The following is a 52,370-nucleotide window of genomic DNA, read 5'->3' as shown; positions in this document are numbered from 1 at the left end:
TTTCTCCGGAAAAACGATACTCCACAGATGCAAAACGTACTCTCACAGAACAATTTCAAAGAAGAATAATTAATTACCTTTCAAATCCACAATCGGAAAATCAAAATAACTACCTCTTCTAACATCACCAATTTTAAATCCTCTGCGATCTCCAAAAAATATTTAAAAACCCTCGAAACTCTTCTCTCCAGAAAAACGATATTTCACAGATGTAAAACATATTCTGTAAAATAATTCCGAAGAAGAACAATTAATTATCTTCCAAACCCACAATCGGAAAATCAAAACGACTAACTCTTCTAACATCACCAACAATTTCAAATCCTCCGCGATTCCCAAAAAATATTCAAAAACCCTTTAAACTCTTTTCTCCAGAAAAACATGTATTCCACAGGTGCAAAAGGTATTCTATAAAATAATTCCAAAGAAGAACAATTAATTATCTTCCAAACCCACAATCGGAAAATCAAAATGACAGCCTTTTTTATCATCACTAATAATTTCAAATCCTCCGCGATCCTCGAAAAATATTCAAAAACCCTCTAAACTCTTTTCTCCAGAGAAACATGTATTCCACAGGTGCAAAACGATTCTGTAAAATAATTCCAAAGAAGAACAATTAATTATCTTCCAAACTCACAACCGGAAAACCAAAATGACAGCCTTTTTTATCATCACTAATAATTTCAAATCCTCCGCGATCCTCGAAAAATATTCAAAAACCCTCTAACCCCTTTTCTCCAGAAAAACATGTATTCCACAGGTGCAAAAGGTATTCTGAGAGAACAATTGCAAAGAAGAAAGACGAAAGGTTAGGTGGCTACGCCACTGTATAAGACGTGGCTTATGGAGATGGCGAGGCGCGTTCTGCCGTGGTTTATACCGGGGCAGAAGGGGGCTCGGGGGTGAACTGTTAGGCCGAAGCACGTGTTAAAAACATAACCACTTACTTGAATGGGCTCGGGGTTTATTTATCGCGCCTAGCCTCCCCCGCACATGGTCCGCCATGTTAATACGGTCGAAACGGTATACGCGCGCGGATATCGGCATGGCCTCCCTGATGGAAAACGTGCCGAGGAAAAAGCGTTTTCTTACGTGGCGACGAGTGATCCCGATGCCACGGAGGTGGGTTCGATGATCGTGAGGACGATGACGACGGAATTACACGACCGATGAGAACACGCTTCGCTTGAACGGGCCCGGAGCGATTAAACCGTTTCCGCCTGGTAAGCGTTTAATGGTCAGGCATTAGCCTGCCGATATCTTAATGCCGCCGCGGGAAAAGCTTTTCGGCCGAAGTAGTCGCGTTAACATCCTGTTCCAGAGAAGCGTCGCGGCGTCTCGTTCCGCGTAATCGCGGTGGCGATTGATACGCTTACGGCCGGTTTTCATGCCGCGCTGGCCGCACTCGGTCTAACGATTGTTTCTAATAATAGTAACGCGCTCGCTTTCGGACGCAGGAATTTCGTTGTAAACCGACGACGTCGCGACGACGCCGTTTCGCTTTATTTTTCCACGTAGCTTTTATAGTCGCTTCTCGCGGAATCTTTCTTTTGTCCTCGTTTTGTTCGGTGATAGGTTGGAAATGAGATGTTGGTTTAATTTATATTTCTAATCGTGGGTTTTTTGTTCTGTGAAGTTTGGAAGGATGCTTGGTATATGCTCTTGGTGATTTGGATCTTTGAGACACGATTTTTATTAGAAATTTTTGGATTTGAAATTAGTAAACTCTTTTCTTTCGCGAAGTTTGAGGATGCTGTATGGCTCTAGTATTCGCTCGATCTTTGAGACGATTTTAGATCTTTGAGTCTGAAATTTAGTAAACTCTGGAGGTTTGAATTAGTAAACTCGATTTCATTCGTACCTGCTAGCTTAAAATTTTTGTGACATTTTGGAAAAGTGAAATTTAGACACGTCACATATCACTCGATTTTCACTGAAGTTCTGTAGTATTTATACTAACTTTGAAATTTTACAAAATTTCTCCAAATCTCCAGAAAACCTTTCAATAAAAAATTTCCTTAATGAAAATCCGCTATTGGGTTGCTTTCGATATAGATATTCCTTGAACCAGAAGATCCAATTATTACCAAAATTGGAGATAAATCTCCAAAATTGCTGTAAATTTTAAGAAGTTTCTGGTTCTTCTTTATGCACGTTTTAGTAATTTCAACGCGAAATATCAGCGTTTCAGAGTCATAGTACGTATAAAATAAATCATTGTATATTTTAAATCTTTACATACTTATCCAAAATTTTTTAAAATTTAATATAAAATTCTAGGAACACAAATTTAAAAATTTTGAAGCCAAACGTTGTCATCCTTCTACCGTCAATCTTATTCAATTCTATATAAAAAAATATCCAAAAATCCACTAGAAACTTCCCCAAAATCTTTGCAAAGCTTTCAGGAAATTCCTACAAATCTTCAGAAAATCTCTAGAAAACTTATAGAAAATTGTCTGAACTCCGTAGAAGACGACTTAGAAAATTCCCCATCGTCAATTTTATTCAATTCCATATAAAAAAATCCCCAGAAATCCTCTAGAAAATTCCCCCAAATCTTTATAAACCTTCCAGAAAATTCCAGCAAATCTGCAAAAAATTTCTAGAAAATCTACAGAAAATTTTTTAAGCTTCATAGAAGCCCACCCAGAAAATTCCCGCGAATCGACGCAAAATCTCCATAAAATGCCTCCTAAATCTCCAGAAAGTTCCTAGAAAATCTGGTAAAAGCTAGGCGAACTTCCGAAAGGAGGAAAAACGACGGTGCAAAGGAAGAATTCGCATAATCGAGTCGGATACCGGGAGAGGCGTGACGGGAATCGGAGTTAACATCGGCCGGACAGATTTATCAGTGGGTTTCCCGAGGGACGCGTCTGCCGGCTGGTTGACAGAGCGTTCCCTAGGGACCGCGGCCGTTCATACATGCGAATCGGGAAAATTTCGCGCGGGCCATGCACACGGTGTCGTAACAACAGCCATCAGCGTCGGAATGGCGGGGACGTCGGACACGGGGAACGAGGACGACGCCCTCGTTACGCTTTTAATCGTTTCATCAAGTTGTTGTTAGCGGCCGGAATGTGCGGCCATTTTGTCCACGATTGGACCGCGGACGATCGGCCACCGTTGTTTTCTCCCTGGCGAATTTTCGCGCCGATTTGCACGGAATTGTCGCGGCAAACGAGCTGAAATTTCACGCCTGCGTCCACCCATCTTTTCCCTTTATTTTTATTTCCACCCTTCTCCGCTCTATTCTCCCGTTCCCCTCATTTTTTCCTGAAAATGTCGTTCACGAATGATTGAGAAGACTGGGTTTTGGTTCGTTGACAATCGTTGCTTTTAGAAATATTTTTAAGTTTAAGTATTTTTAATTATTTTATTTTTAAAGTGGTGCAAAACTTTGAATTTGTTTTTTTTTTTTTTGAGAATTTGAATCCTCGAAATTTTGTCATGATCATGATCTGTGAGTTAGAAAAAATATTTATTCATTTATTTATTTATGATTTGGAGTAGATATTTGTATCGAAGTTTCGTAAGATTTATGAAGATATAATAAACGATTTCCCATGATTACGGACATTTATAATTATACAGAATTGTCTAAGTGGCGAAGCTATCAGGAATTATTATAATAATCAACAGGGTAAAAGAGGTATCGAATTAATTTATAGTTTCAGAAAATTTCTATTATAATAGGCTTAAATCGTGGTATTATCTCGAGATTACGAAGAATTGTTGCAACGGATAAAGGGTAAAAACTGAAATGCAAGAAGGATAGTTTGCATCGCCCATATTTCTAAACAGGTTTAACTCACGTTATAATCTTGCCGGTGGAAAAAAATATTTTTCATAAATTTCGTATCGTTCGACAATGTATAATTTTCTAAAGACCACCTTGGCTAGTCGAACCAGCACAAAAAATCACTTTATTCGCCCCATATCTTTCCTTGAATGGAAGCCTAACCTTACACCGTACACTTTTCCACCGAAAAAAAGGACTCGGACTGGAAATTTATCCCCCCAGTCGTAAAGAAATATGGTTATCTATCAGCTCTCATAATACGCCATTAAATCACGATTACATTATCCAAAGAGAAAAGAAATAGCTCTTGCCTATACGATCTATCAAACCCGCCTAAGAGATGACCAAGACGAACAACGCGTATCTCCGACACTTCCTCTGCTATACCTTCTAACCCCATTACATAACCCAGCCCATTTCAACATCATTCTCACGCATCGAAATTCCTTCATATTCCTCCACTTAGCCAATGAAGCAATCTCCGACACCGATCCTTCAACGGAGAGCACAAACCTAACCCGAATTCTCGTCTAAACTCGCCTACCATCGAAAAAATAATACCGCTTTGAAACTGATTCTCGATTCTTGTACCATTCTCACGCATTAAAATTCCATCAAATTCTTCTGCTTGGTTAACGAAGTAATGTTTAATTCTGAGGTTCAAATATGGAATTCAAATATTCCTCGAATCTTTGTGTAATTTCATTTGTGAGAAAAATTTTAGTGATTTAAAAGCTAACGTGGATTTGGGGTATACAAATTTTTTTATATTCCTTCTCTTGGTCAATGAAGCAATTTTGTATATCGATTTTTGGAGATAGGACCCAAAAATGACCCAAATCTAACCCAAATACTAGGCTAATCTCACTGAGCATCCAAAAAGGATTTTAAATCTCGTTTATTATATGATACTAAACATACAAATTTTTTGAAATTCTTTTACTTTACCAATTAAGTAATCTTTGACAATGATTTTTGAAAACAGAGCTCAAATTTGACCCAAATTCTTGTCTAACCTTATCTACCATCCGAAAAATAATGCTTTAAAAGTAATTCTCGATTACTATAATATTCTAAGCATAAAAATTTTTGAAATTCTTCTGCTTTGCCAATTAAATAATGTCCGCTAATGATCTTTAAAAACAGGACCCAAATTTGACCCAAATTCACTTCTAAGCTGATCTAACGTGATCTAAAACCGAATTTCGATTGTCATAACATTTTAAGCGTTAAAATTTCTTGAAATTCTTCTACTTTGCAAATAAAGCAATCCTCTACACCGATCCTCGAAAACAGGACAAAATCCAAACCTAAATCCTCGCCTAACCTCACCTAACCTGTAAAAACCAGTGCTTTGAACCTCATTCTTTATTATTATATCATTTTAAGCATAAAAATTCCTTGAAATTCTTCTACTTTGCAAATAAAGCAATCCTCTACACCGATCCTCGAAAACAGGACTGAAACCAAATCCAAATCTGGATCTAACCTCACCTATCCTTTAAAAACCAGTGCTTTGAACCTCATTCTCGATTACTATATCATTCTAAGCATAAAAATTCCTTGAAATTCTTCTACTTCGTCAATGAAGCAATCCTCAACACCGATGCTCGAAGACAAGACAAGACCCAAACCAAACCCAAATCGGTCTCTAACGTCTCGCGCGAACCAAAAGCGGCATGGAAAGGAAACCATAAGCTAGGAAACAATCGGAGAAACGCTAGTGTATTCCCGTGGATATAGGATTACAGGGTATAGAAGCGGAGGAAAGAGCGATCGGGAATGGAGGATGGCTCACCTACGCGGCCGCGGTTTAATAATCAATTTCGTGTAGCCACGCGGGTACAGCGTCGCGGGGACGCGTTAACGAGGTCATAAATCCCGCGAGGAAAGCGTTGCTTTTTCCGGCAAGGAAAAAAGAGGATGAAAAGAAAGGGGGGAAGAAAAAAAGGTGGAAAAGAAAGGGAGAGATCCGTGGAACAAGCGAACCCCGCCGACATTCGATCTGTTCTCGAATCGGACGGCCGCTGCTCGTAAAGATGGCCGCCGCGGGCTCGCGCGAACCCGCTGTAGATTCTATCTGCTAGAATTATGTCTTTATTAGGCGGAATCTCTGTCCGATGAGCATAACGGTCCCGGTGGGTCCGCAGGTGTCCGACCAGGTCACGTTGGACCTGGCAACGATGTGGAAAAAAAAAAGAAAAGAAAGAAAGAAGGGAGAAAACGGAAACGAACGACGCGTTTCTGTGATCGCCTCCATCGGCTGGTGGTCGTTAGTCAACGTTGACTTTGAGATCTAGCTAGGATCTGATCCCGGTTTCGGGGTCCACGCGATCGGTAGCCAAGCTGTAAATCTGTCCAAGCTTTTCGCGGGCACCGTTAGCTTTTCGTGCCTCTGCCAACGGGATCCTCGGAGATCCTCCGCGGGATAACTTCGGAGAAATTAGGCAGGTTCTGTTAGACGCGACCTCTGCTTTCCTTCGGGGTCTATCGATACCATCGGATCAAGAAAACGCGTTTTCCTTTCCTTTCGTGCAAGAAACCTTGTTTTCGAGGTTACGTTCCTCGGTGGCGCTAGTTGTAATCGCGTATCTTCTGAAACGCGGATTCAGAGAAGCGCGTATTTATTTCGTTTGATCTTGCATGGATAGCGAGAAGATTTGTTTGATCGGTCGAGAGAGTTGAGGAATAAACTCGTCAAATGAATTTGTGGCACTGGGTATGATGATTTACAGGGTTTTATGTGTTTCTGTATACCGTTTCAGGGTTTGAAGAATTAATCGAGTTATCAAATGTTCTGTTTGTTTTTTTTTTGGTAATTTTAGTCGGAGATTAAAGATAGATTTTTACTGTTATTTTCTTGCAGTTGATTTTCGATCAGTGGATTGTGCAATTGATTTATCTTTATACCAGTTATAACTCGGTTATATGCACGAAGATATCTCTAATTAATTACAAATTCCTCCTAAACACAGACCTTCGGGACAATTGTTAAAAATTAATCTTCTTAAACCTACAAGATAATTCGTAACTGACCTAAAATACTTTTCATTACTATCAAGAGTCCTAAGACACCAAGAAAACCTTCTTCGAAGACCTTCGTCGCTCCCATTACCACAATCTCGAGCAAACCTTGAAATTTCTGCAACAAGCAAACTCGAGTTCTCAGCGACCGCAACAGGTCGCCATTTTGATCTTCCATCAACTGTGACAGACTGTACCTAATCACCCAGCGACGATGCATAAAAGTGGATAGACAAAAAGCGCGATCGATAATCTCGAACGGGAAGCAATCGCGGCGGTTAAACGCGCGCACCATACTCCGCCATTTTTCGCGTTAATCGGGCAGGATTCTCGAAAGTCCCGCGGGCAGCACGCGTAATGACAACGGGTACGCACGTAGAACGAGCTGGGAATGACCGGCAATTACGGTGGGAAACGATCGGATCGAGAAACGTCGAACGACCGACGGAATAGAATAACGACAGCCTGCTTTGATCACAGATATTAGGCGGCCATTAAAATTGCCCGGGTCTGGATATTCTAATAACGGTAGGATAATGTAATTGCCGGAGCCGCGTAGCTAAACGATCGTTTAGCGTGTGCGTTTCGAGAGGTAAAACGGTTCTGATGGCTCGCAACGTCGTACGAATACGAGAGTGGATAATGATTCGTACGGTTCCGTTAACGTGGAAACACGCGAAATCACGCGATATTCCAAGCCGGCGATAAAATGGCCCTACGGTGAACGGTCCGACAATGATAGAATTGTACAAGACCGGCGGTAGTTAGAAGATTGTTAACATTCCTCGCGCGATGGCCGCCGCGGCCGCGAGTTCTCGACATTAAACGACGCCTAGACGCGTTTCCACGGTTGTTAAAATTCCTGCCTCCTTGCGTTTCGCCACGCCGCTGCCTGGTGGAATTTGGTGGAATTCACCGGGGGCCTAGGGAGATTGCCTTTCGGTCGTTAGGATAGGCAGGGATATCGAAACGTTTAACTTCTCGCTATTCTCTTCTTGGCTCTCGTGATTCATGCTTTTCTGCATTTCGCTCTTTGGGAGGAGGAGAGTTGATTTTTAGAAAATTAAAAGGAAGAGAGGAATAATGGAAATTCGTTGGATAGTAGGTTAACAAAATTGATTACTACAATCTTTGAATTACTGATAGGTTGCATCGTATTTATCGTATAAAGATACGAACGTATCTTTTACGAACATATGACTCTTGTAATTTCTGGATTTCTGAATATCCTTCTTTGATGTTGGTAGGGGAGAAAGAGGGAGAGAGGGAAAGAGAGGGGCTAAAATTCGTTGGACAATGGATTAACAAAATTGGCTACTAGAATCCTTGAATTACTGATAGGTTTGCATCGTATTTACCGTATAAAGGTCTCTCCTTTCCGAACGTATGGCTCTTGTAATTTCTGGATATCTGGATTTCCCTCTTTGGTGTTCGAAGGAAAGAGAGAGAGAGAGAAAGGGAGAGAGTACAGTTCGTTGGACAGTGGATTAATAAAATTGGCTACTAAAATCCTCGAATACGCGACGAATTACTGGTAGATTCGCAACATATTTATCATATAAAGGTCTCTCTTCTACGAACGTAATTTCTGGATTTTTGGATTTCCTTCTTTCGTGTTCGAGGAAGAGAGAGAGAGAGGGTAAAATTCATTGGACAGCGAATAAATAAAAACTCCAGCCTTTTGTGCTGTGACGATACTTGAATTTCGAATATCTCTTTTCCCTACGTATTTCGCACTATATTTATTGTGTAAATATCTCTTCTTTGCAAACTTTGGTTTGGAAAGAAGGTTGTAGGAGAGAATAGCCGATTTTTAAAAAATGAGAGAGAGAGAGAGGATTAACAAAATATCCGTCCTCTTCTAAGTATTATAAAGACACTCGACTAAACATTGGATTACCGATAGGTTTGCGATTGTATAGGGGAAAAACAGATCTTTGGTAACTTTATGGTGTCGAGGTACTTAGTTTTCGATACTATTTTCAAGATTCTCTATCGAAGTTATTTTTCATTTCTATATTTTATAACCTAAAAGTTAAAATTTTCCAATCATTTCCACATCTGACCTAACCAAATGGAGAATAAGTACAATGCGCTTTCCAAAACAAACAGTAACCTAACCCAAACCAAAATCCCAATAAACGCTTCTAAACATGTCAATAAATACTCCGCAAAGCCCTAAAAATTTTCCAACCAGTTTGCACGTGAAAAATAACGCGAAACAGGCGAATAACACGTGACACATTTCTCTTTCTCTAATTTCCAAAGCGAACACCGATCTCTGGGCCGAACTGGAGGCAATAACCGAACGAAGTGGATTCCTTAAAAGCAGTTCGGCTAGGAAAACCGACCAGAGAGATCCAGGACATTTCCACGGAACGATGAGGAACATACGGACGTGCCGGTTTCCCGCGGCGATACTTGACAAACGATGCCCCATAATGTGCCGAATAACAGGGCACCACTGACTCGCGGCATTGTCGTATGGGAGAGCGAGCAGCACCGGACACCAGGAGGTCCCTCACTTACTTATTTTCCCCCATTGTTCCCGATCTTCCGACATCCCTTGTCCCTCTTCCACGTCCAACAGTTTTCACGCTCGATGTTTATGGCGCTTCGTGAAACCGTGTCACGTTCCTTTCCCTTTTCCCAGCCTCGACTCTATTAACCGGCCAGGGTAGCCGGTCCTTTCTCTGTAATGAGATTATCTGCTGGTTACGACCTCGTCCACGCGAAATCCCAGGAAAATCAGCGAGGTTAAACGTGGAGGTTTTAGGGGACTCTGAACGCGAGGTCTTATCTTGCAAGTTAGATCGGATCTTCGAGTATGGTGGATGGTGTGTCCGTTATGGGGGTGAGTTACAGTTGTTCGATAGGCTTCCGAGTTCGATTCGAGATGGTGCACGATTGTTGGAGTTTAGTTTGGAAATTTAGAGACGCCGTGGTAGGAATAATGAGTTATTAGGTTGATTTCGAGGTAGATATGTTTTTTGCAGGACTCAAAAAATTTTATGCCGGTCGTATGGCTTGGAGAATATGGAAGAATATTTATGGGGCATGAACTAAGTGAGGAAAGTCATTCTTTTTTTTTTTTTATGTGCCTGTGAAAAATACAATTAGGTACTCTGTTGGGAAAAAAAGAAATGACTTTCCGATCGACCTAATAAATTATTGCTGTAGTTAATTATTAACCCAGTATTCCTATAGCATCTTTTTATGTTAACCATAAGAACTACCTAAGTAGATATTTGTAGGTGTTTATAGGTAATAGATAGTTAAGGTATATACCTTCCCAAAATATATAGTTACTTCGTAACTAATAAATATTGACAAATATTACCTAAAAACCTAAAACAAAAATTAACCTAATATAATTTATTGCTGGGGAAAAAGAAATTTATTTCAAATTATAAAAACAATGGATTTCTTTTTCCCCGGCCGAATATAATCTAATACAATTCTAAATTATAACCGGGTTTCAATTATCCAATCTTAAGAAATTCGTACACCGTGAAAATTACATCACAAGACAATAATTGAACTTAATCCAAACCTGTAATACATTCTCCTCATGACAGAACAGGAAAATGTAAAAGTCTCATATTTTGGGAACGAAAATTTAAAGTAAAAGATGCAAAGAGAGAGAGGAGATTAAATGAAAAGAAAGAACAAGAATGGAAGACAGAACTGAACACTTTAAAAGACTATCATATTTTGGAAATGAATGTCTAAAAGAAAGGAGGCAAAGAGAGAGGAGATAAAATTAAAAGAAAGAAAAGGAATGGAAGACAGAACAGAAAACTTTAAAAGACTACCATATTTTGGAAACGAAAGTCCAAAGGAAAGGAGACAAAGGAAAAGAGATGAAATAAAATGAAAGAAGAAAATGTAAATGGAGGAAGTATGGCGATAAAGAAGAGAGCAGAGTGGCTACGCCAATGCGCGGAGGCCAATCGAAACGCCATTAGTACCCGGTGGCATTAAACGAGCGTGTTCTCGAAGCAGGTAGCCATCTTCCGCGGCGGCTTCCACGAAAATTAACTACTCGCGGTGGTTCGATTCGAAATTCATTAATTTCCCCGGGACGCGGGTACGCGCGCACACACGCCGCCGCGGGACGATCACCCGCGGTGTCCGCTCGCTTATTAATGCGCCGCTCGCCCCGTCTCGAAATCGAATTACACGTCGATGGAATTAGCTTCCGTCAACGAGCCGCCTGGTTGCTCTTTATTAAACCGCTGGATCGCGCGGCCGCCTGACCTTCCGATTTTTCCCTTCCCGAATACGCTTCTCGAAACGCGCGATCGCTGACATTTTAAGAAGAGAAGATATTACTTACAGAGATCCATTTCGATCGATTTTAATCCGAAAGATGGAATTTGGAATAATGATGCGTTGAATTTAGGTTATATGAGATTATAGTATATTATATTTTGAGAAAATAGGTGTTTGGGAATTTAATCTGTTGTAGAAAGATTCTAACCTCGAAAATTTTGGGTGAGAGGTTAGTTTTGAATACTTTTAATCCAAAAGTTGGAATTTGGAACAATGATGTGTCGAATTTAGATTATGGGGGATTATAGTAGACTGTATTTTGAGAAAATAGATGTTCGGGAATTTAATCTGTTGTATAAAGATTCTAACCTCTAAAATATTTGGGTGTGAGGTTAGTTTGGACCACTTTTAATTCAAAAGTTAGAATTTGGAACAATCATGCGTCGAATTTATGTTATATGAGATCATAGTATATTATATTTTGAGAAAATAGAAGTTCGGGAATTTAATCTATTATATAGAGAAATTCTAACCTCGAAAATTTGGGGTGAGAAGTTAATTTGGATCACTTTTAATCTGAAAGTTGAAATTTGGAATAAGGATACGTATATCGAATTTAGATTACATCAGATTATATTACATTATGTTACAATGAAATAGATACTTAGGAATTCTATAGTAATATAAATTTGAAAATTTAATCTGGGGAATTATTTGTCAAAGAAAAATTCTAACCTCGAAATTATGAATTCAAAACTTCGCTGTATGAAGATATCGATTCGCAAATTCTATCTTCCAACCTTAAGAGATTCGATTCGGAAAATCTCAGACACCAAAAAAAAATTAATTTCGGAACCAATCCACTGAGAAGATTCTCGACAACAAAATTTTCCAACAAAGAACTTCATTCTTTATCTACTATAAAATATTCGTAATTTCCATACTCCTCTCCCTGGACCCTCGGACCCCTATTTCAGAAACGATAGCGCAGCGAGAAGAATCCGTGGAGTCCTATCGATGATAGTACTCGGAAACCGGTCTATTCGTTGGGCTAATCGAAATCACGGGTGCCATTAAATCGTGCTGGGGCCGCGCCTTTAATCGTCGCCTGACAACGTTACGGGCCCGATTTGTCATCCACGAAATTGAGTCGCATCTGCCCCCGGTCCCGTACACGTCCGGCCCGTTCTGCTTCCGAGCTGACAAAGCGGAACCGGAGGAGTGTGCGTGCCGCACGCTCTCACGCGCACACTTGCGAGCAGAAACGCGCGCGCGCGCACGCTCGCGCTCCTCGAGGACAATATAATGGCAGCCGGCGAATATATACGGGCACGGACCATTAATATATGGCCGCGGGGGCCATTGTTGCGAATTAGGTAGCATTGAGCGACCTATTGTCGACGACAACCGGGGGCGCCGAGCTGTGCGCTCCGCTGACTGCGTTTTGATGAAGTCCCATGCACGAGACTCGTCCTCTCTTTGTGGGGTTCGTCTTTGGGTTCGTCGCTGGGTTCTTGGATCACCTCATGGGCAGACCTTCTAGTCATTCGTTGCTCGTTTTTGAACGAGTGGTTCGCGTAGAAAGGGTGATTGGTATGATCTTGTCGTGAATGATGTTTGGAGTTTATGCTTCGGTTAGGTTTGGTCTCACGTGGGTGTCAGATTCGAAGGATCGAGGTGAATTAGTTCTCTCGGTTCACAGTGGTAGCTTCTTTTCTCGGTGATTACGAACTTCGAGAGTTTAATACTGGAAGAGGTAATATAAGAGAGTTGTTACCTGGTTTTGATGTAAAGGAGTTCGAAGACGTGTTAAGGGTTGATGAGGATGGATTGGTTAAGTTTGAGCTTCGAATGGAACTACTAGTGTCATCTGGAGGGAAATAGGAGAATTGAGATTAGCAAGGTTTAGGATGAAATCTGTTATACCCACTGATGTTAAGTTTCGTATGAAACATACCGATAGAGGAATCCGTGGATTATCCATCGAAGTAGATAATGCAGATCGCTGTAGGTTATTGTCCAGTGATAATATCGCGAGCGACAATTGCAGAGAAAAAGTCCAAGATAACGACTCAGGTGGATTCGTCAAAAAATATTTTAATACAAGGCCACAGAGACCAGTAAAAAACAGTCGGTTGATAAAAAAACACTTAGCCAGGCGGGTTGGTATTTTTAGAAACAGTGTCGCTTTAATCGTACAAATACGTAAAATCTGTGTGTGATGTATGGTGATAAGTGTAGCGTTGTCGAGACGCATGAATATGCATATGTTAGGCTCTAGTTCGTTTAATAAATGTTCGATACCTTCGGCTCGAACTGTTCTTTCGTTGCAATTATTCTTATCGATTTTTAAATTGACATACTGCGTGTTTTGTGTCTCGAATCGTATCGTTCTCTTCGTGTTATCGTGCGTTCAGCCAATTTAGAACAGATCATAACTTAACGATAATGTTGCCGTGTTGCTTCCGCTCCTGTAACGTATGTTTAGCTTTCCTCCGTACGAATTGTTTCCACACGTTTTCTACGAGCATGGTCTTACTCGCCACATCAGAGAACCTTGTTTCTCAAGCGACCCAGACCTTCTATTTCCGTCTCCAACACGTCTCCGCGCTAAAAAAAAGAACAACGATAAACATAAACTGCAAACATATTAATACAAACTGTTAATATCGCGAAGAAATTTTTGAATATAATACCTGTAAGTATTCCGGTGGTTTACGAGTAAATCCTACGCCAGCTGGCGTGCCTGTTAGGATTACGTCTCCCGGTAATAGTGTCATAAACCTGAAAGCCACAGTTACGTAATCAAATTGAAAAGAAAAAGAACGCAGACATGTAATGGAACAACGAAGTTAAATACAGCCTTGAATAGTTGAAATTTATATAACGATTCAATAACGTAGGATCATAAATTTTCATCGAGACGTACTGTGAAATGTAGGCGACAATTTCGTGAGGCTTAAAAATCAACTCGCTGGTGTTACCATCCTGCTTCATGTTACCATTCACCCACGACTTCACGGGAAGATTGTTGATATCACAAATGGCTTCCTTGATGACAACTGCTGGTCCTAACGGACAGAACGTGTCCATGCTTTTCCCAAGTAAAAACTGACCACCATTTCTCTTCGATTTTTGCCAATCCCGCGCCGTGATATCCTGCGCCACTGTATAACCGAAAATACAATCCTCTCCCTCGTCCTTGTTCAACGCCTTGCACCTTTTGCCGATTACTATCGCGAGCTCGGCCTCCCAGTCGACTTTCTATCGAAATAATCGCAAGAGAAGCAACCAATGAATATTCGATAACAACGTGTCTGGTACCTTAACTACTAACGCTACAGAATTCTCAACTAATTAGCTATGGCGATTAGATAAGAACCGGTATCTCTAGTATAATGGGACTCTGTTGATTATTTCCTGATCGTTTACCGATTATGCAACCACGTGCCAGCGAGCGACTAAACTATATCGAAACTTTCACAAATCCAATTTAAACATTGTCAATTTAAAATCGCTGTTTACAGTAGTCACGCTTTCGCTGTTTTCTATCCTCGAATCTTCCTAATTCGATCGGCAGAGCAAACGGAAAGCTCGCGTCTGTCCGATCGATTGACAAACATGTTCTTTCTCTGCTCGCGTTTCTATAATTAGCACGAAAGTCCGCTTATCTCGTTACATAATAGTCTCGAATAAATATAGAAATGGTCACGGCTACGGGACGAGAAATAGAATTCGGTAATGCCAGGAGCCCTTCCTCGCGGACGCCGTTCTTGAACTCACTTCCGAGATCGGCGGAAGTATGATGTTGTCACGCGGTCCGATGATATTGCTGGGGAATTTGCTGAAGATGACTGGCGATTCCGGCGGCGACACTCCTTGCTCCTTACAGTGGCCAATATAGTTCAGACCGACGCAAGCCAACTTGTCCATTCGGGTAACCGGCGCCAAAAAGTTCACATCCGCTTCTGGTATCACGCTCCGTCCTTGTGCGACTATTCTGCAATTTTTTCACTCATATCAACGATGGGAATATTTATAAACATATTTTTTTTTTTTTTTTTTCGTAACAGAACTGGAACAGAATTTTGTAACAGAACACTTTTCAATGATTTTGTTATTCAATTATCATCATTTAGGATAGATGTATTTAACCGTTTGCACTCGATGATTTTTTCGTTAGAGAAAAACAGTAATTCGAAGGCTTTCTGCTATAAAGTCGAGGATATTTTTTAAACGGTGAACAAGAAATTGAAGATTATACAAATTAAGACGCGGAATTATTTTACTTCGACATTCCACGCATCGTTAGGTAATTTTAAATTCGATATATTATATATTAACTCTTTGAGGACGAATGTCATAATATAAAAGTTAGTATAAAAATAGTTTTTTAGTATAAAAAGAAGTTTTTAAATTTTTTTAAATGAAAGTTGCATGGAATATGACGAAAAATAATTTTTGCATTGTCATCAATGTCGCAGATATTTTTCAATTCGGAGAATTTTCCTTCAATTTATTATTTTTAATCATTTAGTATACACCAAATGTATCGTTAGCTTTGTTTCTCGTCCGCAAAGGGTTAACACTAGATTTAGGGGCGTTTTTGTATATTTCTATGGATACCCGTAAAATTAAAGGGTAAAAGAAACCACGTATTTTCTTTGAAAAATAAACGATGAGTTCAATTTGAAAACAATCATAATATTACCAGAATATAAGTTAATTAAATCTATCAATATTACATAATTGAAGCAACCTATCCATCAAATTGACGGATCCCATAAACCTAGAGTTAATTAACACTGACATAATTAGAATCTGATTAAATAACGACTGACTCTCGTCTCTTGAGTGCAAATGGTTACATTTCCAAATTATCATCAAACAGTTCAACTAACGGTCAAATTTATTATCAATTTCACCTATTCTTAGAATTCTGCTGTTTATACAAACATTTCGTCCAGTTCTTCCTCTGTCTAATAAACTATAAATGTTACATTGTTTTGATACTGTATATCTTTCTGCACCTGCGATCACAACGATAAGAAAAATATCAAACAACTCGGCAGATGACGATAACAAAGACTTAGTTTAAAGAACTCTGCGACCCACCTGCACGAGTACAGAGAATTATTGAATTACATTTCCATTTGGCGGACTAGTTTCACGAATCGGTGATCGCAGGAGTAAAAACACAAATGCCAGCTGGCGACTTGAACTCGAGGTATCGATGACCGATAACGCGTGTTTCGGTTTTCACAACGTTTTCTTAGCGGGACTATCAACATCGCTAAAATCACGTTACAATGACTAGTTACAGGCAATTGTGTTACGTGCGCGACTGTGCAATTACATAACTAAACGGTAATAACGCTCGCAATCAATCGTTACCTGACCGCTGGTCATTTTATACATCTTCCGCGATGTCGAAACATCGTGGAAAAGAATAAGAGATGTTAACACTAGGTTTACGGAACCCGTCAATTTGACGGGTGAGTTGCTGCATTTATACGATATTAACAGATTTAATTAAAGATACAGATTGAATATTTAAAGTTATCAATCATTTAACAAATTTATAATTTAATGCTACGAATTGGAGACCGATACAATTAAATATATAGATTGAACATTTAAAGTTACTAATTATTTAACAAATTTATAACTTAATGCTACGAATTGGAGACCGATACAATTAAAGACCCAAATTGAATATTTAAAGTTAGCAATCATTTAACAAATTTATAATTTAATATTACGACCGATATAATTAAAGATATAGATTGAATATTTAAAGTTACCAATCATTTAACAAATTTATAATTTAATGCTACGAATTGGAGATCGATACAATTAAATATATAGATATATACAATTAAAGACCCAAATTGAATATTTAAAGTTAGCAATCATTTAACAAATTTATAATTTAATGTTACGACCGATATAATTAAAGATATAGATTGAATATTTAAAGTTACCAATCATTTAACAAATTTATAATTTAATGCTACGAATTTAATGTTACGACCTATACAATTAAAGACACAGATTAAACATTTAAAGTTACAGATTGAATATTTAAAGTTACCAATCATTTAACAAATTTATAATTTAATGCTACGAATTGGACACCGATAGAATTAACTTATATCAAGTCTGTTAATATTGCGATTGCTTTCAAATTAAATTCATCGTTTGCTTTTTAAAGAAAATACGTGCTTTCCTTTATTCGTAAATCTGACGAGTGTCTGTAAAAATACTTATACAAAAACGCCCGTAAACCTAGTGTTAAAAAACATGTCACGATTCGAGTTACGATTTATTAGAACTCATTGAGACGGTTTCATTCAAGAACATTCGGCTCCCATGAAAAAAGTTAAGCTCAAGTTCGCCAACTGGCACACAAACAAACGGGAGTTTAAATTAATAGCGCCAATCGTGTTTGGCAGCGATATCGAATGGCGAAAAATCAAGGTCGCTATAAATTTAACGGAGAAAATAACTGGCCGAGGCGCCATGGGAAGTTTCTGATCATTCGGGGTTTACATTAGCAAACACCATGCAGTGAGTTATGAGGTGTGACGTGTCATTGGTAATCTGGCATATTTTTACCTCGTTCATCGTTACGCTAATTAGTCTACAGTTCGTTCAATCGATATTATCTAATAACTCCTTTCTTTAGAAAAAATATCGATTGCTCTAATACAGCTGATTTTTATCTCGACAGCAAAGAAGCTGAACAAAGACGTAGTTTACAGGTGTAAAACACGGAGTGTTAACATGACAAATCGAGACAAATGATACTTAAATGTCACGCCTTATCGTGAATATTTTGTTTTGCAGCTTTCCAAGCAATTAGTCATAGATTATCGCTTTAGAACGCGTCTGTGCTTAATATAGCATTGTAATTGAAGTGCTTGTTCCTTAACAATTTCTATACTACTTCCCATTAAAGGATCTAACGAAAAATGAAACTAAATTCAAAATCTTGTCCCATAAACGGAAATTCTTCCAAGACAAAAAATCACCGACCAAAAATTCCTCGACAGCGAGTATTATGAAAAATAAAAAAGATCTCTGTACAAACGTTCGTTTACTCTATCTCAGAAAATGATTTCCAACTACCGGAAATGATATAAAAATCCATTTTCACGTTTCATCTTAGTATCACCATCATTGCAGCAATTTTATGGCGTTACTCGTGTTTCTAACAGGTTTTCTCAAACGGTCATTGTTTGTAAATAAGAAGAATGCGATCGGTAGCGAGAATCGGTCCTCTTGAGTCAGCCAATTAGCGATCTCGAGAGAACGAGCTTTCTAATCGCCTGTCGTCCGGTTTGCACGGTCTTTCACTGAAATAAAACACGTCTGATAGAGTAAACGATAACACGCCGGCGATCTGTTACTTTCGCTACGGGATATCGTCCATGGTGGACACTTGGAACGAAATTACCATTTGTGCCGAGCGTGAAATTCGAAGGAATACCGCGCGATACGCGAAATATAAAAGAGAAGATAAGTATAGCGTGTGCATTGTGTGCCAATTACGGAAACGTTCACGTGTACACAGAGAAAGAGGCAGGCACAATGGATTAATGGTATTTTGGATAAGCTTCATTCGGACGGATTAAAAGGTGCACAGAGAAAATTATTCACACTGAATTCTTTCAATGGCACGAACCTCTCTACCATGGTCAACAGGCTCACTTCGTCTTCCCTGGGAACAAAATAGCGATCTATCAGATCTAACAGGGTACCATACTTCAGCTTCGATCATTGAAATCGCTATTGCTATATTTATACTACTGATATTTCACTAAGAAGCTAAAAAAACCAGTCGAAAGTTCCTGGTTCGTTTTAATTTACATATCAGCTTGTTAACACGAATTGTTTCTTATAGTTAGCAAAATTATCTTAACGCGATAATTATTCTAGATATTTTTGCAATTACCACAATCACCATAATCTTCTTGATTAACTGTTACTAACAGTTAACAATACTTTTGCACGGTCTTAAATTATTTTCTTCTTTTTCCATTTACTTTTTCCTATACTTTTAAATGCAGATAAAAAATTCTGAATCTCTGGAAAAATTGTAACCGTTGTTAATAATCCTCTTCTTGGGCAAGCTACGCTTCTTCTTCTGAAAGTTCTGTTCATTACTATGTTTCGCAACGAGATATCTCTATTTTTACGTTTATATATTTACACCATCCGCGCGTGCTAATCAATGACAAACTGGCACGATAACTCGTGATAACGAGTTCTTTCGGCGACTGTAAATCGTCATGTTGTCCCCCGTGCTACTACGCAGACACGCCTACCTTTTCGCCTTTTTCAACAGGTCGTCACCACCCTCCAGAAATTTCTTCAACGTGTTCGGAATCCGTGAATCCACTGCAGAAACGGCAATTATGTCGCCACCCTGAACAAGCTGCACTCCCAGATGCTGTGGCCCGCCATTTTTGTTGGTGAACTGCACGAACCTAAAACAATGAAATTAAAAAAAAAAATTAATCGAACAAGGAACCTGAAATCCGAATAATTACACTTATTTGAACGATAAACTAACGTAAATACTAGTCTATGAAAATGACAAATTTAATCTACGTAAATCTTGTAAATTACACGAATAACAAATTTATTACAATTGTAAACCGGTCTGAGTACAAGCTACTTAAACGATAGGTGTACTTAAATATAAATGGCAATAATTATTTACGAGACACGATACACTGATTTATCAATCTCGTATGATAAAAGAGTCATTGGTCTTTTTTTTTTGAAGTGTTTCTAAATATGGAAATATCTTTTTCTTGGATTTCGCAATGTGAATTCGTGATTATAGTAGTGATATTTCATGCCAGAAACGAAGAGAAATTGAAATTGACGAATCGATGAATTTCTGGAGATTAATCAGAAAAGAATATCAATCTAATCGATAAGCTATCTTAAAATAGTGAATTGTCGGAAATAACACTTAAAGATCGTTACAGTAAAACCATTCATTAATCCAATATCGAGTTATCTCGATTCCCTGACTGAAGTAAATAAAGAAAACGCCAGTGAAAAAATTACGGACAGAATAGCTTTTGTTATTGCTATAGATCGTGATAATGTATCATCGAACAAAGAAAAAATGATTATACATGAATTATGAGTCTCATAAATAATGATAACAAATTGATCACTATTCCAGGTTTTAAAGTTCAATAACATTCTAGCTTTGACTACGGAATAAAAGTTGCTAATTGAAAGACTTTTCTTGTTATACATTTAGATAGAGTTATCGAACAAGAAAAAATTATGCGTTCATTACGAATCACATAAATAACGATAACAAATTAATCAATCTTCCTGCTCGTTTATTGCACTTGCAACACTCTAACTAAGGTATAAAAGTTACTAATTAAAAAACTTAAACAGAATTATCGAACAAAGAAAAAAGAAGAAAAAAAGAAGATTATTCTTGAATTCCATAAATAACGATAACAAATTGGCCAATCTTGCGAGTCTTAAATTCCAAAACAATACTTAAACTTTCTTCCCCTGAAACAAAACGAAGGATGTATTTAATTCCACTTCCGGCGAATAATCTGTAATATTCGTTGCATATTAATCACCTTATAACTCGGCGAGTTATCAATATTGCAATCTCATCCGATCAATTTCGAAGTACATAATGAAAGCGATATTTTTCGCCTTCTATTTTTATGACAGCGATAACATTGTTATTCACCGGTCTGGCATTATTATTCACAGTGTGACGCGACTCGCAGAGTTGAACAGGTTCCGTGAAAGTAAAGGCGAATTCAACTCTTGTATGCACTTACCTCGGTCAAATAAAACGAAGAGGTCTCTCTCAAGGTTCGCCGTTATTATACCAAATGCGTGTACACGAGCAGCACGCGATCGGTCGAAAAATATCACCGATCGATACTGCCCGATCGATAAAGGGCGTGTCTATGGGGGAGCTTTTACGAATTCGAACAGAGTAGCAGTTTGTGTATCTTAATCGAAGTCCTTCGTGTCTTCGTCGGTTCTTACGAGTAATGGGAAACGGGTGGACGAGGCAAGGCATTCTTGGAAATAAAGGAGATAAATGTTATTTAGTTTCCCTTTCGCTTGTATTCTAATGATAATGTGCGTGGAAATGTGCAAATGGTATGTGATAAAGATACTATGTTAGCAGTACACGTATATTCGAATATTTTTCTTTCGTGGTATTCTAAGCTTTGCGTCAAAAACAAACGATAAACATATGATGAAAGAGTAAACAAGTCGCCGAGATAATGATCGTTCGTGAAAGAAAAAATATTCTCGCGGAAAGTAACGGTAATGACGTTATAAAAGTTAATGACAAACGTGAAGATATTATTTTGTACACGACGGCGATTAATTATGTACGCAATTCACTGTTAAATACGAGTAAATATAATTAAAACAGCGATGGTAACTTACAGCCAGTAGTTTTAGTCAATAAGTTAATCACTAGTTTCGAATTTGAAGCGATAAAGCTTAAGAATGTTTAAAGAATTTGATCTGATTGATTAAGTTGGATATGGATTAAAAAATTGTAAAATAATCGAGACAAAAATTAAGCTTCAACGCTTAAATTATTCTCGGACATGTCTGGACAAATTTATTGGTGACCCTGCTGCCATCTATATTACACTCAGCGAGAGTTTATGTAAGATTAATACCAACCAATAGAAAAATCCCATAAGTAAGACCATTCGTGTAAAATCATGTGAAAAATATATAAAATATCTCGGTAACTGATCCACACAAGTGTATTTCTATTATTTTATAACCAGTTTACAGAACAAGTATAAGTCTTACTAGTTCTAGAGAAAAGGATCATTCTACTTGGTAATAAGAACCGACTACTACGTATAAAATACTAATATTTTGTTCCATATATTTAGATAATACTAGGATATTAGTGTATATTATTCGTTCAAATGTAAATTGAGCAAAAATTTTAAATAAGTTAAATATCTTGAAATATGTATGAATGTATAAAAAATTCATTTCAAGATAGCATTATTACAAATAATTTTAGACTATTCTAAGTTAGTATGTATCATTTTATTGTACTGATTATATGATTTTTTACTGTAACCTTCCTTACAAAACTAGTATCACATTTATGTTAACCCTTCTTCCGGTGTATTTGCATGCGGCTATCTTCAGTGCGAACTGTGCTTTACAAGCATATAAATTCAGACTTGTTCACCGTTGATGACATAATAATCATTTAATCGAATGTATTAGGGTGTTTGAATAGAATTAATCGCTGATCAATACCGACGCGAAATTATCGTGCTACTCGATGACTCAACTTCATGCAATTAATTAAAAATCGACAGCCTAAATTGATTTAGGAATCGATACCAAGGCATTCGTTAAAGCATAAAAATGTATTTTTAATTAATCTTGATCCTATTTTTCATATGTCACCATTTTCCTTCTTTGATATTCGCTTTGATTTTACTCCAGACAGTGTTTAAAGCATTTAGATCGTGCAAATTTGGTATACTTTTATTTCTCTTTATATTTCGTACGTTTTGTGCTTCTCAAACACGCCGTCGAATCAAAGCACACCTTGCTCCACTTGCGAGACTGTGACGGAAGAAGCAAACATATAATCGTGCTTATTAACACCGCTAGCCACTTTTGAACAAGCAAATCAATTCTTCGGAGATTCGATATAGTAAACAAAATATCATCTAAATACTGTGCTCCAGAATAGGCCAATCAAAAATGTCGCGCGAAATTCGATCATCTTACAAAACTGCATAAAATGTAACATTTAATCGTGTTAAGTGAATTTTTTCGTACGATGAAATTCAATTTTCGATCAAATTTGACTTACCTCATGTCGACTGCACCACTAGTAGAGAAATTTCTGCCGGGTGTGCTAGTGGCGAAATGCGTGTTGGTTTTCTCGGCACACGAGTTTCTAAAGGCGAAACAAGCTCTGCTGAGCGATCGCAATTTACAACGATAAGGCATTTTTTTCGTCAATAAAGCGACCGTCGGCTTGATAGGAAGGTAATGTTATGAATAACTTCAATGGAAGAAAAAAAGAACGAGAATGTTGCCGGCAAACAAAAAAGATAGAGCACTCAACACGAAAGATGAACTACAACTGAACACATTGCGCCACTCTAGCGTTGTTGAGTAGTAGAAGGGGAGACCACGTGATCTGGACAAAAAATGATGCAGCTTCGAAAGTACTTGGTAATCGATTTGATTTTCGGTCAATACACGGTGAATTAGCAAGGTTTTAAATGTTACTTACAGACTTTTGTATACTTTTATTATTATTTCTAATATTTTTATTGTATATCTTTTTAATATTTTATATTTTTTTAATCAATTAAACTTTTCAATAAGGCTTGTATACACTGTATTTCTTAGTATTCCTTTGGTTTTTTTCGTGTTATAGGGAATTCTTCACGTGTATGGTATGGATTATAAGGATCATCTACATAATAGTGTGGTCTTCTCCAAAACTTTGTTACCATTTTGTCCAACGTAGTAGACTGAGTTGCATTGCAAAAAACATGTTGCCTCAGTTCACGTTTTTTCTTCTCACACTTTTTCCAAAGCATACTGTGACGTCCAGCACGAGTTCGAATCCATATACCCCTACAATTAAATAAAATATATTATATAACATGCTAAATAGGAAATACAATAATAAATATTAAATTAAAATCTTACCAATTTAATCTAAAAAACCTATGTACCACAGGCTTCACACACTTCCTTTTACCTTTTCTCAAAGAGTATTTTGTAACTGTTCTTACAGGAGTTATTGTAGGTACTAAGGTTAATGGTGTAACACTATTGGCATGAGATTGACTATAAATTTGAATTGCGTTATTCGTAACATTTCATATTAGTTTATCGTTACATAATACATCATGTGATATGTTATACATACCTAAATATTGATTTTTGCTTCACATCAGGAACACTATTGAAATTATTAATTGTAGGAGAGAATACACCAAAGAATTTCTGTTGAATAGATTGTGCAATAGGAAATTGTTTAGGTATTAAGGAGTTTGTTGCATTGACAATATTGGCATGTGAAGTAATGCCTGAAATATAAATATAAAATAAACGTTAATTACGTTAATAATAATCAAGTTATAAGATTCGGGAATAAAATTAATTTAAATTGTAAAACAAGATATTAATATGTTTCGTTAACAATTTTATGTAAGTTTAATTAGCGCGCCAATGTTTACGATTTCACCGCGTTCCTTCTGTCAGAAAAGTAAAATGGTTCATCAGTCTAGATGAATATAACCTAAGATGCATGAACTTGAAACGGTTATCTTATAATGGGTAATTGAATTCGAATACATAATAGCTTAAAATGAAAGTACGGAACTATCGTTGAATGTTGTTAATGAATTCATAAAAAGTGTCTGTTACATACCTCGAATAACAGTACTAACAATACGCAACATTCTTCTATTCCTACAGTTCCGTCGGTAACCAGCTGTTTTGTACCGTCGTTCCCTTTTTCCTTTGGCTGCCTGACCGGCCACCCGAAAGATGTTCCGAATTGGATTAAAATTTCCGTGCAACGTCTAAATAGGGTACGTAAAGTAAGTAAAATTAAGGAATCGCATCCGTGTGGGTTTGATAGTTTTGTGCTATGAAAATTTAATGAAAAATCCAAGAGATGGTAGGAAAAATTGCCGTTTACTATGTGCTGATAGATGTTACTGTCGCGACATCACCTATAATAATATTTAATATTTCCTTATTATTTGCTGTTATTGTAATAAAACATAACTTGTGATTTATAAAAGAAATCGTAATTATGTCACAATGACGCTGTTTTCACAAGTTGTCAGTGAATATTCCTGCAAACAAGACCAAGGTTGCCCGCCTCGTGTGACAAGATGGCTTAAATTTAACAGCTTACATAATTCCAGACGATCTCACCGTGACCGTTACTCTTTCAGATCAAAAAGCATGGATCTTCCAAACTGTATCTGACAAATAGGTGTTATGAGACGCGTGCACGTGTTAAATACGACTCGGAATGGAGGTAAGCAGATGAATTTTTTGATTGCTTGCTAACGCATTTTTACAATTGTCAAACTTGTCATCATTTGAATTGTTCATAAAAAAAGCCTTTAACTGTTACTTTTTTTGTGATCTTACTTAGCAGGTTCTATAAGATAGATTTTTATTTAAATCTAGAGTTTATCTTTCATTTAAATTTAGGTTAGATTATGTTTGTTATAAGTAGTTTATCAATGCATTTGTGAATCATACTGAATTTACAGAATTTTTTTTATTTGCATTTCTGTAAAGTTATTACAAAGTAATTATTATCCTTAATAATTATATAACATATATATTTAAATAAATATAATTAAAAATGAACTCGTGTATATCGATTGATTAATTTAAGTAAAATGTTGTAAGTACTGTTTTAAATAATAAAGGTAAAAATATATTTGTAAATACTATTGTGTATTTTAGGTTTCACAAGGACGCCAAGTCTATGTCTAAAATAAGTGGTCATAAGTATTCAACTAAGCCATCAAAAAGGTATCTAAAGCTTAAATCATAAGCATTATTATGTCATGTTATATAACAAAATTGCATGCATACTATATAACTATAATTATACTTGCTTTATTTCTATCTTATATTTTATTTATATTTTAATTAATTTACATTTTATTTAGGAATTATTTTTATTTAAAAGTATAAATATAATAAAATATAATGTAAATATATAAATTATTATAATCTACGTATTCTGAGTTAATAAATTATCTTATTTATATTGATTCAATAGAGTATTATTGTATCTAAGTATGTATTAAATAGATTTAATGCGATTTACAATATTTATTATTAAAGTGACAGAAGTAGAGGCTCAACAACAACATTTATAACTCTGGCTACTGTGGCAATAGGCGCATCAGGTGTATTGTATTATGCAAAACACGATCCAGCATTTCGTGCAACTCTCGAAGGTTGGATACCTGGTACAGACAAAGCGATTCAGATCATCTTTCAGGAGAAATCATCTTATGTTGAATTCATACGTACATGCTTCGAATCTCTACAACAATCGTAAATCTGACTGCCTTAATATTTGATTTTTAGTCAATTAGTAATAAAAACTATTTCATTTTATTAATTTATGGCCCTTGTTTCAGATTAATAAATGCTGTTTTTGGAGACAAGTCACAAGCAGAAACAGGTCAGAAAAAATTAGATTGCACGAATTTAGAAGATTTATGCGTGAGCCTCATTATTAATTCCTAAACCTATTTCCTTCCTTCCTTTTCCAATGACTAAACATATGTTGTGTTATATGAAATAATTGTTTTATTTAAAACAGTAATTATTTGCTTACTAACATGTGATAATAACATATGTACTGTAGCACCAAAGCCAGCTTTTGTACCACTCGTCGATAAGAAGGAACCGCCTATTAATGATCCTTATACTGAAATAAGAGTAAGCAAAGAAAAAGGCGAAGAAATCGAAATAGGTAGGTTTGTAAGTGTAAGAGGTCTAAATGTAAAATAGGATATTCTACTGTAAGAACTAAAAGAGAAAAGTAAGTATATATGTGTACAAAATGTCGATAAAGTAAAGTGTGTGATCACTCTGTAAAATATTTCAAATGGAGTCTAAAAACTCACGTCTTACATTAGAATTACCTCTGGAGCGTGTAATTTTATGTAGTAAACTTAACATTTACAATAACATTTTAACATAACATAATAAATTTTTCACATTACATTTTTCAGTGGCCGAAAAACCTTCACCACCAGCTAAGGATGTTCCTAATGAATTAATGCCAAAAATTTGGTCGAACTGGAAACATCATGCGGTGAAACTGCGTCCAAAGCTATCGGAGCTTACCAGAAAGCAGCGTGTGCTATTCAAGATTATAATCAAGATGTAATAAAAGTTGTAGAGAGTGTTGGTGTTACTGTTGGTAGCGGAGTTTGGAATAGGTATTCCTTTTAATACATATTGTTTTATAATTTTGCCTTTAACTGTTTTCTGCTCAGAGATCTATGATTATAATAAACTATTTTTAATTTCAGACTGAAAGATGCTACAGAAAAGAGGAAGGAAGCTATTAAAGCGGCAGAAGACCATGCTAATGAAGCATTAAATTCGCTCAGGAAGATGTATGATTTAATAGACGACCCAAAGTTTGAGGCCCCCGCGCATATGAAAACAGCTGCCCGGAGGAACATCAAAAAAATTTTAGACGATGTAGATGTAGCAAAGAAAAAATACGAGATGGAAGTAGAGAGTGGAAATATGGCTGAACGTTACTGGAGACACGTCAAAGAGGCCCGGGAAAATTTCAACGAAGAACTTCAGATACTATTCCCAGATATCAATATTAACAAAAAGAAATTGAACATCGATGAAAACGCCTTCGACTTGTTTGTTTTGCACATGTACAATAAAGTAAACAGATTGCAGAAAGAATTGGAGAAAATGAAAGTAAATATAGATATAAACTGTGCACATATTCAAGTATAAAATCCAATCTCTCCAAACTTTGTCTTATCTTGTTACAGACAGTTAACGAGAGCAAAGTGAAAGCAGCATTAAAATCATTAGGCAACGTAACAACCGAGGAACAACTGAACACTTTGGTGTGTATGGAGCTGGACGCGGAGAAGCTGATTCTTCAGGAGGAATTTAATAAAAAGGTAAGAGAGTTAACTTCATTCTACCAATTCCGGATAACACGGAATATTGTCGTATAATTATTATGCTATCATGATTGCATTAGCCCGTTTATATATCTCAATAAAATAACTCGAAGTTTTCGAACGAACCGAAGAAGACTCAAACCGTGGCGCAACTGGCTATTCAATAATTAATACGTAATAGAAGATCTTCGAATTTATGCTTTCACGCATCGTACGAATGAAAATTATGCGACCACTTTCAGGGGATATTTTCGAACCGCACGTAAAAATAACGATGTCGTGGATGATAGCTCTGGCGAGATAACGCGTATACTCGTTATTGAACCGTATGAAACGGGGTACAAATTAATACGAGGAGCCCTCCAATCGATAGTTGTCTCATAAAGGCAAACATCGAGCCGGTGATGGTACATACGGTTCTATGGTATACGGATAGAATTTGGCATTGGAAAAGGCCGTGGCGCATGCCGTCACATACTTTGGCGTTATGTGCGGCTGCACATGGGACGTGGTGTATCCCATATCCTTGTGTGCACGGATACGAATGTATATCTGTCCGTTTGGTAAAGGATGAAGGGCAGAGGGAGGCGGAGGGACGGGATTCTACCACCCTTCGGGCTTTTTATCTATTTCCATTTGGCCCACCGCCAATATTTCGCTAGCGGCAGGCAATATTATCTCTTTAGACTAGCCTTGCGGTATATCCGGTATGCACGCGTCTAGTCACACCGAGATATCCTCGCTCAGAGGAATCACTATGACTTACTGTCGTCATAGTTGTCTCCGGAGTTGGTCCTTTGCCCTCGATTCCATTCGGGCTACGAGTTCTGACTCCAGATAGGTCGTACAGAGAATTTTTGGACGATGGTGTGTCTATCGACGTACACCGAATATGTAGAACGGTTTATTTAATTATTTTCGCGGCACGTATTATACTTTATTATATTACACGTATTATACTTTGTATTATATTAGGTCGTCCCATAAATTCGTTCCGGTTTTTACTTTTACCATTTAAAATTATACATCGAATAAACCTTTAAATATTAAGAAAAAATTTAGTGGCCCTTTTGTTCTACGACTTCTTCCTATTTCGTTGACAAAAACGTTAATCATCGATATAGTTTATAAATTGTGACGAGGAATGTAAATATCACCGCGAACGAACTTATGGGACGACCTAATACTTTGTTATTCGGAGTGGTTTCAAGATTTCCTCCTTTTTTTCGAGGAATGCTTTCCAACGTATTCCGAGTAAAGTTTGCTTCGATTTAAAACTGTATCTTCTTAAATCTAAACTGAAACACAATCGATACACGGTTCGTTGCAATCTGTCGTCGCACATTTAATCGTAGAAATCGACGAATTCGTCGCGCACTGACGATCCGCTTGCAAATTTTCCGCAATCTCCTCGTTTCGGGATTTGGTGCTTTAATCAGTGAATCGAGCCGGGCGTAATAAATTCGCGACGACTCGTGAAACCGGGGTCGCAAATCGGGAATCGCGAGTCTTTAGAAGAGCTCTTTAACGGTTCTACATACCAAGCGTTTCGCGAGGTCGACGAATCTGCTATCTCCGCGAATGAGACCGAAATCTGTACACAAAACGGGATCCGTTAACACGCGGCTATGAATCCGGGATCACGACACTTGCTCTTCTCGGACTCGTCTGAGGATTGCCGAGATTTTAAAAGGATACGCGAGTTTTGAAACGCGGACACGGAAGGTGGTGGCCGGTCGTGAATAATTTCAAGCGTGTCCTAATCGGGGGAAGGCAGCTTGGGTGACGAGAGAGAGAATTTTTGACAGAAATTGGAATGAAGCGACCGTGGAAAAGCTGAAAAGCTGGACCTACCGGATTGTTACTTAACATTCTCGCATAAAGCATTCCTTCTGTTCGCTCGGAAGGGTTTCGCGTTAACATCCTACGTGCCTTTTCAAAGGTTTTCAATTTTCACCAAACGAGGACCGGAGTTTACGCCCATACGGCCCCTTTTTAGTTAACAAATCGCCACGAGAGAGCGTGTTTTTCACGCGAGGCTTCTGCTATCGAGCGTTTAGCATCATTCTTTATGGATGTGCAAAGGTGTTCTGCATTCTTCTCTGTTTGTACGTGTTTCAAACATCTTCCACGATGAATTAAACATTCACCGGCCTCGAATTTTTGGCGCCGTTATCGTCCACCACTATCCCTGATAATTATTCGACGGGAATATTGATCTCGCACGTCGATGGAAACACGAGTCGCGACATTATTCTAATTTTTCTGTATAAAGTTTCTCAAAAATCTTAAACTAAATCTACCATGGTTTAAGTCAGCGTTTTTTAAACTTTTATTAACCCTGTGCCACTCGACGATCTTTTGGTCACAGGAAAATGGTAATTCGAAGATTTTCTGCCATCAAGTCGACGATATTCTTAGAATGGTAAATAAGAAATGAATAAAAGTTAAAACTTAATAATTATTTTACCTAGACGTTTCCTCATTGTTGGACAAATTTAAATTTGATATATTAACATTAGATTTACGGGCGGTTTGGTTCTACGGACACCCGTTAGATTTAAGGGTAAAGGAAACCTTATATTTTCTTTAAAAAAACAATCGATGGATTTAATTAGAAAATAATCGTAATATTAACAGACTTAACATAAGTTAATTACATCTGGTAATATCGTGCAAATGGAGCAACCCATCCGTCAAATTGACAGGTCCCGTAAACCTAGTGTTAATTATCATTGATCTTTAGAATCTGATTAAATGGCGACCGAGGCCCGCCTTTCGAGTGCAAAACTCAACGTTCAACGTTTTAATCATTCGTATTCGAGATTTTTCTTCTAATATACGTATAGTCATTCAATTTTTTAAAGCTTCTACTTCTTTCTATTTACCGGTGATTTTGACCCTGATAGATTTAGTGTTAAGAAACGTCCTTCTCCAAAAAAAACGGATGTTCATATGTGCTGTTTTTAAAAAGTTATATATTAATTAAAAAATTAGAAGATCCAATAGGACCTAGATCTATTACTTTGTTGCTTATCACATCGTTAGCACAATTTTCCATTTAACTCACTAGCGCCACCACGGTCGTTATCTCCAATGAATACGAATTATTTCTTAATTTTACCATCACAGTAAAAGTACCATCTACAGAAAAGTGGAAATTCACAGAATTTCTTCTATAAAACTGACGATGTTTTTTTGAATAGTAAACAAAGAATCGTAAAATTATTTCATTTTGTTATCTCGTATATTGGTATATTATCTTAAATTTGTTATATTAATTAATATGGGTCTTCAAAATTTGATGGCGACCGACAGTCGCCTGTCGAGTGCAAAGGTTTAATACAGTAATTACGCGCGTTCAAATACGTTTCCCAATTCGAGTGTAATCCAATCACCGAGAGTAGAATCAAAACTCCGAGAACCATCTGGAATCATTCGATCTTGCTAGGTTATCGCGTTCCAATAAACACACGGTCATAAATCTTAGAAATACCTCTTAGAACGGAGCCAGACGTGTCCTCACTTTCACACCGGCTAGGTATACGAGGCGAGAAAGCGTACTTCACAGCACGTTCGGATCTTTAACGACGACTGCCGTGACATCGATCGTATATCCGGTTTTACGACGGAAGCATCGGACTTGGTGAAAAATATCGCCTGGACAGCGCGGAAGCATTAGCGCGTTTCCGGTCCGGGCGTTCGTAAATCGCGGAATTCCCTGGTCGCAGGCAGATGTAATCGCGCGACGTTTTCGATCTTTCTCCCCTTTTCCCGTGTTCGAACGGTATCGATTGGCCCGTGTGTGCCTTCTGCTCCATTACAGCTCGTTCGGACTTTATGGCCGCAGCGTGGAATAATTTAGGGCCGGCCATAGCCCGGGAGAAAAATTTCCCGCTAACGCGATTTCAATTCGAGTCTTCTGCTACCTCCCGACTGATTTATCTCCGAGATGAGACCCGGAATTTGCACCGACGCTGTCCAAATTAAGGCCAAAGATTCGGGTTAAACAGTGTAGAATGGGACAAGTGGTGTGCTTACACCAGCGATCCATCGACTGTTTCACTGCTACAGTCCGACTAGAAATTAATTAATCGATACTAGCTTATGCCTAGTTAATATTAGGATTAGCCGAATGTAAAAATGGAATGTTTCCGAGAAAACAGGGGATACTTTTAGGGAAAAAGGCAGATTTAACCCTTTCGCTACGGAGCGCTTGTGAGAAAATGTGATAACTGTGAACGATTGTCATAACTGTGAGTATTGACACTGAGGTACTACGAAGTAGAAGTTGTTTCTTGTTCTCGAAATTTTATAATATTTATTATATTTAGTAATATTATACATATTATTTTTTAAAATATTACATTATAATGCTCGTATAATATTTTTTAATACCATAATAAACAGTAATTGTCTTAGAAGAGTTAAATGAAATTTGGCAAACGATAATTTTGTCGTAATTGCTGGTTGGTATAAACAATGTGCATTCCACATAACCATGTCTAGTATGTGGAAAAAGTATTTTTGTACCATTTGAAACTTTTACGAGTACATTCAACCGATTTAAAAACCATATTAATTTGTCAACGGCTTCCATATTGGTTTTATAATCAATGACGCAGGTCGGTTTTTGTATTGGCAATTCGGTATGATAATCTATCTTATCTAGTTGTATCAACAATGTCTGTTGAATGGCAAATTGTTATCATTCAAACGTCTCGCTTGTCATGCCATTTTAACGTTAATAAATTATTGCACGAACGGAATGATATCTCACCTTTTTTAAATGATACTTAACACTAGATTTACGGGACCCATCAATTTGACAGGTAATTTGACGCAATTATACAATATTAATAGATTTAATCAACATATATAAAATTTTTTAATATCGTAATTGTTTTTAAATTAATCTCATGGTCTTATTTCTTTAGAAAATACGTAGTTTTCTTTATCCGTAAATCTTACGGGTCTCCATAAAGATAGGTATTCAGAAACTAAGTTCGTAACCTAGTGTAAACAAAGTATTTCATGTAAAGTATGAAATAAAATATATATGATATGAATGTATATGTACGTTCTTCGTATATGAGTGGTCATTTTTCGAGGGCGTATATCATAAAAGGGTTAATTATACAAAAATATCAAGATTCTTCGGTACTTATCTTTCCCAACACCAGGTATACTTAGAGTATATCGAGAAACGCGTGTTATTTAAAGAATTTTGTTAACGTCTTCGAACTCGTCATAAATTCTGTTAATAACTTTGAAAATATACGATCTAAGCAGATGATGTCGAAGGAGCGATCTCTCTCTTGGAACTCCTGATCGTCCAACTTCTAATTAGACTTCTAAATTCCCCATCGTCCGTGTTGGAAAGGCTAATGAAGAAAACTCGCGAACAGTTCCGTTCTTTCCAAGCGCGTCGGACGCGCGAAGACAGCAGAGAGAAAGAGATTTCGTGATTAAATCCTGAGAAATCTTCGAGATTCCGTTCGAGCTCTGACGGAAGTCCGCTGTGTCCAATCAGGACCGGATGTCGCAAGATTTTTTCCTTCGGAAACTCAGCGGAGAAAACGGCGGTCCTCGGGGTCGTTAATGTTCTACGAATTCTAGTCGAGGCTTGACGAAATTGCTATTCGATAGGTCGTGCTGGACGTTGATTTGCTATCGCGGAGATCGATTGCTCGAACACGGCCAGCGAAACGTCCAGACGCCATGAAGAATGGCCGCACACCGGATGCTCGACTTTTTTACGGCGCAGCATTATGTCCCGTTCGTTTTTTGTTATAAAAATCGCCGGGACACGATTTATGCGCGTGTCGTTTCGTTAATCTTACTGTTCCATCACTGTAGATCTCTTTTTTACAGATTTTATTTACGCCCGCGTAATCCCTTTTCTTTTCCGAGCTCCTTTCGCGATAAAAATATGTCGAACTCGAGTGTATGGATTTTAAATACAGGAATATTCGATGGAATTATTCGGAATTTACTAATTTAACAAATACCTGCGACTAACGAATAATAACTAACTTCAGAACTCGAATCTTAGGATTCGGTAGTAAGGAGAATTGCGAATTAACACGTTGCCGAAAATAACAGCTATAGCCGTTCGATCTTTGAACTCGAGTGTGTGGATTTTAAATGCAAGAATATTCGATGGAATTATTCGGAATCTATTAATATAATAAATATCTGCGACTAACGAATAATAATTAATCTCAGAACTCGAATCTCAGGATTCGATAGCAAGAACTGCGAATTAATACGTTGCCGCAAATAACGGCTATAGCCGTTCGATCTATACATATTTTAATCAATAAAAAAAAGAACAGTGTTAGTACGAAGTGTGAAAATGACATGATGAACAAATAACGGTTATAGCCGTCGAGAGCTTTTTAGAAAAACTCATGCCCAAATGTGATAATTTTCACTTTCAAACATACAACTTACACTCGATTTCATCTGTCAGTCATAAACAATTGAAAAAAAATGTGTTTCTGAACACGATCGTCAAATTAAAAGAGTGCTTACGTAACGTGTTAAGAAAAAATAACATGCAGCGAGTAGTAACTTGTAAATAATACCGAAAAAGACAAACGACTAACGCTCGTCCGACCACACGCAGTTTTATACTACTTAAACGTCTCTTCTTTGATTACTCTCGACCTCGTTTGATTTACGCGACTGTTATTTATTTATTACACCGTATTTCATCGTGATGAACCTTTTTGCTAGGCGATAGAGGCTGGATGGTGAAAATTTGGTGGGAAAACGCGGGTCAAAGTGGCGTAACTTTGACTTTCAAACGTAACTCGTGCCCCGGAGGCTCTCTCTGTCGCTTTGAACGATGGGTTTCGAAGGAAATTCGGTTCTCGGATGGAATATCGAAGTGTCAAAAATCTCCTCTGTCGTTGGAGGGCTGGCTTTTTTCCCTGGGTCGTTTAGAGGGCGGAGAAACGGGTGACCGTTGAATATTAAAATATCGACTCGCGCCGCACCGAGTCGATCGGAATCCGCTGCTCGACTCGCGGCTATCGACACTGGTGCCCCGTCAAACTGAAACTATTACAGCCGGATATCTTTTCAAGCGTCGATCGGAAATGGACGTATCGATCGCGGTGAGTCGATTCCACCGGCCGTTCGTGTTATTAAACCCGGGCCTTCCAGTCGATTTCGCCAAGGAACTCTCCCCGAAGGAGCGGATCGCCGTCTCCAGCAACGGTTCCATCGTGGTTTCGCCTCTGGGAGACCGGAAGTTTCGAGGACGATGAAAATGACGCGGTTATCGTAGCGTTATGTGCCGTGGAACAAACTGGTCGACCGAGAGCTCTGAAGCATGCTCCGTTGGGTTTGGTTTACTTGCTTCTGACAGAGTCCCGATCGCGAAGGGTTTTCTGGTTTTTGATTCGTTCCGAACAGTAGTAACAGCGTCGAATGTTACTTGATCGGATTTTGGAGTCTTCTATTAAAGGGTGAGATCGATCTGATGATGTAGTTTGATAAAATATAGACTTCGTTCGAGGGTAAGATCTTGTCAGGGACCTCAGGAACTCTTCAGATATAATCCTCGACACTTTATTTAATTAGATTGTTCGTTAACTTCGATATAGTGACAAGAAACTTCAAGATAGTCATCTTCATAAGAGGGTTTCTGATTATGTAGTCATCTGATTAGGTAACGATGATCGCAAAACTAGAGTCTAGAGTGTCTCGAAGGTCTGTTTAACCAGTTAAGTGTGGCGACCTCCAGTGTGTGTCGCGATAATCAGGAGATGACGGATATAGTCGTCAAACACACTTAACTGGTTAAAGGGGTAAACAAAATTCATCCTAGCGTTAAATTTCGCAATTCCAGGAATAAAAATGTCCGATATCAATTTCTCACCGTCAAAAGCTCACACGCTAACCCTTCGAACCCTAAATATCTCCTACGTAAATTTCCCACGTACCCTTTTTCACCTCGAACCGTGAACGCGTGAATTTCTACTAGATTTAAAAATTGCCGGATTAATCGGATCATCGGATGCCCGAACGAAATTAAACGAAAACCCACTCGGTCTTCTTCCGAGAAGCATTCAAAATCCGATTCTCCGAATTACTTCTCTAGTCGTGATAAGGTTACTAATAGCCTAAAATCTGCAAAAATGCTTGGTGCAAAACAGCGTGGCAAAAACAAGGAATGAACACTGGGAAACTGGCTGCTCCATGAGGATGAAACGTTGGTCTATTGGAATGGAGTCGGCTCTGGTGAAACCGAGCTCTTCGCTCTGCTGTAATCCAGACCGCGGCTCTCTCGATTCCATTTCACCGTGCAGTTATCGCGGCAGATGGCCGGCAGTTTTTGATTTTTTAAAACGGATTAGGGAACGATGCACCGGATTAGCATCGTTCAGCCGGCGTGGATCGTTTCGTCGCGCGATGAAAACGGCCTTTGTTCGTTCCCGGTGTTTTTATTTTTTATTCCTTTCTGGCTGGCGCGCGCGGTCAGTCGTCCGATTAATTTAATTTCCGCGGCGTGGGAAACACTGCCGGGGTGTCAGAAATCATATTTTTCTTTTTTTCCCTGTTTTTTCGCCCCTCCTCGCCCCGTTTCCACGTTTCCTCCCCCCGTTCCGTTTCGGGCTACGTTTCGCACGGCCTGCGAACGCGCTCGACGGTCCATTGTATTCGCGAGAGACTCGTTCTGTCTATTTCAGATCCTTCTCTCTCTTTCTCTCTCTCTCTCTCCCTATTTTTCAAGGTGTCTCTTTGTCCCTCTTGCCGACCGTTCGATTTTCACGTCGGGCTACGTGACGAATTTTCGAGTTTCGGTGACGAGAAAGGACCATCGTATCGTGTCTAGGGAAATTGTTTGGAAGATTCGATAGCTAGTTTCAGATGGAGAGGAACGGTTCACTTTAGAATCACCTGGAAGAGCTGTTCTTCGTGAGCCACTTTTATTTTTAATAATTGCGATATGATTTTTGGATAGTCTTCTTTTTAAGAAAAAAGAAATTCTTCGAAATTAGGATTTAAAAAGCAGACGTGCCGACACATCGATAGCTAGTTTCAGATGGAGAGGAGTGGTTTACTCTTGAATCACGCGAAAAAGCTGTTCTTCGTGAGTCACTTTTATTTTTAATAATTGCAACACGATTTCTCGCTCGTCTTCTTTCCTTAAGAAAAAAAAAAGAAATTTTAGAAAATTAGGATTTAAAGGGCAGAGGTTCCGAGACATCGATAGCTAGTTTTAGATGGAGAGGAATGGTTTACTCTCGAATCACGTGGAAAAATTCTTCGCGAGGCACTTCCTTTTTGATAATTGCGACACGATTTCTCCCTCATCTTCTTTCCTGAAGGAAAAAGAAATTCTAGGAAATTAAGATATAAAAGGCAAAGCTCCCGAGACATCGATAGCTTGTTTTAGATGGAGAGGAATGATTCACTCTCGAATCACGTGGAAAAGCTGTTCTTCGTGAGCCACTTTTATTTTTAATAATTGCAACACGATTTCTTCCTCATCTTCTTTCCTCAAGAAAAAAAAAAAAAATTCTACGAAATTAGGATCTAAACCACAGAGATGCCGAAACACGACAGGATCGATGATACCCTAATTTCCTATCAGGTTACCCCGATCACCGCATCAACCGTGACGCTACTTATCCAAATGCGAGCCCAGCCGCGCTACTTATTCACCTCGCTGTACTGTAACCCACCGACGCGTAATCAATTTCATGACTGAAACTAAGTCACGGAACCGATCGCGAGATCCGTCTTCGAAACGACCGCGTGTCTGAAAATCCCGCAGCCTGATCAACCCTCGCGCAATCTCTCACCTTGCTTCGTCCTGCTTACACATTATAAACTTCATCCCTGAGATTAAATCGTTGATTGATCCCCGTGTCCCGTTGGTAAGGGTTAATGGAAAATCCATGACACCCGTTGCTCGTCTGCGAGGCACGTTGATCCCACGGGTCGATCAGGCCAGCCAATCGAAGGATTTGGCAGCCCAGGCTATCACGTTGAACGCTTGCTGCCTGATGTTCGCGAACCTGTCGTGAGTCTCTGTTGCACCAGACCTGGGCCTGCTTGTCGAGTCAGCCGGCCGTTAATTATTGACACGGTATTGCAGTGAACAGAGACGAGACGGAGAGGGTGTCAGGGTCCGTGCAGGCGTGTGCAGAGCGCGTCAAGCGGAAAGCGAAAGCGGAGAACCAACGAAGAAAGCTCGGGGATTAGAGCAGACGGAGCTTGGCTCGCTTGTCAATAAGGGCGTCGAGCCTTCAGCGCGGATAATTAGTCAAAGTCTCTATTAGCCGCTGATTAACCTAACCTTCCGATCGATCACTGGTCGAACGGAGGATCTTTATTTGAAAGCCGTTCGATTTTTTCTCTCCCCGCGAAATATCCTTTAAAATATTTGTGAGATCTAGACGGTTCTGTTGCAGAATTTCGTGGAATTTATTTTTAGTTTGACTTTTATCTTATTATCGAAGCTTCTATTAGTCACTGGTTAGTTCTTGCTTCTAATGGATCAAACAGAAAACTCGATCTTTCTCAGATAAATTGAATCCAAAACTTTGAATCGAAGTATCCTTAGAAATTTTAAAATTAGGTTTCCAGGTTTTCAGAAATAGCCAAATTTTTGTATTTTCGAGGACAGTGTAATGTATTTTAGATAATCGGAAGCATCGAATATCGGAGATTCGGAATTTCATAGTCGTTTATTTAATTCCTTGTTGTTACTTAAATTTCGTGGCCACATTATTTGGTCCGAAAACTTTCGAAACTCAATCTTTCTCTGATAAAGTGAATCGAATACTTTGAAACGAAGTATCCTTAGAGGAGATTTTGAAGTTAGGATTCCAGATTCTCAGAAATAACCTAAATTTGTTCTTTTCGAGAACAGTGTAATGCATTTTACATAATCGGAAGCATCGAATATCAACGATTCGGGGTTCCATCGTCGTTTATTTAATTCCTCGTTATTACTTAAATTTCGTGGCCACATTATTTGATTCGAAGACTCTTGAAACCCAATCTTTCTCTGATAAACTGAATCGAAGTATCCTTAGAAGAGATTTTAAAGTTAGGATTCCAGGTTCTGAGAAATAACCAAAATTTTTCTTTCCGAGAACAGTATAATGCATTTTAGATAATCGAAATCATCGAATATCTGAGATTCGAAGTTCCATCGTCGTTTATTTAATTCCTCGTTATTACTTAAATTTCGTGGCCACATTATTTGATTCGAAGAGTCGAGTGGCGATGGCGAATAAAACAAATAACGCGTTCAGCGAAGTATACACGATGTCGAGTTTAATCTAACCGTGGTCGCGGGATTTTTGGAGGGAGGAGTCGAGGCGAGGGTCGTCTGCCAGGGTGAAAAGTGTTTCATATTCCGCGACTGAGCTTAATAATTCTGATCCCGTTGAAAGCCCAACCTCTCGCCACTCTTATATCTTACGTCTTATAAACCCGACTTGAGGAAATAAGGCTACACTCGGCCCAATCTTCAACGCGGAACAAAGGGCATGTATCCCGCAAACGAAAGAATATAAATCCACACAAACACGCGTGCTCCTTGTACACAGGGTGTCTCTGGAACGAGGGCGAATAATTTCGGCAGATTACTCCGAAATTTGCAGATTTTTATCAGAAGCAAGGAGTAGCGAAATCGAGATATTCGTCGTAGCCACGCGAGTTTCATAAACGGTGGATATATTTCTTCTTAAATTAGAAAACGACCTCGCTGAACGATCCTCTGATATTTTTTCCACGTTCGTTCCGAGCCACCGAGTGTACATTTTTGTTCTCCGGGCGAAGTACTCGAAGCACCAGGTTGTTTTGTGCTTGTTTACGCCCTCGTTGCCGAAAAGCGTGTCTTGAAATATAAGGGGCGGTTTCGTTGACTGCCATGCTTTGTCCTACATCGCGCTATGCTCCAGGCATTGCTGAATCTTAACGCCGTTTCTTCGGCTACCATATTTATCGCGTGTCTCGCTCTTATTTTGCCAGAATTAATTCCACGATTCGTAACGTTCAGTGTTCACCGGCTTACAATACCGGAATCTAAGAATTACCGAACAACAATAGCTTTTCACGCGTTCAAACATATTCTTTAATTATTTTCCTCCCTTCTTCTCGAATTACGGAACATTTTCATTCCGGCCATTCTTCAATTTAACGATCCCGTCGAGAAACGAGTTGAATCATTCAGATCGTGGAAATGGGAATTGGGAGACAAAAAGAAAAACAGGATTTTTGTAGTAAATGTAAAATTCGGATGATAGGGACAAGTGAAAGTTTAGAAGTACCTGGCTCATTCAAGGGTCCAGATACATGAAAAATATGTGAACGAGAAAGAAAGAAAGACAAAATGAAAGGTTTAACCCTTTCGCAACGGCGAACTTTTCTAAAAAAATGTGATTATGAATTTATGATATATAGTTTAAGTTCAGAGGTATGTTGTATAAAAAAATAAATATAAATATTTTTTCATATGGTTTCCCAATCCTACTTGTCTTTTTTTGATATAGGAAACATATTTCCGATAAAGCACAAAAAATTAAATAGTCTTTTAACTTTCTTGTAAAGATTTTCTATCCTTTTAATCCTTTGACTACTGTGGAGGTCTATAGGCGCTCTCAGTATTACAAACACAAAATTTCTCAGTGCCTATAGGCGCCCACAGTAGTCAAAGGATTAAATAGAAGGGCGAAAGAATCATTTACTTCAGAATCAATTTTAGTTTCAGTTGTCAGTTAAGTTTCTAGTCAGCTTCTGTTCAGTTTTTCAAGTCAGAGTTTTAACCCTTTGGGGACGAATTTCGGAATGAAAGCTGCATGGAATGTAGCGAAAAATAATTTTAGCAATGTCGTCAATGTCGTAAATATTTTTTAATTCGGAGAATTTTCTTCTATTCGTTATTTTTTTATCATTTAGTATACACCGAATGTATCGTTAGTTTCGTTTCAGTTTCAGTTTTAACATAGAATCAGTCAGTTTGTAAAAATAAAAGGTCGAACGAGTTCGTTGTCAATTAAAACACACGTGCATAATTTTTAATCCACTTTACTGTTATCGTATTAACCCTTGAATGGCGACTGTCAGTCACCATGAAATTTCGAAGACTCATATTAATTAACATATCAAATTTAAGATAATATAACAATACGCGAAATATCGAAGTCATATAATTTCACGTGTTAATTATTACACGATCCTTTATTTACTACAAAATAACGTCAATTTTATACCAGAAAATGTGTAAATTTCTACTCTTCATGTTAATCATGGAGCAGCGACTTATTTATTTGAAATTTTTTTCTGACATTAGTGGAAATGCACGTGGTGACTCGAAGTTAAATAAGAAATAATATCATTGCGAAGTATGTTTATGTTTTGCTACCAACTTCCAAGCTTTTAAGTATGTTATTTGGAATTTGCTTCGACTAAGAAATTGGGAAATTTAAGTAAATGTGGGAAGGAACAAATTTAATTGGGAAAAAATAACGGGAACCAATCAGCTGCGTGTGTTAATTATAGAGCAGCGACTTTTCTGTTTCAAATTGACTTCTAACGTCAGTGGAAATGCATGTGGTGATTCGAAGTATAATAATAGCACTTCGAAGTATATTTCAATTTTTTACCAGTCTCGAGCTTTTTACCTCTTGCCTTACGATTTATTTTTCAACAAAAGCGACACCAAGGTCGTTGGCTGAGCGTTGGAAACTGTACAAATCGAAAACTTCCTACGATTATATATACGTGCGCGGTACAATTAATTTTGCAAGATGTTTGATAAATAATTACGATTAGTTGATTATTAAACAAAAAAAAAGATTTATTATTGCAAATTGGCCCGATAGTCTTACGACGCTTCTGAGGCGTCATTGTAAACTAAAGAGTTAAGTATTTTATTTGAAATTCACTTCAATTATGAAATAGGGTATTTAAATAAACGAAGGAAGGAACAAAGTAGCAATATTATTAAGTCAGTCTCCTCCTGGAAAATACGGTTCCATATACAAATCACTCACTCGGTACGATAACAAGTATCCAATAGAAATATCCGTCAGTTACACGATATTTCATACAATCGTGAAAATAGCCTTTCGATAATATAGCTAAATTCATAGCGTTGGGCAAAGTTCTGGGGAAAGTTTGGACCAGGACCAAAAGTAAATATATAATCTGATAGCGGCGGGAATGGAAAGAAGATCGTCCGGGAAAGATTGAAAGAGGATTAACCTTTTTACCCTGTTTTCCAGTTGCTGGAGGAGCAGAAAAAGTTCAATGACGAGATGCGGCGACAGCTGAAGCTGCAAGAACAGGTGCACACCGATCACATTCAGGAGGCGCTCGCGATAAAGGCGCAGGAAGCGGATAGGAAGCTGAAATGCGCACTCAGCGAGCAATCCGAGAGCGATTCCTTGAAGTATAAGACACACCTCGCGGCAATCGTCGGAAGGCTACGTGGTCTTGAAGCTGCACTGAAGGGTGAGTGTTTTCTTATTGCCCCCCTTTTGCTCGGTCATCCCCGGGAAAATGTATTAACGCGCGCCTCTTCCCGGTTGGGTCACTTTATTTCTTCGATAAATCGCTCCTGGAACGGGAATATTACCATTTTAATCCGGATATATTTATTATTTTGAAAATTTTATATCGTTTGAAATAATAGTCTCGGCAATGAATGATCGTTAATTTTTTATATGGTAATTGTGATAAATTGATGCACTTCCAGACTTTTGCACGCTTTTGTTATTTTATTTTTCAAGGAATAGACCAACGATTGTAAAGAAGGTAAACAAAGTTAGTTAGATCACTTATTTCTCCGATAGATTGTTCCTGGAACGGGAATATTACCATTGTAATCCTGGATATATTTATTATTTTAAAAAATTTTATAACGTTTGAAACTATAATCTCTGCAATGAATGGTTGTTAATTTTTATTATAGCAATTACGATAAATTGGTGCATTTTCCAGTGTTTTGCACGCTTTTGTTATTTCATTTTTCGAGGAATAGACCAACGATTTTAAACTAGATGGACAAAATTAGTTAGATCACTTTATTTTTCCGATAGATCGTTCCTTGTACGATCATTCCTAGAAGAGGGATATTACCATTTTAATCCTGGATATATTTATTAGTTTGAAAAATTTTATAACGTTTGAAATAATAGTCTGGTTGATAATTTTTAATGTGGCAATTACGATAAGTTGGTGCACTTTCCAGTGTTTTGCACGCTTTTGTTATTTCATTTTTTCGAGGAATAGACCAACGATTGTAAAGAAAATAGAAAAGGTTATTTAGATCACTTTATTTCTCCGATAGATTATTTTCAAAAATTTTATAATGTTTGAAACTATAGTCTCGGCAATGAATGGTCGTTAATTTTTGATGTGGCAATTACGATAAGTTCACACTTCCAGAGTTTTGCACGCTTTTATTATTTTATTTTTCGAGGAATAGGCATTTTCAACCGTGAATGATTTTGTTAGTGCTTGTGATTAATTAACCCATTTGCGTCTGCGTTCTAAAGAGAGTATTTCAGGCGTGTGATTGAAATTAGCTGTAACAAAAAAATTGAATCTAAAAATTATGTATATTTTAAAATAGACCTTTATTTTTTTGCACAGCCATGCAGTGAATAAACTTGAAATAGATAAGCAAGTTTAAGATACAAATGTGTTGATGTTACAGAACGATTGAGAAATATTTGTTTATTTCGGAAGAATCAGTATTTTGATGTATATCGCGTTCGTTAGTTGTTATAGGATGGTTGGATTATAAACTTGGCAAGTGGTGGGAGAATTTATGGTATCAATAACCTGACCTGCGTTGAAACTTCCATTTTTCCCGCGGAGAAATTAGAATTTTAGATTAGCCTATTTTCGTTCGTTCAGGTGGCAGTCTTCAAGCCATATTCTTCGGTTAACAAGCCGCAAACTTCTCCGCTTCCTCTCGAGCCAATCTTTTGTTCGAAAACTCGCGGAGTGGTAGCTCGGCGTTTCGGTATATTTATACGGAGGAATTAAATCGTTTAGGAAGCATCTTTAAACAAACGAGTATCCATCTCGTCACAAAGGAGTTCCTCTCGCATATAAATTGGCACTTTCGAAGGTTCTCGAAGCGAGTCAAAGAGTTGCCAGAGCTCCTCAGATGAACGAGGTTCCAAATATCCGAGAGACACGACGGTCCCGCAAGATTAAAAGGTACATAAAAACTTCCAAAATTCATAACACTCGAGGAGCTATAAAACTCGTGATCCACGACGTTCACAAGTTACTCTAAACTCATACGTGTCCTGTAGCTGATAGTATTCGTAAATCTTAACCATCTGGTTCATATTCTACAAGATACTTCTCGAACCAACTAGTAATTTCATCTTCGCATCTTCATATTTCCATATTAATTTCAGTTTCCTTCGTCGTTACGCGATAAGTCGCACAAATATTCTTCTAAGAATATTTTCTATGAGTTAATACATCGATAATCTATATAATTACGTTTTATGCAAATTACCGGATAAAATAATATTTGTTTAAATAAATAGTTTCGTGATCTATTTAATTTATCCATTTTCTTGGAAAAATTGCAATAGCATTAGTCGTCAATCTTTTGTACATTGCAAAACAAAAATATTAATATACTTTATCTAAATCTTCCAAAGATTCGAAAATTCACGAAAATCGCGAATTCTAGAGCCCTTTCCGAGGAAGAAATTCTCATTACGAATATTTTCTATGAATTAATACGTCGACAATCGGTATAATTACGTTTTATGCAAATTACCGGATAAAATGAGATTTGTTCAAATAAATAATTCGTGGTCTATTTAATTTATCCATCTGCTTGGAAAAATTGCAATAGCATTAGTCGTCAACCTTTTGTACATTACAAAACAAAAGTACGAATATACTTTATCCAAATCTTCAAAGATTCGAAAATTCACGAAAGTCACGAATTCTAGAGCCCTTTTCGAGGAAGAAATTCTCATTACGAATATTTTCTATGAATTAATACGTCGACAATCGGTATAATTACGTTTTATGCAAATTACCGGATAAAATGAGATTTGTTCAAATAAATAATTTCGTGGTTTATTTAATTTATCCATCTGCTTGGAAAAATTGCAATAGCATTAGTCGTCAATCTTTTGTACATTACAAAACAAAAATATTAATATACTTTATCCAAATCTTCCAAAGATTCGAAAATTCACGAAAGTCACGAATTCTAGAACCCTTTTCGAGGCAGAAATTCTCATTACGAATATTTTCTATGAGTTAACATATAAATTGATATTTGTTCAAATAAATAGTTTCGTGATCTATTTAGTTTATCCATCTTTTTGGAAAAATCTTCCAAATCTTCCAAAGATTCGAAAATTCATGAAAGTCACGAATCTTAGAGCCCTTCTCGAGGTAGAAATTCGCAGATTTCGAATTATCCAAACTATCTCGAACTACTCGAAGAATTGGAATTAAACTACACGCATGGTCGCTCGATTCGAGTCATATTCGAGCCATAATTTACCTCGCAATGCTCCTTCCATTTTTCCCGCGATTTCCACGCGAATTTCCTTGCGATTCCCTTGGAACAAGCGTTCAGGGGGTAACTTCCTTTGCCCCGTAGACAGCGGAAGAACTAACATGCGGGATGCGAGGAGCAGCTGGTCCTCTTTGTCGCGTTTCCCCATTATTTCGTCGCTTAATTACACGGGCGAAAAGGAAGGCCTTAAGCGTCGCTCGGCGTCGCCTAGGAAGGAACATATTCGCCGCGGCTGATCCCACGCTGACCGTTTTCTACTTCGCTTTGTGCCGTCGCGAGGAACGCGCAGAAGTTAGATCGGATTACCGCGAGTTTAGCGAAGATTTTAACAGGGTCTGGATCTCCCGAGTGCCTGATAGACCTCGTGAAATTAAGACAGGACTCAGGGGACGATCGGCGGTCGAATTTCCCTTCGAAGTTTTCAAACAGGCAGTTTAAAGAGCGTAGGTAGATCCGAGATGAAGTCTGTCGAAGTCTTTCTCATTTTTTAGAATTTAATCCTCTCGAATAACTCTTACATTTCTTTGTCAACCTATCCTGGTACCTAAAGTTTTCAATATTTTCTGCCTTCACGTTTACGACGTTAATAATTTCTTCAACCTACTTGCGTCAAAATTATATTATCAAAAGAAATGAATAAAAATCGTCGTGATTATTGAAAGCAACAAACAGTTCGATTCGTAATTTAAAAATCAAATCTATCATGGTACTCAAAGTATTCAATATTTTCTACATTCTCGTTTACGAAGCTAACAATTTCTCTATCCACTTGTGCCAGAATTATATTATCGAAAGAAATTAATAAAAATCGTTGTGATTATTGAAAGTAATAAACAGTTCGATTCGTAATTTAAAGGTACCCAAAGTATTCAATATTCTCTACATCCACGTTTACGACGTTAACAATTTCTTCACCTCACTTGCATCAAAATTATATTATCAAAAGAAATGAATAAAAATCGTCGTAATTATTGAAAGCAACAAACAGTTCGATTTGTAATTTAAAAATCAAACCTATCATGGTACCCAAAGTATTCAATATTTTCTATCTCCGCGTTTACGACGTTAACAATTTCTTCATCCCACTTGCGTCAGAATTATATTATCAAGAGAAATGAATAAAAATCGTCGTGATTATTGAAAGCAATAAATTAAAGTTCAATCGTAATTTAAAAATCGCGTTACTTCTGTGTTTAATTGATTAAACCCGTGATTACTTTTTCATAAGAAAGAGGAGAAAAGGTGGAAAATAATAATAACCACCCTCCGTTTGCCTTCGCGATGTCGCAGCAACCCCCGCGTGTAATCCGTCACAGGCTATTAAAACCCGGTTGCTCAGCCTTCCGAGCAATTCCGCTGCACAAGGGAGCGATTTTAAACGGTAGAAACGCGAAGGTCCCGATAGGTCGGAATGGAAAAATATTATATCATTTCCAATACGGTGCAGGGCCTACGATGCGGGAATACTTAATGGGGGCGGCCCTGCTCGGTTCAGTCACGTAGAGGCCGCGGCAACATTTCCATGCTCTGTTTCTTTTCTGCCCGGCGAAAGTTATAGCGGCAATAAGTAAAACAGATTTCCCAGCAACTGCTCCCCCAGGTAATTTAACTTCGTTAACGTTTGTGTACTTTGCTCGAGAGGACCAGGGCTCGGTTACCCTCTCTTTCTCCGATTCCTGGTTATTACGTCCGGCAAGAGGTCCCGATCTTTTATGGAACACGCCGTTCCCTTTATTCCCTCGAATGGCTCCGGTGAAACATCGCCGGGAAACGTTGATACGGCACGCGAATTTCGGCGAAACAACGCGGATAAATAGGTAATTAGGAGACATTTGATCGATGATTCAGGTGGTTTGTTCGAAAAAGAGATCGAGTCGATGCGTGTTTTTGTTTCAAAATAATGTGGATAGCCGATTTTCTCATATTTTTCGAGAAAATATTCCCCGGATTTCGAATCACCGATTTTTGTGTTATTTAGGTATGGAACTTGGTTTCTCTGTTTATCTGCTTCTTCAAGATAAGGTTTCATAAGATAGTATTGTTCTAAATCATCTGAAATTGACCGGAAATTTAAAAATTCGTAGACCACATTCTTCTAATCTACTTATTAATTCTTAAAAGCTTCTTATAAGTCAATAGTCATTTATGTAAGTAGACTTACCGTTTCGATTTTAATCCTTTGATAACGAGAAACGAAGCTAACGATACAATCGGTGTATACTAAACGATTAAAAATAACAAATAAAGGGAAATTCTCCGAAATAAAAAATACGTACGACATTTATGACAACGCTAAAATTATTTTTCGTTATATTCTATGCAGCTTTCGTTCTAAAAAATTAAAAAACTTCCATGTATATTGTGACATTCGTTCCCAAAGGGTTAAAGCATGAAATAAAAAATTTATATTTTTACCTGTATTGGTAATAAACATAGAAAATTTCCAACGTTTCGAGAGTGTTATTGCTATTTTAATCCATTTGCATCATTAAGCAGAATAATCCGCACTATTACTTATCTATTACTTATCTGTTTTATCTATTACTTATCTATTTTAAATTTATTTACCGTGCAACTACGTAACAAAATAAACATTTATGTTATAATTATGTTTATTTATTACGTTTGTTTATTACGTTTATTACGTTATGTTTATAACGTCGTATAAAATGATTTTATTTTAGAAAACGTATAATTTTTGGATGAAATATAAACAAGAGTTTGTTTATTATGCTTAATTTCAACCAAAGGCTTCAAGGACGCTCTTTAAAGCAAAGATGCAAGTGGGTTCGATTATATGATGGTATCGATTATATAAAAATTCAGGGAAAATTCAGAGAAAATGGTCGGTATACGGGACTCTGGTTCTCCGGAAGTGTACCTAGCAACGAAAAATGGCGGCGATAGCGCGGTAAGGAATCAACAAATCGGATCTATCCAGTCGACAACGAAACACCGACACGCTCGATTTCCCTGGCTGATCCTTTCTCTCGTTTTATCGGGAACAGAAGGCCTGATCCGGATTAACTCGAGTCGGGCTTAATACACTTCCGGGACGGCGTTATCGCACGGTACACGTCCTCGGAGATTAATGTTCGATTAACGAATAACCGGCACTCCAGGATATCCGTGATATTCTCTTCGCTACGTCGACTTGAAGCTTATTGGACGTCCATTTTGGAACGCTCTTGATCGTTCCGTGTCCTTAAAGATTCACAGTCTTCGAAACGAAAATTCTTTAACGTTGAAAATCCTTCCACGAATTTCTTTTCTATTTTCAGCATTTCTGTCTATTCTTTTCTTCTTATCCTTTACTTAACACTAAAATTGACACGGTCAAAATGACCGGTGAATGGGGTAAAAAATAGAAGCTTCAAAAATAGAATAACACGTAAACATCGCGAAAATGACTATACGTATATTGGAAGAAAATTCGCGAAGACGAGTGATTAACCCTTTGCACTCGAGTGGCGACTGTTAGTCGCCATTTCTTTTAATACCATAATCTAAATAACGAATACGAAAAGATAAATTTATGAAGAATAACTGTACACGAAGTAACTCGATAACCTAACCCAAACACGTGCTTTACTTTTTTCGTTTCATTGGTAAAAAGCGATAGCGAGGATAGAAAGATATAAGAAAAACTTCGAATTGCGTTGTTCATCACGAGAAAATTCTTCGAGTGCAAAGGGTTAAGATAATAAAGTTGAACGCGATATTTTTAATAAAAATTTGGAAAATAGTGGTTTGAATCATGGTAGGTTTAGTGTTAAATCTGGTTAGAAGCTTTTTCGAAGAGAAAAATTCGAAATTTTTCCGAGAGGAGTAACGAAAATGTTGTTCGAATAATTCGCGTGAGGTAAAAGAGGGAAAAGAGTCTTATTCCTTAGGAATGAAATCAACGAAACTGCGATAACGTATTTTTCGAACGAGAGAGAGTATTGTACACGCGAATGGAAGGAAAAATATGGAAATATCCACTCTGACTTTCAGCCTGGCACCTAAATTAATGCAAACCAGCGCTCCGGCGCGGCGGATTCGCACTCTCCGCCATTTTAAAAAAATTCTAAAATCCCAAACCTCGCGTTTTATCCTCCATTTTAGCGGTTCGCGTGGGGCGAAAAATATTCGCGGCATTGAAAGCTCTGTCCTTTTATTTTTTCCATTCAAATTCTCCATGCCAGGTTACCTCGAGAGACCCCGCGGGTATCTTTTAAACATTCATTATGGAAGCTTTTTTAATTTTCATTCGCAAACAAAATGGTGGCGCGGATGGAGGGATATCAGCTGGGAGGCGTTATTAAAGAGAAATCCGCGTAATCAGCGAGAATAGAATTTTTCATAGGAACGTTCAATCCTCGACCCAACCCCCGAATTCTGATCTCTCTCTTCCTTTCTTTGGAGCAAGCGGACCATCGTGTGCCACGTTTAAGCGTTGCACACACGCTTTTTCTCTATCGAGCTGCACACCGGGGCTTGTTTAATTTGGCACCAGTGACATAATGGGAGAATTGAATTTTTCAGCCACGAGGAGAGGGGTTGCAACGCCGCGAGACCAATTTACATTTTCCATATGTCTTCTCGACAATGAGGCACAATTGCAAGTCAACCCCTTTCACCAATTTTTCTCACAGATACCTTACATTCGCTGAACAATCAGCTTCAATTATTCACGGAATAATTGTATATATATGAAACGTAATAAAGATTTCTTTTTAATTTTATATATATGTAGGAATGGAATGAATAGTAAGAGTAAAGGATTAGGTTGAATTTGTGGTTGGTGCACACATGCATAGTTTCTATTTTATTAATAAATTCGCTAAGCAATCAGCTTCGATTATTCACAGAATAATTTTTTATATATAAAACGTAAGAAAGGGTTTTTTTTCTAATTTTATATATATGTAGGAATGGAATGAGTAGTGAGAGTAAAGGATTAGGTTGAAATTGTGGTTGGGGCAGATGTGTATAGTTTCTATTCTATTAATAAATTTAGTACATTTTTTCACATATTTTAAAAAATCACAGATTATATAGGGTCATTTGGAAAGTCATTTCGCGTTTTTTTTTTTTTATTATGTAGCTGAAGTTTGAAGTTGGCTGTGAAAAATATTGGGGAAAAAACGAAATGACTTTCCGAACAACCTAATATATATGAAACAGGGTAAAAAATTTATGATGAACCTTGAATTTATTAAAGTAAATTAAATTTTTAACCCTTTGGGGACGAATGTCATAATATACGTGTAAATTTGTTGATTTTTTGGAGTAAAAGCTACTTGGAATATAACGAAAAATAATTTTAGCATTGTCATCTATGTTCCCTCGATTTGTTATTTTTAATTATTTAGTTTATATTTGATCTATCTTTAACTTCTTATTTTAATTGGTTAAGGGATGAATTTGATGGGTAATGTGAGTTTGCATATTTCCAGATTAATATTATAAGTCTTTAAGGGTAGTTAAATATACTTTTTTGAATGCGATTTCATTTGAAGTTTATTAGCTTTAGTGAGGGTGTAAAGTAATTTTTTTTATACACAGATGTTTAATTTGGAGCTTAATGTTTCTTTGTTCCTAATTTAAATGTTTATTCGATTGGAAAATGTCCGCGAAATTATTTTCGATATCTTATAAAAAAGCAGTTTTAATTATTCCCATATAATTTCCATATAAACATCATATAGTATTATAACACATATTACTAAAACAAATTATTTAAATTACACATATATGTATATTACTATCTTGAATATTATGAATAGGTTAATCAAATAAATTTTATCAATTAATCGTGACCCTCAAAACAAAATTATCCCTCGTGTCCTGATCTATTCGTCTCATTAATTTCCTCATATAAAATACATCATATAACACATTGTATTTAACTATTGGTTTCGGAACTCGAACGAGTTCAACGGGTTTGTTTACAAAATTGTGCGAGGCTCGCCGTAAGGAAATCGCTCGAAACGTAAATATTAGAGGCGAGAGGCTTGGTTAAGTAGATAGGATCCAACGTAAACAATAGAGCCGAGGCTCGCGGCTAGTTTTCGACGGTGACTTCCTGTCTCAGTTCCGTGTTATTCTTCGTCGCGTCCAGACGTCCTGGCTCGACGTGTGACCGACGCTGCTTTTCGCTATACCACGTGTCACCTACACCATAAGGTAAGCGATTAACCTATTACGTCGTCGTTTCACGCGAAACCACGAATGTTCTGCGAAATAACTAGAATCCGGTATCGAGTTCACGTAAAAGATGGCTATAAAAATTTGTCAGCGTTTTGCAGGTTTATAGACGATGCCTGTAAACCACTTTCCCAACATTTTGAATATTTTTCGCGACGGAGTATTGCCGTTTTATGGTAACACGTTCACTTTTATTTTATTACGAATAGATTCGATATAGTCTCGTGTTATAGATCTATCGCAATGATCTAGGTGTTAGGTTAGAGATCGTAGGAAATCTAAAAGAGGTTCGTGAGGGATCGTGGTAGATCGAAATAACCGATAACGACGATATATAAACGGTGCAAGGTGGCGAGATTTACTTAGGCGAGCCTCGCATATTCCTCCTTCCTCGAAGTGAAGCAAGGTCTCCATTTTATAGTCGGGTCGAAAATTTTATTCCACCGAAATAACTCATACGCGTGGCCTATTTGCACGATCCTTGAATTTTATTTCCACGATTTCACGACACCCTGTGTCATGTAACCATGTCGATTCTGTTACATAAGAGTTCAAGTTGGGTAGACCAAGTTTCTTTCTCTTTCCAATAGATTCGAAGCAAGTGGTTTTATTTTGAAGAAAAATCCAGGATAGAGAAGATAATATTCTGTCTTATATAACCCATCTAAATTTTTGAACTTGTGATTGATTAGGTAACTAATCAAACGTAGAATATTATCATAAACCTCGTGAAACCTAGCGATAGTTAAAGAAGAAATTCAGAAAATCTTCCAATTATTCATTA

At 37.6% G+C, this 52,370-nt stretch overlaps 3 protein-coding genes across 3 annotated transcripts; 1 reads left to right on the top strand and 2 right to left on the bottom strand.

Moving 5' to 3' along the window:
- Nucleotides 1-13,651: 13,651 nt before the first annotated feature.
- LOC143220382 (oxaloacetate tautomerase FAHD2A, mitochondrial) lies at nt 13,652-23,128 on the bottom strand. Its single transcript, XM_076446038.1, has 7 exons — nt 22,989-23,128; nt 19,435-19,596; nt 18,792-18,827; nt 14,888-15,104; nt 14,034-14,368; nt 13,801-13,888; nt 13,652-13,714 (listed from the first exon to the last, which is right to left on the bottom strand). The coding sequence occupies exons 1-7, from the start codon at nt 23,126-23,128 to the stop codon at nt 13,652-13,654; spliced, it is 1,041 nt and encodes a 346-aa protein (XP_076302153.1).
- A 404-nt stretch (nt 23,129-23,532) lies between these two features.
- Nucleotides 23,533-24,600, bottom strand: LOC143220383 (large ribosomal subunit protein bL35m-like). The gene is made up of 4 exons (XM_076446039.1): nt 24,570-24,600; nt 24,066-24,225; nt 23,843-23,983; nt 23,533-23,767 (listed from the first exon to the last, which is right to left on the bottom strand). The coding sequence occupies exons 1-4, from the start codon at nt 24,598-24,600 to the stop codon at nt 23,533-23,535; spliced, it is 567 nt and encodes a 188-aa protein (XP_076302154.1).
- An 88-nt stretch (nt 24,601-24,688) lies between these two features.
- Nucleotides 24,689-42,336, top strand: LOC143220380 (MICOS complex subunit Mic60-like; the record flags this gene model as incomplete). Its single annotated transcript, XM_076446037.1, is given in 12 exon segments — nt 24,689-24,719; nt 24,722-24,741; nt 25,105-25,190; nt 25,631-25,699; nt 26,018-26,233; nt 26,320-26,400; nt 26,545-26,657; nt 26,920-26,970; nt 26,973-27,129; nt 27,223-27,634; nt 27,712-27,846; nt 42,108-42,336. Coding segments are annotated over 12 exon segments (1,600 nt in total), but the record flags the coding sequence as incomplete, so codon positions are not given.
- Nucleotides 42,337-52,370: the final 10,034 nt, after the last annotated feature.

This window comes from Lasioglossum baleicum, unplaced genomic scaffold (assembly GCF_051020765.1).
Source record: "Lasioglossum baleicum unplaced genomic scaffold, iyLasBale1 scaffold0874, whole genome shotgun sequence".
Taxonomy (NCBI): Eukaryota; Metazoa; Arthropoda; class Insecta; order Hymenoptera; family Halictidae; genus Lasioglossum; species Lasioglossum baleicum.
The sequence above is the reverse complement of the archived record's forward strand: the minus strand, read 5'-3'. Positions and strand labels throughout refer to the sequence as shown.

Excerpts from the sequence above, each read along its gene's own strand:
- LOC143220382 (XM_076446038.1), bottom strand. The coding sequence starts at position 23,128 with ATGCCTTATCGTTGTAAATTGCGATCGCTCAGCAGAGCTTGTTTCGCC. Across the intron at positions 15,105-18,791 it reads CTGTTGACCATGGTAGAGAG|AATAGTCGCACAAGGACGGA; the intron begins GTTCGTGCCATT and ends AAAAAATTGCAG. Across the intron at positions 14,369-14,887 it reads TACTTCCGCCGATCTCGGAA|AAAGTCGACTGGGAGGCCGA; the intron begins GTGAGTTCAAGA and ends TTATTTCGATAG.
- LOC143220383 (XM_076446039.1), bottom strand. The coding sequence starts at position 24,600 with ATGTTGCGTATTGTTAGTACTGTTATTCGAG. Across the intron at positions 23,984-24,065 it reads AAGCAAAAATCAATATTTAG|TCAATCTCATGCCAATAGTG; the intron begins GTATGTATAACA and ends TCAAATTTATAG. Across the intron at positions 23,768-23,842 it reads AGGTTTTTTAGATTAAATTG|GGGTATATGGATTCGAACTC; the intron begins GTAAGATTTTAA and ends ATTTAATTGTAG.